A 72,089-nucleotide genomic window follows, 5' to 3' on the forward strand; every position below is an offset into this window, starting at 1 on the left:
CCCCACTTCCACCTTCTATAAGCCTCTTTTTTCCTTTGAATTTTCCTGAGCAGCTCCTTATCCATCCAAGGAGGTCTCCTGGCCCTCCTGCTGCACTTGCTTCTAGTTGGGATGCAACACTCCTGAGCTTGTAGCAGGTGATCCTTGAATAACAACCAGCAGTCTTGGGCCCCCCTGCCCTCTAGGGCTGTGTCCCATGGAACCTTACTAAGCAGGTTCCTGAAGAGGCCAAGGTCTGCTCTCTTGAAGTCCAGGGCAGTGAGCTTGCGGCATGCTCTTCTCACTGTCCTGAGGATCTTGAATTCGACCATCTCATGATCACTGCAACCAAGGCTGCCCTGGAGCGTCACATTTCTAACCAGCCCTTCCCTGCTGGTGAGCACAAGGTCAAGCGTGGCACCTCTCCTTGTCGGCTCCTCTATTACTTGCAGAAGAAAGTTGTCTTCCACACAATCGAGGAACCTCCTGGATTGCCGGGCCGTACCTTCACTCCAACAGATGTCAGGGTGGTTGAAGTCTCCCATAAGAACAAGGGCCTGTGAGCTTGAGGCTATTCCTATCTGCCTATAGAGCACTTCATCCACAGATTCCTCTTGATCAGGCGGTCTGTAACAGATCCCCACAATAATGTCCCCCATATGCTCTGAAATAACATATTGATAGGAAAAATGAAAAAATGCATTATTATTACTATATAATTATATAATAAATCATGAAATAGACGAAAATACTTTGGGTGATGTGGAATGTATGTGTACACACACAGATTTATAAAAAGTTTGACTTTTTAAGTTTTGACTCCCAAGGAATATACACATATGTATGTAAAATATATAAAAGCTACATTTATTAACACACTGTTATGTTTTTTTCTGACTATCAATATATTTTTTCCGCTTTGGAGTATACCCAGGCACTTCCAGGACCAACTCTGTGAAGGAATCAGACAGAGCTGTGGGATTACATCTAACGTAGCCTTGAGTTGTCAACACAACATACACAAACTCTTTGGGCTGCCAACTCTCATCTCTTACATCAAGGAAATTGACTCATATACCAAGGCCTAAAAAATTAACATAGCTTACATAAATATATCTTGATAATGGCCTTGAGCTTCCTGGTGAGAAGAAGACAAACCCAAAGAGGTAGGAACAGCATGTACATGATTTTTTGATTTTTGATTTTTAAATGCCATGTCAGCAGTGACCATTTGTACTTAGCTGAAATTGCAGCACAGGATCCTATCAATCAATGCAATAAATAAATAAACAGATGATTGTGTTTGCAGTTGAACTAATGAAGCTAGCTTTCCTATCAGTTTATATCTTGTAGTTCAATTGCTTCTCATCCAATAAAATGTAAGCTCTGTTTTAGCTTTCCCTGTCCTCGAAAAATGCTTTTCTCCTGTGTGGATTCTCAGCTGTGAAACAAGGGGTGAGAAATATTCCCCGTAGTGGAGGCACTAATTCAGAGCTTTCTCCTTTAAAAGGTCAACTAATTCAAAGAAACTTGACAGAAATTAGTTTCTCTGTTGAGTTTGACTGAGGCTGGCCAAATGTTGAAAAATATTGGAGGGATGCAGAAGTGCAGTTACACTTGTGCACACAGACATAAAGGCAGTTCCAGTAACATCTCCTCTGGGAACTATGCTAAGCAGTATATCTTCATTTGAAGAAAACAGAAAAGATCAGTATGGCATTACCCATCTCCTTTTAACTCCAATTTATTATTTTTTCATTAAGGGCACTGGATGATTGTTCAGGGCAAGAGCAGTAGAGAATATTGGTAAGTTTGACAGTGAATGCTTCCTGTCCCTTTCAGGTAAAGTATAACTTTGTTTAATTTTATAGCAAATGATTCAGGATAATTCAATACAACTTTACAGAAAAGTAGGCTTTCTGTCAGGTGGTTGCAAGTCTGGTCAAAGGTATTTAAGCTTTCACAATATCTGGTGATTTATTAACAAGATTTGATTTTACACTTACAACTGCTGAAGTAATAAGCATGAAGTGTTACTAACACATTAAAAGTTTCTGTATTCATTTGAAGCAGTAGATTAATCTCTAGGGATGGAAGGGGAGGAGGGGGAAGGGGCAATTTAGAAAGAGCAGCATATTAGAAAAGAAAATTTACAGCTAAAGAATTTTGTGTCAGTTGTGAAATAAGAGTGCCTTCCATACAGAAATGAAAAGACCAGTAAATTAAGCTACTTCTTGGCTGGAAAGAGCACGCATCAGTTACTTACAGTGTAAAGGTTCTCTCATCCATTGAACACAAATGTTCAATAATCTAACTTTTCTAATATGACACAAAAATACTGTCCAAGTTCAAAATTTCCCAGAAGACCAGTTAAATGATGTGGCCTGGTTTCACACAAATAGTGCTGTAAGAAGGCTGGTGCCTTCAGGTGTGCCAGTGTTGCAGCTCTGCTGTGCTGAGCTCACCCCTGAACATCTGCTTGGGGCCAGGGGTGAAGGAAGGAAGGACGTTCACAGGGTCTTACCACCCCGGAGCTGCTGACCTTCACAAAACTTGTCAGAACTTTGGTACCTTGACATCTTCTGTTAAAATTGGATAAAATTAAGCTACAGGTTCAGGAACTACTGGGTGGAGAAAGTGACTTGGTATCGCCTGACAGAAGGACAGCACATGGTCATACTGGGGATAAAAGCTTTGTCTTCTTGGGAAGTAAGGTTAAAAATAAACTAAGAACACTAAAAATACACAGGGCTAACTGTTTTATAACAGGTGGTGGTCTGGACTTACATGTTGTTTAGGACTTCAGGTACACAAAGTCTCTTTCGAACTAAGAAAACATCCCCATGCAGAAAAGCAGCACTTTTCTAAAAACAGTTCCTTGCAGTTTTTTAGAATATATGTCAAACGTAGGCCAACTTAATTGTGTCAAATCTAGGTAAATTAATGTTTAGTTCCCCAGCTTGGAAGGCTGCTGTGTTCTGGCCAGCTTCTACATGCATATAACAACTTCTGTACTTCTGCACTGCTCTGCATAAAATGGCCACAAGTAAAAAGCAAGTAAGGTGTTAGGGAGGAGACAGGTGACGTGATTTCCATAGTTGCTATGCACCCGGGCACCTGTGATGCAGTTCTCCTGGACCATTATTCTTGAAAACAGGCCTACTTGTCTAAGGCCTGGAGCCTGAGACAGCCACTTTGGAATATCTTGGAAAAAACTCATTTAGGTTTTTACATCCGTCATCTTTTGTTTCAGCTTTGTGCTGTGTTTGCCCTCTGATTAATTCTTTTTTTAAAATCCTTTCCTGTTGTAATCGGCTTATAGAAAGATTTCAGCAAATGGTATTGAAAAGAGAAAAAGAAAGGTTCTCTAACAAATTTTTATTACTGTTCCTGAAAATCTGAAATACCATCAGTATGGAGATGCATGTAGTCCTGTTCCATTTTAAACCACTGATGGATTAAGTAACTTAAAACAACTACTTATGTCCTGGGTTCAGCAGTAGCAGTCAGTTTTTCTCCTCCTTAGTAGCTGGTGCAGTGCTGTGGTTTTGACTTTTGGCCTGGGAACAGCGCTGATAACACTGATGTTTTTAATTGCTACTTAGTAATGTTTAGGCTGACCAAGGACCTTGTGAGTCTCATGCTTTGCCAGGGAGGAGGGGAAGCCGGGAGGAAGCAGAGACAGGACACCTGACCCAAACTAGCCAAAGAGGTATTCCATACCACAGCACGTCATGCCCAGGATGTAGAACTGGAGGCAGTTACCTGGAAGGGCTAAGATCACTGCTTGATCGGGCTGCGTATCAGTCGGCGGGTGGTGACCTGGGCGGGTTGTATTCTCCTCCCTTGTTATTTCCCTTATCATTATTACTATTGGTGGTAGCAGTAGTGATTTGTGTTATACCTTAGTTACTGACTGTTCTTATCTCAACCCGTGGGAGTTACATTCTTTCGATTCTCCTCCCCATCCCTCCAGGAGTGGGGAGAGGAAGGGGGGGAGTGAGCTAACGGCTCTGTGGTACTGAGTTACTGGCTGAGCTTAAACCACAACATAATAAAATTTGTTCTCTAAAATAATTTTATTTTAGTAAAGTTCCCATAAATTTGAAGAGATTTCCATTTTCAGATTAAAAATCTCAAATTACAAACATATGAACATGTACCTTTTTTTTTTTTGTAACAAGAAAAACTGTAGAATACTGAAACAGTATTAATTTTTCCATCTTAACAAATCTCTGCCTTTCTGTCAGGGTGTAGTTTGGGCTCATGTAAGGCTAGTTTCATCCTTAGGTTCTTAATGGAGAATTAGTTAGCAGATTTAGTTATTTTAAATCTTTGTTTGAAGATAAACAAACATGAGACTGATTTACATTTGCTAATCTGCAGTAAGATTGAAAATTATTGAGTTCTTGGTACCTGTTTAAAGAACTTTTTTTTTTTAACAGCACTTTGTTCCCTTTGTTAAGGTAATCAGCAGAGTTTTTTAAGAACTACATTGTATTCCTTTGCTTCCCAGTGATACGGCTGAAGAAAGTTACAACTGTTGAAGAACAGTTTCTATCATTGCACAGATACAATGGTTTCTGTGGTGGTTTCCTTGAGCTCTCATGCAGAAGAACATGAGTTTAATGCTTCCAAATTCTGGCAGGATGTTGTGCATCCTGGTACCCTTCCAGAAGACTTCAGGAAGATGAATGGACACAAGGAGTTGTCTGTGATGATCCTTCTTCCATTCAAGGCTAGAAACAGCAGGCACTGGAAACAGATCCAGAAAGAAATACTGTCCTAAAAGAGAAAAGAAGGTCTTGTGAGCATCACTGATACAAATGGTGTTCCTGATGAGATGCAGGAACAGTAACTCCCTACACCCTGTTTAACCCAAGTTCTTCCATGGCTTTGGGCAATCTATAATGCACTTTGGTGAAATCAGCTTTGGGCCCTTAGATGGCTAAAGCTGCAATGAACCTTTTGAGACTGCTGCTCTTCCTGGCAACAGGCAGAGATTACAGTATCACAGTATGCTAGAGATTGGAAGGGACCTCAAAAGATTATCTAGTCCAATCCCCCCGCCAGAGCAGGAACACCTAGATAAGGTTACACAGGAATGTGTCCAGGCGGGTTTTGAATGTCTCCAGAGAAGGAGACTCCACAACCCCCCTGGGCAGCCTGTTCCAGTGTTCCGTCACCCTCACTGAGAAGAAGTTTCTTCTCAAGTTTAAGTGGAACCTCTTGTGTTCCAGTTTGTACCCATTACCCCTTGTCCTATCATTGTTTGCCACTGAGAAGAGCCTGGCTCCATCCTCGTGACACTCCCCCTTTCATTTACAGATTCTCTGTAATTTTGCAGCTTCAGTTCTCCTCTAATGCTGTGGAAATACTGTTTCTCTAGAGCCTAGAAGTAGCAAAGCTTAAATTGGTGAAACAAGTGCCGACAGACTGAAGAGAGCCACATAAACAGGAATACCTACACCTGAGCACTCCGTCCGAGCCATGTCTGAAGCACCGCCTGGCGGGACTCCCAGAGCTGCGATCCGCCCCAGCTCCTAGCCCGCAGATCCGCCCACTCTGGGGCTAGGAGAGCCCGCCCGGCTCAGTGCCTCCTGAACCCGTTCGCCCGGCTGCTGCTGCGGCCGCGGCCCGTCCCCCTCGATCCGGGTATCACCGCCCCGGGGCGGCCCCGCCGCCACCGCCTAGTGTGCCGCGGCGGGAGAGCTGTGGGGTCGAGCGGCGCCGCGCTTTGGCTGGACTCGCTCCCGTTCCTGCCCGCTGGTACGTAACGGGGCGGCGCTGGGCCCGGAGCCGGCGCTGCCGCCGACCGCGACCCGCGGCGGGGCGGGCTGCGGGGCGGGCGGTCCCCTCGGGGAGGTGACCCTTCGAAGCTGTGGGGCTGGGGCGGCGGCGGGACACCCCTAGGAAGGGCGGTGAGGGCCCTCGCAGCCTTACGGCCTGGCAGCCGGGCTTCCGCCGCTGTGCAGCTGCGGGAAATCCGGTCCTAAGAGTTTCTGACGTTAAAACGACAAAACCCCGAGATGCGCGGAAGGTTCGAAGTGAAGGCTGCGGTCGTCCGCACGTGCCGGTGCGGGAGAGTCTGCCCCTCGCTCCCCCGAACTCCCTAAACCCGTAACCGAGCCCGTTTTGCTGTGGCAGCACATTGCACCTTCTACTGCGGAATCTGCTGGAGTTGTAGTGTAACTTTCTGTCTGCAGTGCGCGCCAGTTGCTCCAGCCTTACACTTTGGTGATGGGTAGAGTAGGAGAAACATCTTTAACTCCGACTGTTGTTGTCTCACAATTTTAGGAGAGTGCAGAAATGTCTCGCTTCGAAAATAAAGGACTAATACTGGGCATAATGGCAGGGACTGCTGGCGTAAGTCTGATGGTGATATGGTACCGAAAGATCCGAAAACCCGGTGCAGCTGTGCGTATACCTGTGCTCCTAAATGCAAGTAACAGGCTTAGTTCTGTGGGCTTGCAAAATGAAGCTCCGAATGAGCGAGAAGCAGTAATGGTTTTATATGGAAGGCAACTGCAGATACTAGAAAAATTGAATGACTTGCTAGTGAGTGTGGAAGAACTGAAGAGAGAGGTGAAATTTCTGAAAGAAGCTATTCCAAAGCTTGAAGAGCTTGTTCGCAAGGAGCTTCAAGGGAAGGGAGATGTTCAGAGAGTAAGCCCATCACACAGAGCAACAAAGCGGAGAAAAGCTGAGACAGCTTCTGGTGCAGCAGAAACTACCAGCTCTGAGGAGGCAGAAAGTGAAGGGGGGTGAGTCAGTAATATTTTGTACATACTACAGTACACGTGCAGAGCAAATTGCATCATTATGTGTGTGAAACTTTGTATTGTAAATAGGAGTCCTTTGAAAGTTTTACATATATCTTCTGTCATTTTTTGTTTTGGTTCTGTTTTTCTTTCCCTGAGTAGAGAAATAGAAGTTCAGATTAGTAATTTTTAGATCAGAAAAAACTGTGAGTGACCACCTCTGAATCTGCACTGTGGTTGAAGCTGGCTTAATGCCAGGCCTAATACAGCCTTTTAAGGGTGCAGTATTACAGTATTGCTACATAAGTCTGCAATGAAGGCAAAGTTTAAAGTAATGGTGTAATTTTAAAAGTGATTCTAGTAATAAATAGTCTTATTTCTGATGGTGTGTGTTCACATTGTACAAACACTCGTGCTTTTTGTAGTAATTGTCTTCTGCAGGCCTTACAGATGAGTTATGACAGTGTTCTGCCTGAAATTATTACATGCTGTGAAAGCTATGTCCAAATGCAACATGTGTGTAAAGGGCAGAATGTTTATGTATTTGCTGTTGAATTACACTTTCTGGTAGGTTAAAAAGAATTCATGAGGTATTTAAGGTACTGGTTCAGTAAAGTGGGAAATTCCTAGTTTTGATTGCATCTTGTGTCCTGATGTGAGTTGAGGAGCATGCTGAAGGATCAGATGTACTTGGAGTCCAGGAGGGGGACTGTATTTCTGTCTTTTCATTTGTTACCTAGTATACTGACCACTAGTAATGTAAAAATGATGATGACATAACTCTCCTGTAATTGCAACTTTGTTTTGGTATAATCAGAGTAGATACTTACATGCAATTTAATAAGGGTATGTTTATAGCAGCTTGGTTTTTTGAACCATCTCCTCAGTGTATTAACATGCCTGTGTAGGCAGCATTATGTCTGTAAATTGCCTATCTTAAGCCACTTTTTTTCTTTAAAGATGCATTAATTAATTGTAATATTCTGAAGTTAGTAACATGCTCCATATGATTAATGGAATTTTATTCTTTAAGAGCTTCTCCAAATTTATTTTCAGTTCCTGTGGGCAGAACTTCTTGTGTTACATCCCAGCCCACATGCTTCACAAGTCTTGTATTTTGATAGCATATTTTGAGACCTGTCAGTTCTATTATGAACTAGTTCTGTATTTTAAGCATAGAGTATTGGCAAGAGAATTAAAAGGCATTCCTCCTTCATATGGTGTAGAAACATTTCCGTTCTATTTTCTCAGATTGTTCTATCCATTGGTTGGTTTGCAGAGGCCTTTGTGTTATACATAAGAGATTTGGGGATGTAGATAAGGACCAGTTTATGAAAAATCAGGCTCACTGACTCAATGTAGGGTCTATTCCACACCTAGCAGGTGGGCTGATCCTGTTTTCTGGTCAGGAGAGATGCTTTGCTGTTTGGGAACTAGCCAAGGGAGGTTGTCTGTTCAGGTTTTTCTGTGTGACGAAGAAGCTGGTGGGATGATCCAATACAAGTGATTATAGTGTGCAAGTATGTCCTTAAGCAAGGCCTCAACTGATAAGTATTTGTGTACGGTCAGAGGAAAGGAAGATAATTCAAGGTTATAGATAGTGTTAGTCATTTGAGTATGTGCTTTTTCCAATGCTGTTTTTTAATACCTTTTCAAAAGAGGTGTTTTTCCTACTAACACCTTGTACTTGATGTGCTTATTTTGCATATCTTCTTTAAATATAATTTCATTTCAGTAATTTTGTGGTGGGTTTTTTTTTGGGGGGGGTGTTCGTTTTGTTTTAGTTTTTTCCTTGCAAATGGAAATAGGTTGCTGATCCCAGTGTGTGTACAGTTGCAATATATACAGCTTTTTCTGAGGTCTTCTGTAACTTTAATGACAGTGGTACAAGTTCTGTGAGAGTTTGCTGTGAGAGGCAATAACAACACATGGTTTTTTCCAGTTAATGTGCACCACCACTTCATGTGCTGTAGGTATTACATCATGTGCATTGTTTTGTAATGTTCTGTGGTGAGTTCCACACACAATAATGCATTCGGTTGTCTGTGCGCAAGACAAATAATTTTTTGCTTGTGTTAAGCACTTTTGGTTTTTACTGACAAGTGGGTACATGCTGAGAATTGACAGATAAAGTGATCTTTAGAGTTGTGTGGACTTGTGCTGCATGAATACATTGGTTTCAAATTTGTAAATTCTTCCAGAAAAGCTTTTAATGCTACGTGTTGTTCTTCCCACTCTCCCAAGTCTGGTTTGACAGAGTTTTTGTGGAAGGCTATTTATCACTGCTGATGGATACACACTCTGCTGGGTCATACAGCGCGAATTTGGTCCAGATCAATCAGAGACATATAATCATCTTTCTACTGAATTAGCAGGAGTGGATGAGATGGTGTTTGTGTAAACTTTTACAAAGTTGTAAGGGAAACAACAGATGGTATTTGATCTGTCTAAAAGCTGAAGTGTTGTGAACAGATGATACCTGGCTAGGCCCAGTGTCTGCCAATTTACAGGCAATGCAACATGGTTTTTGAACCAGCAGAGCAAATTTATACCATGTAGCTCAAGGGGTTTTAGTCGAGTACTAGGTGCCTGGATTTACCTAACCCCTTAACCAGAGAGTCTCTAGCACAGTTTCCATTTGTTCTTTGACCTTTGACCAGTCCTTTGTGATCCAGCAGTGTTGATGGTCGGTCATTACTCCTCACATTCTCACCACTGTTTTTCTCTTTTAAATAAAATATATTGTTAATAAATATGAAAGCAAATTGACACTGACTAGACATTTTTTAGGTTCTATTTTCTCAGGCGTTGATCAATATGTTTATCACATGCAAATACTTACTTTTCTACTTATCATCTGATAAAACCTCTTGCAGGAAAATAACAGGTAAAATTGCAGATGTCAGCATTATATGAAATATTTATAGACCAAACAGCAATGACTGTCCATGTTTTCTGTGAATTTCTCTTTTGGATTACTGTCATCAGCCCTTAGACTTTTGGAGTTTTTAAACTTCATTAAAAAGAATCCCCACTTCTGTTTGTGTTAGCCCTGGGTTTTTTTAATTTATTTATTTTTAATATAGAAATTTTTTTCATAACATGCTTTTCTAGAATGAGAAGAAGTATAAGCCTGCTAGCTGTTTTATTGAAGTCAGTGATCAAGCTCTTCTTATTGTAGTTTTATATTAAAATATGTTATACTCTTATTACACTCTTATTTTGTCCTTAAGTAGCTGGAGGGACTTCCTATCTTCTAATAAAACTGAACTTCAGTTCAAGTTGGTAAAGTGCAGCTTACCCAAGTTGTTAGGACAAATCCTAGCTGTTTATTTTTTTGAAGTCTGTATTGCATTCTTAATGTGTTTTTTTCATGCTTAAAACACTTCAGCTATGATAAGGATCAAACAGAGCTAGTAAGAAAATGAATGTCATCAGAAATAAAACAGAAATACATTCTTTATGCCTAATTTGCCAAAATGGTTGAAGTGATATTTAATGCTTTATACTTAATTAAATTACCTTAATGTCACTTTACTTCCATGACCCCTGAGCAATGTAGGAGTTTGCTTGGGGTGTGTGATGCGTGACTAGTGAGGTAGGAACTCATCACAAGTCAGTCCTGAAGCTCTTGGCTGACATCTTGGTGCTTTTGCTGTGAGAAATGCTGGAAGGCAGCAATGTCAGCTCTGGAGCTGAAGAAGAAGAGACAAGGAAGAGAGGACCCCCTGAAGGCAGTATAAAGTGATTTTTCTGAGGAGAGAAAGAAAAAGTCTAAAGGAATGTTGATGTGTCCCAGGGGTAACTAGCATGCTGTATCTTGAGCACTAGCAATTGTTTGTGCTCCCTTGGATGTTTTGATATCTGTATATTCACTGCAAACCAAACTTGGAGAAGATTTTAATAATTTTCTTCCCTTTATTTGAGAATGGCATTCTTTCTTGGGTGTGTAGAAACTTCTGCCCCTTAGTGTGTAACTCATGTATGTCAGCAGGCACAAGGGTTATATGGTTTGTGTGAGACCCCAGGAATAACGGCATTGCCTTAAAATGAAAAAAAATATTCACTGTTGTGTATTCACTACCCACAGATTGTTTTGTAGGTATTGTTTTGCCTTCTTTAAAGCACACAGTCAATAAGTAAATTGAAAATCATGGCATTCTCATTAAGGCTTAAGATGATGTGCTCCACATTAAAATTCTTTGAGGATTCATAAAGCAGATAGAGACGAGGTAGGACAGAGTTTTCCAGTATGGTGGAGGTGAGAGGAAGTGGGAAAGAAATGACCTGTCCTCTCTGCTGTTTCTCATCACAAACGTGGCCTGAAGGTCATGTTTGTGTAGGAGAGGTGGAATAAGGAAAGGTTTAATGCAGTAAGGCCTGGTCTTAAAAGATTATTCTTCCATGGTATTTTGTCATTAGCTCCTCTTAAATTCTATTATCAGTTAGATAGTGGCCTGCTTTATGCTTTTGCCATTTGAGTGTGTCAGTGAATATTCTCATATAGCTTATGTGATGTCACGAATTAAAGTGTTTGGCCATGACAGTTTGCTGATGAAACTCTCTGCTGGGCTTGTTTGGAGTGAACAGACTTGGCTGTCAGCCCAGTATATATATTGGCCTTTATATTTTTGCTGGGAGAGTACCATTTACTAAAAACCAGTTTTGTGTGCTTTCTAAAATTGGAACAGTAGCTATCATAGAAATTTTAGGAGATGATTATGCAGCAAAGATAAAGATAACAACATTGACTTCCAAACACTGATTCCTTACTTTCTTGTCTACCTGCGTAGGCAGCATGTGTTGATGCAGTGCCCAAAGTCCTGTAGCTAAAGGAGTGTTACAGTTGCATTGGGGAATTTGAAATTGCCTTTGCTGCTTAGTTATTGCTATTTTATATTATGTAATGCCCTTATTTTATGTTAGTAATTGCAGAGGTTGAGGGGGTGGAGCATCCAAACTATGTGAGGAAAGGTGCTTTCAAAACATATTTCACATCATAGGATTATGTATTGGAGCTAAAAGACTGCTCCCTCCCACAGAATCCCTTTCGGTGACCCTGACTTTTGGTCAAGTTAGTGCTCCGAGAAATGCAGCCTATCTGTGATGTTATGCACCCACTTCAAAATAACTATGGAAGAACAAGATGCTGTATTTTTAAAGATGCTTCGGAAAACTAAAATGAATGTTTGGTGATTTACAGATAAAGAATCTGCAGGATAGGATGTGTTATCAACTTCAGCATCATCAAGATTATATAAAATCTGTGGGAATCTCTGAAGTTTCCCATCTCTCCTCTGCTCCATGTTTTTCAGTTTGAACACGTACATATGGTTTATGTATTGTTTTATCTAAATGTTTTTTTGACTCCTTTCCTGTACTACTGGGTTAATTTTGCAGCAAATCTGTCATGCCACCTCTAGCATTTCTGTGGCTTGATGAGCTATTCATTTACAGGCTGTAAGTGTATCTGCTTGTGTTTTAGTTCTGGTCACTTTCAAATGCAATGTATTAAAACCAGAATATTTAAAAGCCATATGAGTATTAATCTCCATTTATATTGCAAACATTTGGAACTGGTTATTTTTCTGGGAAAGAAAAAAAAAAGATTTTATATATTTTGACTGTCATGGCTTGCTTCAATTACTCAGTTGCTTCATGTGACTAGTTCATGTTTTTTCTGCTCATAGCTATCATTTTAAAAAGCTCTGAACTTGGCAGCTAATACTTCTACACTATTATTTCTCATCAGGACAGTATTTTCAAAAGAGGAAATGGATAAGATTAGACTTTTCTGTTCATTTTTAGTGCACAAGCAAAAAGCTAGTTTTAAAAAATAGCGCCGTTCAGCTGCTTCTCTATGAAATTAGAGGACCCTAATGTATGCTCAGCACTTTGGACGGTAAGGCCACCTGCTTATCTCTGCATGGTATTTATGGCTTTTGTAAATATTTTTTTGACCTTGACTGCCTTGTGCTGAGTAATTGTGCACTAAGCATAATAAATTAATATATAAGCTCTTTCCCAGTTTCAGATACCCTGACCTTCCAAATGTTCAAAAGAAATAAAGGAAGAGAGAACAGTGATGTTATTGCTTCTATTTAGATCTTAAAAATGTGTAACAAAACATTGTGTAAGTGGTTCTTATAGCACTTATGCTTTCATTTGGAGTAAGCCCATTCCTATTTCAAAAAATAGGGAAATTGAGGTTAAGAGTTCAAGAGGCCTAATCAGGGTTCCAGATCACATCTTAATACACATTAATGATTGAAAGCCTTCTGCGTTTGAAACTCAAGGATACCTGTGTTTCCAACATGCATCTGCATTTTTTTAAATTCATTATTAGGCAGCAGGACAGTGTTAAACATAACTTGCCTGTTAAGTTTGGAATATGATTGTACTGTCCCTTTGAAGGTAAAGGTTTAGTAATAATACTAATAACCTTGATACCATTAATAAGAACACCTTTAAGGTTGGCCAACTGGAAGAAATTGTGCTCTGAAATTTTTGTATTGGAATTGAAAAATGTTTTACAGGTATTTTTTGAAAAGATGGTTATTTTCTGTGATTTTAGTTATCTTACAGCTCATACTGATACTGAAGGAGACTCTGAGGAAGAAAAAGGATATAAGAAATCACCTGATGCCATTGCGAAATCAGAAGACGAAGAGTTGTTTAATTTTTTACAGCAGGTGGACAATTTGCACAAGGGTTCAGAGAATGACAAAAAGGAGGGCTTCAGACTGCTGCTTGAGAAAGATGACAAGGTATTAATGGGTAAACTTAATATTACATTGCTGTTAACTTATGCTTTGTACTGCTTTTGAGAACTTCCTTAATACAAGCATTAAAATGAACTGAGGAATGGAAGATGAAATTTCATGATTATTTTTAAAATGCAGTAAAAAAGAAGTATTTCAAGGTGGTGTAAATATTCATGTTGGGTGGGCAGAGAATTTTTGTTGTTTTAAGTCCCATCCAGGCTCAATTGTTTTGAGGCTTTTTTTTTTTAGTGTATGTGTTCTTGGATGTGACAAAGTAATGATATTTATTTCAGCTGGTTTTAAAAGGGTCTGTGTGAGAAAGTCCTGTGGAATTAAGTACTAACCTGACCTCATGTTCTCAAGAAATCAGACTGCGAGTCTGTAGTCTGCTTATACCTTAACGTTTACTTCCTGTGAACTTTTCCCTTGACTGTACTGTGCTCATAGGTAACTCCAGATAAAATTTCAAAGTGGCTTGATGTTCAGTGCTTAATTCAGTGTATCAGTTTCTTCTGATTTGGCAAACATTAGTTCTGATTGTATTTTCATTTACACTTTGAAATACCCAGGAAGGTAGATGAGATACTAATTATGAGTCAGTGTGGTGTTTATGGCACCCTTAAAGAAAATACACGTCACATCATTCAGGAATCTGTTGTGCTTTACTGGATTACCTTTTTATTTTTTATATTAGAAGAACTTTAAATTTCATTTGTGAAGTAAACCTCTTTAGACAGTCCAGGGTATTTCCAAAAGGTGTGTTTTGGTTGTGAATAATTGGTCAAGTGGTTCTTGCATAAAATAAAAATAATATAGAAGGATACAAAATAACCAAATATTCATGCCATGTTCTGATAACCTGCTTTAAGCATTATGAAAGGAAACTTTTAATTCTGATCAATTTAGTTACCCAGATGTCCTCTATTTTCAGTATGAAAACTGTGTGGACTTTCTTTGGAGACTTGCACGTGCTTATGGAGATCTGTTTGAGATGGCTACTGATGCTAATGAGAAGAGGAAATACGTTGCTGATGGTAAGCAGAGGAAAAATATATATATATAGAATGTCATCTGAATGTAGTGAAAGATGTTTGAGCTTCAGTTACGTTTTCCAATCCAAGACATTTCCAGTCCAATAAATGGGAGCATTTGTACCATAATAATGATGTTTTGGGTAATCAACAGCCACAGTATACGACTTCAGTCCACTGGAGAGATCCAGAATCAGTGAAGGAGTATTGTGGGTCCTAATCAGATACTGTTGACTCTGCGTGATGCCTTAAAATCCTATATCGTGTTGAGAATCAGATGGATACAGAATGTGAAGAAAAAAAACCAGACAGATAATGTCAGCATAACTTCTTAATTACATCTTTGGGAGAGCAAGAGGAATAAATAAATTCCATGGGAAACTCACGATTTGTTTTCCTGCGGTAAAAGAGTACTCCTGCATGTTAGCAGCCTTTTCTTGTGGTGATGGTGGTGATAATACTTTCTGAATCTGGAAAAACTGTTGACCAGAAACAGAAGTCTTGTGTGACAGTTGATGTTGCTTCCAGGCATCTCTCCCTATGTGTCCTGCTTGACAGCTTAACCTCAACAAGATCCTGATTTTCTTCTTTGCAGCACTTTGTTGCTTCTGAAAACATCGCTCTTTCTTTCACTATCTGGATGCATATTAGCTAGAGGAATAGTTTACGCTTCCCTTTTTGTTTTGGGCCTTCTCTTTATTCCGGTAAAACCTACGTCTTTTCTACGTGTGTCACTTTCCTCCAGTCAACACACGGTTCTTAAAATAATCCCTTTTGCCTGTATGTGAGAATACTTCTCTGTCTCCTTTGTTTCTCCATTGCCTCTCCCTTTTTTTGTTGCACCAAATTCAGATTTTCCAAGTGTATTCCAAGGTTTAGTTCTTATTTTGTGACTCTTTCCCTGTTTTCTACTTTTTGTTCTATTAGCAGTGACAACATCACTGGCAAAGCACTTTTGGCTGCCCTTTGTTAACCTCAAAGGCAGTGTCATGCTTTTGTGCTGTGATTACATATTCCATAGCCAACCTAGCTTGTCCAAGGTCCTTGTCCCTATAATCCTGTCATCTGAATACTCTTGAAGACTTTCACTGTTTTAGCTATTTAATTGATGCTGGCTTTGCTTTAGTAGCGATTTGGCTTATTTGTATGGAAATCATGAAGTGCAGTGGGGATTATGACATGGACTAAATTACAACAGTAAACTCTGTTGCTGGATCCTTTGCTTTTACCAGTGACTACATGTAGCTTCAGCTGATGAAAAATAATGGCATGGCAAAAGACAGGGAGAGATAAAGAATGGTGGAATGAAATTGGGTCTTAGGTCTTGAGTAATCAGCCTAGTTTGGCTCTTTCTCATGAAGTGGTGGGTGGCAGCAGCCTTTTTCATCTCAGCATTTGGAAGTGGTGTAGAGGGATTGAGACTGCGGGGGAGCTGGCAGTAGTTTTGTGGGTTTTCTCATTCCAGGGAGTTGAGGGCCTGTGTATGCTGTTCTTTGTTTTGATGAAGTTAACTTGCAATACAGAAATGTCAGTGTGGTGTAATTGGTTGCAGCTGAGACTGCAAAAAGCAAAGCATCTCATCTGAACTTACTACTGGGAGCGTGGGTTTGATCAAATCAACGACTGTCGTCTTCATTCAGTTAAAAGTGGAGCTAAATGGAAGCCTTTGTGCTGGAAAGGAACTGCAACTAGTTCATTCCTGTACACAAGACAGGAAACAGCTTTGCTTGCTCTTCTGACAGGTGCTTCTTTAACCTGCTTTTAAGGGTTTTTCAGTCTTATGCACAACACGGCCTCCTTTGGCAGTCTAGTCCAATCTTTCCTGATTTAGATGCATCTAAATTGGATTTTAAGAGAAAAAACTAAAATCACACCCATATATGTATATACACATATATATGCATGCATATTTACATACGGTTATGTAAATGATGTAAAGCCAGGATGTTACATCATCCAGTTAAGTGTTTACAAGAATGGGAAGCAATTTCTTCTTTGCAGCTAGAGTACATGAGGTTGTTTCATTATTGGGAGTTGCATAAACCACAGAAAAGTGCAATAAATCCTTTAATATATTGTATTCCATTTACAGGAAAGATTAAAGCTGAAAAGGCTGTTCAGCTGGATGACAAGAGTGCTGAGAGTCACCAGTGGTAAGTTTGATAAAGTGTGCCTTTTGCCAACTTGTATGTATATATCAGATCTAACAAAAAATCCCAACTGTCTGTGGCTCTAAACAGTGCTCGCAGCAAGTTACATTTATCATACTACAGTTTGACTTAAATTTCATAAATGATTCACTAATAGTTTTCATAGTTTATGGAATTCAATTATCAGTTGCAGCTAAAAATTGCATTGAAGTATTTTGTGAAGTCTTTACTATGGCATGTGAAACCTCAGTCACCATACTTCAGTATGTACCATGGAAAGCAGAAGGGAGTATTTGCTTAAACCAATATATTATTACTCAGAGAAGCCATAGTTTTTCATTTACCTTGTCTTTCAACACTTTGCAAAATAGTGACATTTGACCTCATATTTTGTCCTTTCTTTATAATAATCTAAATTCTAATTTAGATTTTAGATTAAAAATAGGCAATGAAAGGGCTATGGAAGCTTGAATTAACTTCTCAATTTTTGTTTTACCATATCATTTTTCTTCAAGCTTGGCAGTTGGATTAATTTTGTAGACCTTGCCAGGAATAACAAACTCTTCGCAAATGTAAATATTTTTTTATCGAATCAACATTATAAGGTAAAAGATAATTCTGATAAGTTCTAGTAGATAGTTTCTCTGTTTTACTTTATTAATCAATTTTATTGAGCTCATGATTTCTAATATTGCTAGTTTTCCCATTTTGATGTCAATGTTCTTCATTAATTTTTGTCATTACGCATGTAGGGTAGGATTTCACTTAACTTTTACATATGTAAACCAAATCCTTTTATCCCAAGCTTGCTTCACAATCTAAAAAGAAGTAGCCTTTTCTGAAGTGCAGTTTACCTGAGTCCATTTTGGCCATCTGCATTAGGGTGAGATGAGTATCTCCTGAGGTTCAGTTGAAAACATCTCTATTGCCAATAAAGGGAGCATGTGTCAGCTGTCTCAGATTTAGATAGTTGATTAGACACAGATGTTTTCATTTTGTTAGGTGACTCTCTGACTTGGTCTCTCTTTCCTAAACTTCAAGAATGGCTGTTATTGTTCCACACTGTGTTCCTGTGAGCGTTGCCATATTTCTGATTCTTTTTTATCCTTCTGTTTATAACAACTAGTGATCTAAACACCTGCTTTGTAACACTGACATGCTAGAAGTGGAGTGCTATGGGAATCTTGGCTAAGCTTCACTGCCACAGCCGTATTTGCATATGCTCTTTCTCATGTCTTGAAAGTAATGATGATGCCTGAAGGTGAAGCTTAGGCCCATGTGGCTATAATCTGGCAGTTTAAGATAGGAGAATTTTCTTTTGGCCTTCCCCAGCTGTTTGTTAATTCCTGTCTGCCAGAGGTTGCCCTCTGGCAGCAGAACCAAAGAAGAGGATCACCTGAGTGTCACTACTGAGTGTAAGGTGATTTGAACCCCATAGCTTGAACACCTACTGAAAGCAGTTTACAACCATTTCTGCTGTTTGACTGACCACAGCCGAGGTCAGTTCTTCAGGGTAATGCTGGTGTACCCCTCTCAGCTAGAGCTATGTGTATAAACAATCACAAAAGCATATGCAAGCACAAATCCAGTCCCTCCTTTCCAGCCCATGAGACTGACAAAATCTCCTAGCATAAATATTTCACTGGCAGAAACTACAGTGATAAAACATTACATGTTGTTCAGGGAGATGTAGGTGGTCTGCTGGACTTCAGATGCAAGATCCTGTACTGGCAGGCACATCTAGCAAAGGAAGAATTATGAGTGTAAGGAGATGTGTACCAGAGGTTAGCTCAGGAAAGCCTGTTTGAGAGGTTAAAGAGGAAAATCTTATGTTTTGTAAGCTACTGCTTTTTATAACAGGCAATAGATTTCTGTGTGGTTTACAGTTTTCATCCTTTTTCTGGGATGAAAACTGTTTCTGGGTCTACAAGTGAATGCAGGGTTTTATCACCTCTAACTGGTGGCTTTCTAACTGTAAATGGACTCCACAGATTTGAATAGCTTGGTATAATATTTTTTTTCTGAATATTTTATCTGCGTGTCTGTCTTTTCCAAAGTCTTTCTTACTTGATGCATCATTTCTCAAGTGTAATGCCCCATACTGTTTATGCTGCTCTGAGGCTGTGAATACTGGGTAGAATGGACTTCCACGATCCAGACATTTGTATGTTTTTTGTCTAGCCTACCAACTGTTGCTCAGTTTGTGGTCCCAGTAGATCCTTTTCTTCTGTGCTGCTGGTTAACCAGTTTGACTTGCTTTATAACTGTACGTTTCTATTTTCTTCCTTGGTAGAGTACTTTATACACATTTCATTGGCTTCACATTGATTGCAGACTATTTCTAACATTTACTGAGGTCATCTAGATTTGTAAATGCTTGCATCATCTCCCAGATGGCAGTTTTATTTTAGAAGTGTTTTGTTGTTGTTGTTAGGTGGAATTTTGAAATCATTTACTTCATTAATGTAATTACTAGAAGCTAACAGACCCAGCACAAAACTTTGTGGAACACATATTATGATGCTCAGACTCACAGGAGCCTGGTTCTGCAACCATCTCTACAGGTGATTTAATCTAAACAGTATTTCCATGGTTAGATTTTGAAGCACATCGTATAGAACAGAGTTAGAGGCCACATAAAGGTCAAGCTATACCTAATTTGTTGCATTCCTCTAATATTCCAGGCTTGTTCATGTTGTCAGAGAAGAAAAATATTTTTGTTTGATGCTGTTTGTTTCTACAAACTGATGTTAACTCTTTTGTATGCTTCTGCACTTAATAGAATAATTTACCCTGGAATGGTTAGGCTGGTTTGTCTGTAACCCCTGTCCTTTCCTTTCCTTTTTTTTGTAGATAGCAGTCACGTTGGCCTTTTTTGTTTCTTCTGAGACTTTCTGCATTACCCATTTTCTACATCTGGATAGTCATCTGTGTGTCAGATCTGGATTGTTTGAGCCTGGCTAATGCAAATTTATCCTTTTTTTTTTTTTTCCCCTAAACTTTATTTTACACGTTAATCCCCATGAACAGGAAAGAAGATTTCAGTGAATCTTCCTTGTAGAACCTGTGCTAAGTTGTGTACAAACAGAATTTTGCCAAACCTCATAAGTAGATATTGCACAACATTTCTCTTTGTGAACAGCAAACAGTGCAATACAATTAAGGCATGAAGAAATAATATGTGAAAAATAATATGAAATACATAGTGTGCAAGAACAATAAGAGAGAAAACAAAACTTAAAAGAAAAAACATTATAAATATTTATACAAAAATACTAGGATCACGAGCAGGTAGTCACTTACAGAAGAATGAAATACCAGTTTTACCCAAGATCAGAGATGAAAGGCAGTACCCAATTGCAGATTGACACCTAAATGTAGTGTCTCCATTGTATGCATGAGCAAGGGACTTGTCCTCCACTTTCAGGGAATGGAGAGTAGACAGGCAATATGCACCATTTGAAGTGCCAGGATATTTGTGTGGCATGGCAGATATCACACAGGACCTTTGCGGCTTTGTACCCTTCCATGCCAGCAACTGGAAGTAGTAGAAAGCCCTAGTATATCTCCAATGCCAGTAGGCATCAGTGTGCAGGCAGAGATACTGTGAATTGAATAGGGTCTCCACTGACTGTAACAGGAGGTCAGATACATAGATGAGAAACTCAGCATGAATGGAAGCTCAGTATGAAAGCAATCCTGTCTCAGACCAACACCCCTCCTCTTCATCTCACTGCTAACATAACATTTTTTTAAGCTGTATAAGGTATATAATCTTAGCCTAAGATAAACCCATCTGTTTTTATAGACAGTTTTCTCATTTTTCATATAAGGTTATCTCATTGTCTCTCAGTTACTGGTGAGGAAACTGGCTTTCTGATCTTGACTAAGGAAAGCTTTGGTTCATTTCTTTCTAACCTTCACTTTCTTATTTCTAAGGGATTTTGATATTTCCTAACAGCACAATTGAGGTTTTAACTCATGTTTGGTATAGCTATCTGTATTGTCCACTAATACATTACTTCTAATGTTCTCTTAAGCTGTTAAATATATTATAGCTTGCTGAATGAGTGAGGATTAAATGATAGGCTTATTCTTTTCCTGGTCCTGTTCCTTGCTCTCTACTTAGAGTTAACCCTTTGGAGGTAGAGGCAATATAAACAAAGACAAAATTGAATTCAGCGTTGTTGGTTTCAGCTTTTGTCATGATTTGCTCACTGCTAATTGCTGTGTACTTTCATTTATGTCTCTTTTCCTTCTGCTTTATTTATACAGCCTCTTCTTATTGCTTCATATGTCTCTTGGAAGTTGCAATTTAATTTGTATTTAGCATTTTTATATATATACCTTTAAATATGCCATCCACTTCTGAGATAGATATCTATAGATATATGGATACATTTTTAACACCCATCCAATAGCTTAGCCATATGCTCTTATTTTCACTTTTAGGCTCAATTACTTTTGAATTTTTATGACAATAGAGAACACCTCACTGGAGCTGAATTGGTCTTTAAAGTTATTTGCTGCCTTTCCTCTGCATCAAAAAGGGTCATTTGTTGCTATGTTTTTGAATATTTTCTCTTAATAATTCTTCTATAGGATGTTTTAGAACATGGCCCTTTTGAATGGTTTTGTTTTCTTCATTATAAATGTATGCCATGTGTGTCAAGCAAGGATTTAAGGCTATAGACTTCTGAAAGTTTCTTTTGGAAGCTTATCACTGCTGCTTGAAAGTTGTTTATCGCACACCCTGACTGATATAACTGTTCCAGTAAAGCCTTAGTGTGGATGAGTTATACTGGCAAAAACATCCCTTTTCCAGAGCAGCGTTCTTCCTGCTTTATGAAACTGCTGTAAGCTGCCTGGGAAATAGGATGTATCTTTTGTCTTCACCAGGAGAATTTCATGGCATGGTCTCATGAGCAAACCCTTGCTGATGTATGCCCAGCGTTCAGCTCTCTCACTTTACTTTTAATATTTACTTTGATTAAAAACAAAAAAATTGCTATGTATCTTTTTAGTAGGTGACCGATGTTTTTTTGTAAACCTGTATTATAAAATACATCAGCAATAAAGCTGGCGGGCTTACCAGTCTGAATACTGACAAGTAACCAATATTCATCCTCAAATTAAATTTGTCAAAATATATGCAGAAAGAACAGAGCAAAATATCTTGAAGTAGTCAATCTGTTTTGGTAATAAACTTGCACAGCTGTGAATAATTTTCTTATCTGAATCCAGATTTTTGAAGATGCACTCATACTTAATATGTAGTTGCCAATGAGATCGAAAAACCTGCAGCTTTTTTGAATGGTGACCTCTCAGAAACTGAGGAAAATGGAAACACTAGAAAGAAAAAACATAGCTGTAACCTTTCATTATTTCTGTGACCACTCTAAAGAGAGGCAGAATAGATATTCGAAGTGACTTGTTCCTTTGTTCGGCTGGTGTCAATTATTCAAGTTGTGAAGGAACTCGCATGCAAAACTTAGTGCCAGTCAGTTGCAGGTTGTCTTGTTTTTCCCAAGCCTCAGATAAAATCGTTCTGTGGCTCACTGATTCCGAAATGATGGCTGTGAATCCTCACACCTTTATCATCCAAGTTTTAATTGGAAGTGCTATGCAAAGAATTCGGTGCTATAGTTGCTTTGGACGGCACCACTTTGCAATTACAGAAAGCACAAAATGTAGACCTATGTTAATAGTGCTTTTATTTAAAGCTAAGCAATCACATTTAAATTATTTTTACAGATTTGCAAAGAATAGAAAGGTTACTAGATGTGGCCAGTGTTCATGACATTTACTTAGATCATTCTTTGCACTGAGCTTTGGTTTGTTTGCCAAAAGCAAATTTAGTGCTGCCATTAAGTTTGGGTTACTCTATAGAATTTATCTGCTGATAGGATTCGTATAGAATTATAGAATGGTTTGGGTTGGAAAGGGCCTTAGAGATCATCCAGTTCCAACCCCTCTGCCACAGGCGGGGACACCTTCCACTAGACCAGGTTGCTGAAAGCCCCATCCAGCCTGGCCTTGAACAGTAGCACGTGTCTTATTTAGATTGAAGTTATCAAGTGAAAACCTACTAATTTGAAGTGAAGACCCCCCCTGAACCACAGCTGCTCCAAGACTCTGTTGTGTGTGTGTGACACAGAAGTGCAGAAACAAGTTTCACAAGCTGAGGGTTGTCCACGCAAGCGAGTTACAGAGTTGACAAATCTTTTACTGAAAGGCAACAGTTTAGAAGAGAATGGATTGGCTTCATTGAATAATTACTTGGGTGTTTTGGCTAACCTGTATTAGTAAGCCAAAAAATGGAGAAGGATATAATGGTAGAAATCATATTAGCTATTGTAGAGATTTGTTATTCAATTCCAGGACTGATTCAAAATGTTGACTGTTACGTTCACATATAATTTTGTGCTGAGCTTGTGCCTGGGCTAGAACTGATGCTTAGGGAATCTTTGATTTGCTAGTATGACTTAAACTTCTTAGTGGACTTGCTGTAATCTGTATACAAACAAATGAAAGAAGTGATAGTCCCAGGTAGAATATATTTCAGTGAGAAAGTCTAGAGCTTGCAAAGATGCTGTAAGACTTGTCTGTAACAGTGGAGTACCTAGCCAGAAGGTGTTTTTTATTACTTGAGAGATACAAAGTATACAGAAGTGTAGAAATTGTATTTCTACACAAAGAAAGTATTCAGAAGTGTAGAAACTTTTAAATCGTGTGTCTTGCGAACAAAAGATTGTAAACTCACTCATAATAGCGTAAAGATTGCTCAGAAGATGGTTCCTAAGAATAGCCTACTACTGTTTTGACCCAACTGGGATTAAGATTCTCCTGGAATTCAATCAATGGATTAACTTTAAGATTAAGAAATTACTGCCCTGCGTGATAAAGTCAAGTTCTTAAATCCATATAACTTGGTTATTTTGCAGAAACAAAAAAAAAATAGTTCTTACTGAAGAACTTTCCTATTAGGTGGCATGTACATGCAAAGAGATTTTTACAAACTTCCCACAAAAAGCGAACATCATGTAATCTCAGTAACAGAATTAGAATACATAATTTGTCAGATTTGTAGGGTGCAATGGCATAAGAGTAAGTCTCTAGTGAAGTAAAACTCTTTAAAATTGTAGATTGTTGTGGGATATTACCATACTACTGACAACTTTTAAATCCAGTTTTCTAACTAAATATTTGTAACCTTCTGCTCTTATTATCCCTTATTTAGACTTAGAAGAGACAGGCAACTTACAAGCCACAAGCATCTGTTTCTATCATACAGTCTTATTTTTCAGGAGTTGATACCTTGTGCAAAAATACTTTCAATCAAAACTTGATATAACAAAGTTTCATGTTAGTAATTTTTTGCCCTGTATTTGATTCATGGGGAGACCAGAAATGGTTAAAGCAATATGTTGTTAATCATGCTTGATCTTAATAAGCTTTAAATTACTTACAGGAATAATTAAAAATTTTGAATAAAGAAGGGCAAATTCAGAAGCTGTTTCTGAAAAGCTGTAGCTTGTTCTTTAGTAAGTGGATCAGAGGGATGTATAGCTTCTGTGTATTTCTGGTTAGGCCATTTAAATGACAGAATGGTGGAAGGTCATGCATTAGGGCTGTGCAGTTGCTGGGCTTAATGATTATATCTGTTAAGAGTCACTTAATCACAATCTAGTAGGGGTTTGGATTGTTTTGTTTTTGTGTAGTTTTTCACGGAGCAGGTCAGTGGAATATTTCAGTTTAGAAATGTCGTTGCAATGCCTCGGGGTATTTGTGGTCCCTTCTCCAAGTTCTCCATCTGCTGATCTTTCTTCTTAGTGTGTGTCTCCCTCCCCCTGAAGGAAGGTAGCAGATGTTGGCACTTGCATAATAGTAGCCCTTCACCAGGGACTGAGCTCAGGTCTGTAGTCCAGCCTGTGAAGAGGAGTATGATGCATCCTCTAGGAAAAGGTTCTTGAAATAGTAGTGCATCAGTTAAATGCTGCAACATTCAAAAGGAGGTAGGTTTGATATGTGGAAAGATCTATTTGCTGCAAGCTTTTTGCCAGAATGGTCACAGAGGAAATAATGCTGGCAACTTAGAGACCCCTGTTGCTTTTTCATCAACAGCAACTGTTGTGTTACTGTCCCTGAAAGCTGTTGTTTCACTCTGTTTCCACATTTGTGAAGACTATGTTCTGCTAATTTCTTCAAGATTGTATTTGCACTAAAGGTGTCTGTTATAAAAATAAAAGTTAAATTTCTCGAACTCGGAAATCTAACACAGTTGCAGGTTCCACAGAAATGCAGAACGTGGCATCCGAATGTTCTACTGGTGAACTTCTGTGGATATGCATGAACAGCAGCATTTTTCCTTCATACGGTATATTGTATATGTTGCAATAAATTATTGAGACAATTCTTAGATATCTTTTTTTAAACTAATGCATGGAATTGTTTCTATATTTTTGCAAGCATCACCTGTACAAGTGTGTGCTACATTTGATGTTTGCCTGGAGGTCAGCTTCAGTGCTCTGGTGAATTTTTAACATAAAAACCTATATTTCTGTCAGTTTCTACAAAGTGGACTTAGTTGCATTCCAAGAAGAAGAAAAAGGAAAGAAAATAAAATCCAAACAAAACATTTCCAAAAATCATGAACAAAACCCCAGCTAAAGACTTCACTTTGCACCTAGGCACATCTTACTTTGTATGTTGGCAGTCTTTCACATTCTTAGCCGCCGCCTCCATACCTTCACCACCACGAAGAAAATTATATCAAACTAATGCCTTATTTTTTCCATAGAAATTTAGTATCAGATGCATTTTTATAGATTAAAGGCCATGGTAGAAAAATGATACCATTTGAAAACTGTGATCTCTTGAAGGGTAATGCAACAGGGATTATAAATTGTCACAGAAGTTGCAGAATCTGCCTGTGTGGCAATTGATATCACATGAAGTAAGGTTAAAAAGAAAGCCTAAGGGTCTGGCTCCATTACAGACTGTCAGAATTCGTAAGTGTGTGAAACTGGTAAAGGAGAGAGTCGTTGGCTAAGAAATAAGGTGGGATGCACAGGTCTCTGAGCTGTGCAGAGATGGAGAGACAAAGGAACACATTTAGAACTGGAATGGGAATTAACTTTTTTTCACTGAACCTGTTGTGTGCTACCCACACATTAGCCTTTACTCACACCACCTTGTATGTCAGATGTGTGAAGAGGTGAAAAGGAGGGAGTGAAAGAGGTATGAAATATATTAATTAAATAATTTTGTGTTAGTAAATGCCACAAACTCTCTTCCCATTCACAAAGTTGTAGCAGTTACAATAAAGAAAAACTTTCTTGTCCATAATAGGCTGCTGAAAGAGAAAGACCTAGAATTCCAAGTGTAAGCCCTGTACCAATACATTTCCAAAGTCTACATGAAAGAAGAGGGGTTTCTGGATTTGGGATACATGGAAGAGGATGTAGAAGAGGGAGGAACAAGCCTGAGAAGATGCACGTTATTTCTGATTTTGGGCTTATGAAATTTATTAGGGAAAAGGTAAAACTTGTTATATTTGAGTGTCCTGATGTGGCTCAATCTTTATTTGAGACTTTAAATCTTTCTCTAAATTCATCTTGTATGGAATAAACTGTGGTTGCCAGACTCTTAAGTGCTGGTAGCATCTCCTGCATTTTTGGTACTAAAATTCAGGTTGCCTACAAACATGCTTAATACAACTCACTGGATCAACCTGCTCTTCTTCCTTCTGCAGCAGGCAAGGTATGTCCCTTGCAGTTTTACCTTGTCTGAATATGTATAGCAATTCTGGAACACCAGAAGGGAAATCGTTAATTCATCTTGATTTGGATCCCTCTGTGTGAGGGCTACATAGGTGTTCTGCATCCACCTCTGTCAACTACAGCTTCTTGTGAGTCTGGGTTTCAGTGACATTGTTTGCAGCAAAGGGATGTGGTACTGACTTGTTAGAGTTAGTTTGGTTGTGTTTGTGCTTAGAAAAGGAATATTAATTGTGGATGATTAATCTGTATGCTTTTACACTGTTTTCAGTAACTTTCCTTACACCTGTAAATACCTTTTTTATTGTTAACAGAAATACTGTGCCTATCTAATGAGGTTATGATTGCTATATTTATTTAGATGAACATGTCTGCAGCTGGTTTTTCACATTACCCAGGAGTAGCACTAGCTCAGCAGATATGCAACTTGCTTGCAACACTTGATATAATTTTCTCTTTATTTTCTCTGTGAAGGTACTGTAAGTGGTATTTTAATCTTGCTGTTCGAAGGGCATAAGGCAAGCAGTGGTGGTGAGGAAAACCAGGATTCATTGCTCTAACAAAGGATATGCACAGTTTATCAGTTTTACGGGGAATTTGAGCGTTGTTGTGCGATTATTTTTTAATTCGCACCCCCCAATTTTTACAGTTTTTCACAGTAGGGCGCAAGGTGAGGATGTAGCCGAGCTGCGAGAGGGCCGTGTGCTGTGGCTGCCTGCCGTGTTCCTGTGTCACCACGAGGTGGGGCAGGTGACAACGGAGCGGGAAGCATGAGGATGCCCGGCACGGCAGAGCACAGCGGCGGCGCCCGCGGAGACCTGAGCCTCGGAACGGGTGTCGGGGTTGAACCAGACAACAGCTAGTATATGCAGTTAGTGCCTCCCTCGTTTTCTCTGAGCGTTTGCTTCTCTGTGAGGGTGGTGAGGCGCTGGCACAGGTTGCCCAGAAAAGCTGTGGCAGCCCCATCCCTGGCAGTGTTCAAGGCCAGGTTGGACGGGGCTTGGCACAGCCTGGTCTAGTGAAAGGTGTCCTGCCTGTGACAGAGGGGTTGGAACTGGGTGAGCTTTAAGGCCCCTTCCAGTCCAAACCATTCTAAGATTAATGTCACCCTTCGCATCAGTGAAAATAAAGTTTGCTTTGTTTTTAAGGTCTTCGAAAATTATTTAAAGTGCCTAAGAAGTCTTTTCTGGGGGGGGGGGGGACTAAAACAAACACCACCCCCTCCAACAACAACAACAAAAACCAAAACAACCTGCCAAAAAAAAACCCCAAAACAACCCAAAACCAAAACTCAAGCTAACCCACCCTTTTTTAAAAAACGGAATGAATCTCTGAAGTGCCATAGAACTCCAAAAAATTAAGTAGTTGATTTATGCTGCTTGCCTGCCTAGCCCAGTTCAAAAGTATGAAGTAAAAAAACCCCCAACAACCTCCCCCACCCCAACAAGAAAAAAATGCTAAGACATGAAAGACATTCTTACTTTTTCCTGGAAAAAAATAAAAAATTAAAATGGGTAGGTTAGCTTATTTTTCATTTGTTGGAAGTTTTATTGGGATTTCCCTCCCCAGAGATTTTAGCTGTAAGTAAAAGTTTCTCTTTGAACTAGTTTAAACTAAGGCCTTCTTTCTTGTCACGCACAGACAGGGAAATACTGCAAGATGCTGGATTAGCTTGTTCGCTTTTCATTGTTTTCTTTTGTAGCAGCAATCCGTTTAGCTATGGTATGCTGAGTTTATCTGATTAGCACTTAATGAGTGAAGGGAATAAGGGAAATGTTGCATGAGTTACTTAAGCCTAATAAAGTTTTCAGTACCTTCCCCCTCTTTCTAAATACCTGAACTTTCCTGACCCCCACCCCTTGCTTTTCCCCTCAGCTGCAGCTCATTCCCACAGAAAAGGCGTTCCCCTTGCAGCTTTAACTGTCAGAAGTAGTGGTGCCATTAGCCAGATTTTGTTCAGTGCACATTGGTCACAACATGCATCCTGCTCTACAGTGTTTGACAGTCTGTCTGGTGTTTTTACAGATTCAGCTGCTGTTGTTATGCTGACTTGCATGCATTACCTGAGAACACTTACGGACTTAAAACACAACAATCTGGAGCACTAGTATTTCTATCTTAAAGCCATCAGCTATAACTGTAAGCAATAAAATGGTTTCTTTAGTTCTATTAGCAGTGACATTTTAATGAGGATTCACTGGAGCCTGAATAATTACATTACATAAAGAAGTTAAAGATGAGGTTCAGTAATGCTTAAAAACTATGCGTGCTATACAGGTTGAGGTTCTGTTACCATGATTATCTTGATAAGTTTCTTGTACAACTCATGTTTTCCTCTGGACTTCAACTTGTTTTCCCTCTTTTAGGATTAATTTTTCAATTCACTTGATATTGCATTGTAAATTTTTTAATACAAAAGCAAAATTCTGAAAAATTTATAGAAATAACCTGTATTAATTTATGCTGCTTGAATAGCCATTTGGTGATTCTGTTAGTTTTATACAAAAATGCAGTTTTAATACCAATGAAAATAGGTCAAATGATAGCACAACTGATGTCTGCAGGAGATTCCTTATACATGGTAGGTACTTTAGTCGTTGAAGTAATTAGGAAAAAGCTAAGGGAAAAAATAAATATTCAGTAAGACAATTCTCTTGCTTAGAAATCTGAATCTTTATAGGTTGACACCTCTGAAAATATTTTCAATTATACTTGTTTAAAGATACAGATTTTTAATAAAAATTATCTCATTTATCACTGTCAGTGACCCATCAGTGTCCCAAATTTATAACAATAGTAATTATGTTAATAATTTTAGCAATAGTACAATAGCAGTACAATAAGAGTACTATTCAACAATAGTAATTATGTTAATAATTTAGCAATAGGCGTCTAATAATAGCAGTAGCAATCCTGTTAGAGCAGAATGTGCGTGTATGATTTTAAATAATTTTAAGGATATTAAAAGAACGCTAAAGTAGCAGGAATGACCAGTGTGCTTGAGAAGGGTAGAAGATGACTGTGAATGATTTATGAGGTCCATGCAGCTTCCTGCTGAGCATGTCCCAAGGATTTGTCTTCCCAGATGAGGTACCACACTGCTGGTGTTCACGTTCCCAGTGCATAGCACTGCAGAGCACAGCCTGTACAGTTAAATTTCTGTCAGTGCAGAGCCAGGCTGCAAGTGTTGCACTCTGAGCTGAATGGTAGAAATTTCAGAGGAGTAATCCCTGTTTTATCACTTTGCTGACAGCCCAAATAGTGTCATTTAAATTTCTTCCTGTTTCCATTATTGTTTTGTTTTGTTTTTTGTCTGCTCCTGACTATGTACCACTCATGACAAACTTCTATCCAGCCATCAAGATGGAAGAAAGGTGTTAATCTGTGAATTAGGTATTGAAATATTCTGTATTTTGATTCAAAGCTTTATTTAAATCATGAAAAGTATGTGTGTATGTTTTTCTTTTCCCCTCTCAGGTTTGCAATTATGTGTGGCTATATGTCTCAGTTTGAAAGTGTACAAAACAAAATCAGGAATGGTTATCTCTTTAAGGTATGTTTTTGTAGGGTTTTCTGGTTTTTTTTAAGCTATTCCTTTAAATTATTTCCTTATATAGTTGAAGACAGATTTTTCCAACACAGTAATTCAGCCTCACAGGTCTATTTTGATGTCAATGTTAAAATGAAAAAGATATCTTTATATATGCAAATATATGCTTACAAAATATAAGAATTCAGGTAGGATTCTGGGAACAGCATTAAGATTTTTGTTTAATTTTGTAGTCAAAAGGGGGGGGAGGAAAAGGGAGTAACAATTCTGGTTAGAAAATAAAACCAGAAAGTATTAAGTGATGAGATAAAACAATTCTGCAATCATCCTTCATGCTATCCTTAAGAAGTAATATTTGTTTTAACACTGTCTTTTCAAAGGTAATTGTGTTTTTTAGAGTTAGCAGTTTGTGTTATATGTGCTACTCCCTCCAATCCTTGTCCTCGCCGTTGCTTAGGCACTTTCCATCCCTTGCCCTCCCAGCCAGCATCCCCCCTTTCTGGGTGTCAGTGAAAGGCAGCAGATGTGTTCCACTTCCCAAGGAATGCCAGGGATGTGTCCCTATCACATCATGTCCGTGTTAGGGCTTGGAGTGTCGCGGAGCTTTCCTACAAGAGAGCATTAATTATACATGAGCTGTGCCAAGAGAGCTAAGCCCTGAGCTGGGACAAGCTGGGAACAACGAAGGGAAAATGACAAATAACACAAGTACTGCAGTTGTTTAAGGAAGGAATTTTAAAACAGCCTGCAGTGTTAGCAGTAGCCTTTTCAGGGAGGTTTTCCTCTTCACAAGTGAGTACTGAAATTCATGTGAATAATTCAGGATTTGGGGCATGAAAACATAGCTCCTATCTGGATATTTTGTGGACAAAATGATAAAACAATGGGGTCTTAGATCTGTATTACTCAGATATTTTAGTGACTGGCTTAATTAGGAAAACAGATATTGGGGGAAGGGGAATGAAACTTTAGAAGTAAAATTTATTTTGTGAAGCAGATGCTAGTTAGGGGTGAAGTAACCTATTTTTTCTTCTAACTCAAGTTGAGCAATAACAGCTTTCTTTAGTAAATTAGAGAGAGAAAGAAAGATACTCATGATAGCTAATGAAAATGTTTTTGGAAGAAGCACCTCATTAGATACTTTCTATGTTTTACGGTTTCAGTGTAAACAGAACCATTTTATTTTCTGAATTTCACATTATAGTAACAATTTTCTGTGTCATGTACCATTTAACTGGGGCAGTCGCATTCCAAGGTGGAAGAGACTATGTTTCAGTGATGGGTGCTGGCATGTAAGATCTGTCAAAGAGAATGGTGGTTGCTTTCTCACTGATTTGGTGTGTGACAGTTTCCTAATACTAACTGTAAATAAAGTGAATTTAATGGAAGTTGTTGCCTTGTAAAGACAAAAGTTCTCGAGTGCTTTGACCTTTAGAGCTGTGTAGTCATGTTGTAAATACAGCATGCCTTTTTGCATTGTGTGCAAAGTTGCTAAATAATGTTGTTTGTGGTTTCCCTCCATGAGGAAGGGGTTTGCTGGTTGAAATATTTTTTATGTTGTTAGAAAAGAATTGCAGCAAAGAGAATTTTTTTATTTGTATATAATTTGCAGCAAACTTCCTAGAATGTAAACACACTCATAAACAAACACCAAAAGTGACTCTGATTTTCTTTCTAATAGGAGCATCTAGACAAAGCAATTGAACTTAAGCCTCAAGATCCTTTTTTATATTACCTAAATGGAAGATGGTGCTATTCAGTAAGTTGGATTTTATCTAACATATGAATTGAGTATACTGAAAAGTGATGATTCATTTGAAATGAAATAGTGGGACTTAAGACAATGTAGGTATTTATTGAAGTAGGTATTTTGAGCTAAATGAAGCACTACATTAACATTTCCTGAATTAACTTCCACATGTCTGATGTTAACTGCTGGCCATTCCTTACATTAAGTAAGCTGTGCTTGTGTGTCCCTCGTTGTATTCAGTTCTTATCTGAATGTATGAATGAAAAGTAATTGACATTTGGAATGGAGGAAGGGTGACTTCTTCATTTCAGTCTTTTGTTCTGCCACAAACTTTCTGCTACCATAGCCTTTTAGTAACTTTATTCCCATCCATAACTGGAGTTAAAAGCATCTGCATGCCATGGGATTATGTCTGTGGCAGCAAGGATACTATAGTGGCCTGGTAAATTCCAGGAGAATGTCACAACAAAGATGCAGGCATAGAAATCTCTCTAATTTGTCCAAACGTTTTGCAAGAGACAGTTTTTACTATGCCAACGCAACAGGTGCTTTAAAAATGGTGTTAATGATATAGTGCTAAGCGTTTATATATGAAAAACTAAAGTAATTGGTTTACAAATTTAGCTGTGGAGTAATTTTATTATTATTTTTAGAAAAATGGTGCTTGTAATATGAGTTGGATTATTCTTAAGCTCACATCTTTGATGGTTCAGGTGGCTATCCTTATTGGTCCATCTCTAGCGCTGTAAGGAATCTTTCACCAGAATAAAATGTTCTTGCATAGCCTATGCTGTAAAAGATCATTGGGAGGTTTCTCAGAACAATAACTGCTAATGTGTAGTGACTTCCAACCCTGCCTTTTTCCTATAGCTGCTTTCAGTGCCAGTCACTACAAAGTGCCTGCAAACTGGGAAGGAGTTGCTGTAATAAATTGTAGACATTGTCTTTATCTGCAGCAAGACTTAATGCAAAGTAATCTTTCAGCAGTTTTTTCGGATCATGCATTTAACTTTTAAAGAACTTTTGACAACTACATTTTTTCTCAGTTGATTTGAATGAGGAATGACACCAACTTTTTCAAAGAGCTTTTAATTTTGCTTTTCATCACATTGTATTCTTGAATATCAGCATTAGCTATGCAAAAGTGAGTTGCTGAAGATTGTCCTAGAATATGCTAGCTATGCCTCTGAAGAGCATCTCTCTCACTAGTGATTCCTTAATCAATTTTATACCGTGTTGTGTCCAATAGCTGAATGCAGCTTCTGTATATGTCAAATACTCCCAGATGTTTTTCATGGCTTATTTCTCACTTGAGCTATAACTTTCGGAAACTTAACATGTAGTCTCAGTATACCTTGCTTTGTTCTTGTTGCACTGGCTTTTAATTCTTGTTTCATTTCAGTGACAATCACCACCTCCTGACGGAGTAATCCATGTAGTTTGTTGCACTGTATCATTACAAACTCATGTTTCACACTTGTAACACCTATGCAGGGCTTCCTCACTGAACGTTAAAGTCATAGATTAGCATTTGCTGTAGGGTATGACCTGACCTGCATTTTATTAAGTGAAACAATCCACCTAAACAGATGTTGCCACTGAAATACTTAAGTATTCGTTTCTGATTTTCTTTTTTTTTTAATTCTTGCTTTCTATGATTGCCATGACAAAATGTAACTTGAAACACTTAAAACAAGTTTTCATAGTACAAATAAATAAAAGTATAGGACTGAATGCATTTTGTTATAACTTCTATGTTTCGCACACTTTCAGGAGCAGGATGAGGCCATCACTTGGCAATGTTAATTTTGAGGTTCTACTATGGATGCTAGATCTTAATCCTAGCCCAGTGAAGCTGGTGATCATAGAATCATATCCTCATTTGTTTTAGCGACTGCATGAGTAGGTTTCTGTGCTGATCCTCTAACACAGGTTTTGGCTGTGCCTGTGATGTAGGTACATGTAGGAACTTGTGGAGATGTGGCAGATTCCTTGGTCCTGTTCTGTAGACTGTGGTGTTTCATGTTGTGGTAACTACCCCAAAAGTAGACTCTTAGCTGTGGCATTGGTTCCAAATACGTTATATGGGATTATGATAGGGTGCTTGAAAACTTCATTTATTACTCATTCTCTGTACTCTGTACTGGTACCTGTAGATGGAGTGATGATGCTCCTCTTAGACCCTCTGTTTTTTCTGTTTAGTCTGGCTGCAGTTGAGGCTGGGAAGGCTGTGTTGTCCAGTGTGAGGAAATTAAAGAAGAAAAAGGGATGACTAAGGAAAGAAGGTTAGTTTTTACATTTAGTCTAGCTGACTTTGGGGTCAAGTTAGAATTGGCCACAATATTTGTTCTTTCATAAGTATTGCTTTCAGAGGTGTTATTGTCTAATTTTAGTCACATATTCTTTTACTGAAACAGCTTAATTAAAAAAAAGATACCTAGTATTTGATATTTTACAGGCTTTGATAACACCTTGGGGAAAGCTGATGTACTTAAGTCTTCCTAGTAGAGTCAGATATTTTCTATTCATTCCCCATTTAATGTTGGGGGGATCTTATTACAACCTTCTAGCACTGTTTTTGGGCTCACAAACTGAAAGAAAAAAATAGGTATAGCATAAAAGAGTGTAAAAGGGGATGCTTCAAGTGTTGTAACTCAAGGTTCCAGTTCATTTTCACAAATGAACAGACTTCTAGGTTAAAAGTATACTGGGGACAAATTGAGGAGATTTATTGATGGCTGAAACCTATATCCAGAAACTCTGTGCTGTACTAGTAAAAACTTTTGATTTGTGTAGTTCTGCTGTAATTTTTGCCAGAAATTTTGCCAGAGACTGCCATTTCTCACCTTCCCTCAGTGTAACACAGTCCTTTGCAGAGCAACGGTATGGCAATGCCAAATTTCTTTCTCAGCAGTTTTTCTTGCTGGGCCAGATCTCAAGCTGATGCCAAGTGTTCTAGCACCTTCCAGGAGGTGCATGAGCTGCGTTTTCACTGCCTTGCATTAGTGAGGCTTTGCCTTTAATGAACATCCAGAATTATGTCTCACCTTGTCCAAAACACAATGTTTGCTGTTTCTTATTTCTGTTACCATTATAAAGCCAGGAGATACACAAAAGGGGAAGATTCTGTTCTTATGTGTGTATCGCCTCAGCTTTGTTAAAAATTACTTCTGCAGTCACAATCAGGTAGGCAAGACTTTCACTAATCATTTCGTAGATGTCACAATGGGCACAATTTTGCCTGTGAGACTTGTCTGTGTATGCAAGAAGCCACATACAATTCTAATCTTTTTTGGTTTGTTTTTCAAAGGCAACAAGGGAGAAAAAAACCTTGATTTATTTATGCATTGAGCAAACATAACTGAACACCACTCCTAATGGATAACTCTAACAAGTATTGTTTTACTATTCCTTTTTCCAGAGCTGATATGAACTTCTGCTCAGTGGTGATTTTTTCCAGGGTAGCTTTAGTGAGAATTTTAGGAAGAGAAGATTACCGTAAAAGTGCAATGAAGATACTTTATCTAGTAAGTAAAGTAAATCAGTGTTTAGTATGTAAAAGAAATGTTACTATTCCAAAGAAAAGCAATGGCAGCAAAATAATTTTCATTTAAAATGTCTTTGGTAGTGGATGAAATTTTGTCTGCTTGGCCCTGTGTGACAAAACCAGGCTTTGTTAATTACATATCTTTTAGGGAAGGCATAATATTTTAAATATATGCTTGGGTTGGTTCATGCAATTTAAAATAAGTGCAGTATTTAGAGCCTTTCCAGTTTCAGCTTTGTTGAGGGCAAGTAAAAACTACTTTGTTCATCAGAGCAGCAAGAAATATTTATTGGAAGTGAATTGATGTGTGGTTGTTGGTATATAGGAATCAGTTTTCTTTCCTTAGAGTTTTGAGTGCAATTATCTAATAATCCTTTACGATTGTGTGTTTGTGGGCTTTTTTAGTGTTTTAATGCTTAGAATACTTTTAAAATGGAGTATGTGTCTAGTTAAGGCTTATGGCTACTTGCTGTTACAGGACTGGCACAGAACAGTGAGTGTGTGTTTCTGGATCTGGATCAGAGCCACTGGTAAAGGCTAGTGGGATGTTAAAAGTTAGATTTCTTGGGATTTTCTTTTTGATGGATACATGCCGTGTGTTGAATGCATCACTGGTTTATCCAGTATCTGTACATCAGGAAACAAATTGACTCAGTTCCTTTGTCTGTATGCTCTGTAAGTCTGCTCCCCTTACTGGAAAGTGAAAAGCCCAGGGAATTCAAGTTGTATAAATGCCTAAATGCCTGTGCAGACTGTCCTGGTTCCTTAGCTGGCAAGAAAGAGAATATTTGTGTTGGAAGCTAGTGTTTGAAAACTGCTGTCCAGTTACTTAATCTGTTCCAGAAGTCAAAACATTGTATAATCATTTAATATAAGTAAATGCCATTAGTATTTTACTGAAGCTGGATCAATGGGATGATTTTCCTGTATGAAAGACAACTGTGTGATCTGTCTTCAGTGACCTATTAGGAGGGAAACATCGGAGGAAATAATTCTTTAGGATTGTAAGTCAGTGAATTGGCTGAATTTTCAATCCAGCTGAAATCTGGGATTTTAAAAGAGTTGTCAATGGGCAGGGTTTGCATCTCATCAAAAGATGAGGAGACAGAAAAACAGACTCCAACTAGTGTTTTGGTTCATATGTGATTTTTGCTGATCCTAGGCTAAGGAAGTGAAAGGGATTTTAGGAAATCCCTTTTCCCAGTACTTAGGGGAGAACAATAGAACAACAGAAAATCTGTGTTGGTCTTCAGAGGAACAAGAGGCCTGATAGGAGCTTGCTGGGTATGAACTTTATGGTCAGTTGCAGGCTAACTCTGCGGGTGGCTTTCTTCCATCTTTGGTACTAGTAGAGATTTGAGTAGAATAAATGGATGAGAGCTTGCTGTTTGACAGATGTATATGAGAAACTTTGAGACAAGCGTCTGCGTTAGCTTTGAGATACTGAAGAGTGGCCTCCTTTCCTTGGCAGAGGCCAGGCTGTAATGACCACTCCCTCCCCTCCAGCCCTAGGGAAGTTCAGGACTTGATTGAAGGTCCCTCATGCTGTTGTTTCCTGCTCTTGAGAGTGGGACCAGCTCTCCTCATGGCAGCTGGGGAGCGATGTTCCTCCTGTGACCCAATAAATTATAACCTGATATTCTATGGAAACACATTGTTCCTTGCAGTGCTTTTGTGAATTTTCCAGCTGCTGGGAAGACTGACGTCAGGACTTGGGAGACCTAAAAAACCAAAACTCACTTTAGGTTTGGAAATCATCTCTAGGGCAAGGACAATCTTCATTCTTTAATTTTGTTGTTGTTGTAGCTATTACTTGCTGGAGAAGCTGCTTTTATTATTTTCTGCTGTCCTATACCATTCTTGAAACTTGCATTAAGTGAAATTATGGTTCTGCTGAAGCTGATGAGAGTTACAGTCTCCTGGTTCTTGATTTTGTATGGTGCTCCAGATATGCTTTGCACTATTTGGAATAACCTTAGAATCCTAGAATCATAGACTAGTTAGGGTTGGAAAGGACCTTAAGATCATCTAGTTCCAACCCCCCTGCCATGAGCAGGGACATCTCACACTAAACCATGTCACGCAAGGCTTTGTCCAACCCGGCCTTGAACACTGCCAGGGATGGAGCAGTCACAATTTACTTGGGCAACGTATTCCAGTGCCTCACCACCTTTACAGTAAAGAACTTCCTCCTTAATATCCAATCTAAACTTCCCCTGTTTAAGTTTTAACCCGTGTCCTATCACTACAGTCCCTAGTGAGGAGTCCCTCCCCAGCATCCTTATAGGCCCCCTTCAGATGCTGGAAGGCTGCTATGAGGTCTCCATGCAGCCTTCTCTTCTCCAGGCTAACTTCAACCTTGACTGCAGAAGTCAAATTTGCAGTACTCTAGAGCATGTTACACCAAGGTTTCTGTTGCCTGTGCTTGCTTACACCCAGAGAATGTTTAATAAAGTTAGTTGGTATAGTAGAAATGATGTTTCCATTTCACTGGATGTGGCGTAAGATACTCTAATAAAGTTATTACAAATTACAGACTCTTGTGCTTGTGTGTGTTTAGGCAAAGGGTGTAATTTCCTGTTCATTACTGTTGCTCCAGGACACAATTTTGTGTCTTGCATAAAACAGGTCTTTTCCATTTGTCCCACCTCAGTCATAGGAGGGGGCAGACTGACTCAGGTGGGGTGTTGTTCAGCTGTTGTGATAGGATTCACCTCATCTCTCTTCAGCTATCCACAAGGTATAATTGTCTGTGCTCCTTCTGTAGTTGAAGAGGAGAAAGAGACGAGTGTTCATCCCAGACTAGTGTACATAAAGGGAGATTGCCTTTCACTGTATTGACCATGCAGGGAACCTGGACAACTCACATAAGCAAGGCACTTCATTTATGGATGTCTGGAGTTAGCTGCAGCGAATTCAAGCCAGTGGCATGTAAGGCTGACTGCTGAAAACATTCAGGAACTCAGACTATCTGTGTAATAGTCACAATGTATAATGCTGCAGCCAGCGCAGCTTACAGAAAACTCACTATTGTGCATAGATGCATTTCACTTTTAAACATGAAAGTTTATAAACGTTTTAGATTGGTGGGATTTGTAGTATAAAAATGGCCAAGTGCATATATGTTTGCACTTTTAAAAGTTTGAATAATGCAAAGCAGCACCTAAGCCAGACAAAATAATGACAAACCTCAGTAAATCTGTTCTGATTAAATCTTGTAAGAAAAGAAAACAACTGCCAGAAAGAACTTGTGTTTTCAATAGGTAATTGTAACTCCACATGGAAAAACTGCAATTTTGTTTCCTCACTATTGCATAACAGCAGACACATGTGTGGTAATTGTATCTGTGCAGTGTATGTGCATATACATTCCCTTTTATTTTTTCCCCTCTTCGTCTGTAAGCTGCCTCTGTCTTGATGTGATGAACCTAGAAATATGGAAATTCCTCTTCCAAAAGAATCCTGCAGTAGTAGATTGGCATGAAGAAAACAATACTTTTGCAAAAATCCTTTTTAATTTCTTGTGGAATATGCCTCAGAAACTATAGAACAGCTGGGGAAATTAAGTGTGTGAGGGAATTAAATACATACCTACAATTTGAAGTTTTAACTAGCATGCTTTCTGTGCAGCGTTCTGTGCTGCAGTTTTTAACACAGTATGAAAGCACTGCAGTGCAGAGAGGGGAAACATCTTGTTGCTTCAATGAATAAGAACTGTGGGATTGTTGGAAAGCATTTGTAAACCACACTTTATTCCCTTAGAAGAGAATTCAACAGTGGGATATGTGAGAGAGAGAGAGAGAGAAGCATCCTTAATATTGTTTCTCTCTGACATACAATTTTTAGTGGTTTTGTGGGAAAGACTTACTGTTGGCATTTGACAAATAAGGCATTGGACTCTGCTGAACAACCAGCAAGACTTGACTGGGATCCCTTCTGTCTCCAAGCAATATTGGTCTTATGTAGCTAGAGTCATTTGGGGCAGATGGAAAAACAGTCCTACGCCTTTTCCTGTTGCATGCTGGCCTGTATTTGTACTCATTGCAATGGTATTTTGGGGGCAGTTTGCAACAAGAAATGCATAGAGCTTAGTGTCTCTTTAGAAGATAAGTATTCTGGTTGATAGGTGTGGGTAGTTATGTGTGGATGGATTCTTGTATTTTACCATAATTAACTGACATCTACTGAGTTGCTGCATTTAGCTGGAGAGGGTGGGAGGAGCAGCAGCAGCCCTGACAAGATTGGGAAGCCAGGGAATGAGGCGGATGTAAACTAAAGCTATCCAAAGCCACTTTAATTTTTACAGCAGTAGGACAGATTTGAGTTCAAGGCTCAACTCTGTTATTTGAATTGCAGTTTCCTCTGAAAAAGAGCTGTCTCTGTGACTCATATTTCACCTCCAGCTCTCTGATGAGAGGCTCTCTTTCTTTGCATGTGTGTATCCCTTCTGTGCGTTGCCTCTGCATAGACCAGGCCAGAAATTGCTATGGAACCTTGTTTTTTTATCATTTTTAAAATCGGCCCCACACTGTGACACAAGCCGTCAGTGCTGTGGTTCAAATACTGATGTGAAGGAATAAAGTCCTGACTTTCCTTTACAGAGGTAGTAAAGTGTCTGAAGCGGGTGGCTTCACTTCTCCATTTAAACAGGCTCCACAGTATCACAGTATCACAGTATGTTAGAGATTGGAAGGGACCTCAAAAGATCATCTAGTCCAATCCCCCTGCCAGAGCAGGAACACCTAGATAAGGTTACATAGGAATGTGTCCAGGCGGGTTTTGAATGTCTCCAGAGAAGGAGACTCCACAACCTCCCTGGGCAGCCTGTTCCAGTGTTCTGTCACCCTCACTGAGAAGAAGTTTCATACTGCATTTCTTAGCAGCTCCATCCTTCATTAGGGATTTGAGGTGTGTTTCACCAGGTTTGGTGAGGGAGCCAAATTCCTTACGGCAGTAACCAGAGCAGTTTCTGTTGATTGTCAGTACGTGTAAGGGAGGAAGTCACATATATTGTGTGGCAGTATCACAGTTCCCTAAACTTCTTTTACAGCAGCCCATGTTTCTGAAATGAGGTCTTTGGCAAGTGTTATTTGTCAGATTTGAAGAGGAAAATATGAAGCTTATTTCTTAACAGTGGTTGTCACTAGCTTCTGTGTAATAAATGAACTTGTTTTACAAGCACCAAAAGCACTTACGTTTTGACTGTAGCAATAGCATTTCATAAGTACATGGACTATCGTGCTAAACTGAACGTCTCATGAAAACCTTAGCAGGTTTAAAGCACTATTTCTGGCCTTAGGTTTTAAAAAATTGCAAGGTCTTATGAAATCTAAACTGTACTTTAAGCTTTATGCATTGGAATAATCTCATATTAATGATGCTGATGTTTTGTCATGTATTTCTTAATATGTATATTTTCCTGTTAACAGAATCTAAAAATCTAAAAGACTGTGCTTTGGCAAATGGCCTGTATAAAACATTCCTTTACAGGTTCTTTTGCAAAATAGATTGTATAAGTAGTACAGTGGCACAGGACAATATTTATTCCAAAACTGAGAAGCAAACCTAAAGACTTTTGATATGTATATATGTATCTCAAAAGAATATAGATATAGATATATACATATTATTGTTATTGTTATAGGTAGCTCAGTTGTCTTGGATTGAAAAGAAGGTAGCTGCTGCTCTCTTTGGGACTCCACCAACTTCAACAGTAGAAGAAGCATTGCAGAATTTCCTTAAGGTAAGTCCTAGCCAAGGGTTTTCCTGTGTGACTGTTTACCAGCTGCTGTATGTGACTGTTGTCAAGATGTCTGCTCAACAGATTATGCTCAGTAGTTATAAATCCTGGGCTCTCCTAAATACCACAGAGCTCTGTACTAGTAAAGTATTTTTTTATTTTCTGTTTTAAAATTAGTTTGCAGATGAGTGGCTAGCACTCTTCTTCTCTTTCTTTAGTTTTAAGGAATTCTTCAATGACTTGCCATGATTAATATTTATTGCACTTAATGTGAGATGAATGTAGCTGAGTTCTTACGCTGTTGAAACAAATTGTCTCAATAACCAATGATTTGCCCATTTCTATAGGAGGGTTAACATAAGCAAGGAAAACTTTGACATTGTGACACTCTTCTTTTTCTGAACTGAAGCTCTTTCCATTGAATTTCAGTAGAAGCCTTTCTTATTTGGGGAGGTGAAATTACTTTTATAGTGAAATAGAAAACTCTTGTCATATAGGTCCGTGTTCGTGGCCATTCTACTTCAACGCACAGTTATGAGAAAACACCACATGAATAAAATAAATCTGTCTTTTAGTGTTTTTTATATGAATAATCTCTAAAGCGGCATTGCTTTGGTCAAAGGATTATGGCTACTTCAAGTTTCACTGATAGAATTTTTCCTCTCTCAGAAGTTGTTTGTTGATTAAAGATGCTTCTTGGTTAGTAGATAATTAAGATTCTCATCATACAAGTTTCTACATAGAACTAGAGAATAGATCTAGAATAGAACTAGAGAATAGAGAATCATAGAATAGTTAGGGTTGGAAAGGACCTTAAGATCATCTAGTTCCAACCCCCCTGCCATGGGCAGGGACACCTCACACTAAACCATGTCACGCAAGGCTGTGTCCAACCCGGCTTTGAACACTGCCAGGGATGGAGCAGTCACAACTTCCTTGGACAACCCATTCCAGTGCCTCGCCACCCTCTCAGTAAAGAATTTCTTCCTTAGATCCAATCTAAACTTCACCTGTTTAAGTTTGAACCCATTACCCCTTGTCCTGTCACTACAGTTCCTAATGAATAGTCTCTCCCCAGCATTCCTGTAGGCCCCCTTCAGATACTGGAAGGCTGCTATGAGGTCTCCACGCAGCCTTCTCTTCTCCAGGCTGAACAGCCCCAACTTTCTCAGCCTGTCTTCATATGGGAGGTGCTCCAGTCCCCTGATCATCCTCGTGGCCCTCCTCTGGACTTGTTCCAACAGTTCCATGTCCTTTTTATGTTGAGGACACCAGAACTGCACACAATACTCCAAGTGAGGTCTCCCAAGAGCAGAGTAGAGGAGCAGGATCACCTCCTTCGACCTGCTGGTCACGCTCCTTTTGATGCAGCCCAGGATACGGTTGGCTTTCTGGGCTGCGAGTGCACACTGAAGTCGACTCATGTTCATTTTCTCATCGACCAACACCCCCAAGTCCTTCTCTGCAGGGCTGCTCTGAATCTCTTCTCTGCCCAACCTGTAGCTGTGCCTGGGATTGCTCCAACCCAGGTGTAGGACCTTGCACTTGGCATGGTTAACTTCAACAGGTTGGCATCAGCCCACCTCACAAGCGTGTCAAGGTCCCTCTGGATAGCATCCCTTCCCTCCAGGGTATCAACCAAACCGCACAGCTTGGTGTCATCGGCAAACTTGCTGAGGGTGCACTCAATCCCACTGTCCATGTCACCAACAAAGATGTTGAACAAGACCGGTCCCAACACCAATCCCTGAGGGAACCACTCATTACTGGTCTCCAGCTGGACATTGAGCCATTGACCACAACTCTTTGTGTGTGGCCATCCAGCCAGTTCTTTATCCACCGAGTGATCCACCCATCAAATTGATGTCTCTCCAATTTAAAGACAAGGATGTCATGTGGGACAGTGTCAAAGGCTTTGCACAAGTCCAGGTAGATGACGTCAACTGCTCTGCCCCTGTCCATCAGTTCCGTAGCCCTATCCTAGAAGGCCACCAAATTGGTCAGGCAGGATTTCCCCTTAGTGAAGCCATGCTGGCTGTCACCAAGCACCTTGTTGTTTTTCATGTGCCTTAGCATGTCTTCCAGGAGAATCTGCTCCAGGATTTTGCCAGTCACGGAGGTGAGACTGACTGGTCTGTAATTCCCTGGGTCATCCATTTTCCCTTCTTGAAAATGGGGGTTATATTTCCCTTTTTCCAGTCATCTAGAACTTCACCCTTGATGTGTTTTAAAAGGAAGACAATCTTGAAGTTTTTTAACAGTCTGAACTTTTCAGAAGATGGTAATGTACAAAGAAAGGTGAACCTAGAGCTTGAAGATGTGAGTCTTTGAAAGAAAAATAACTATAAAGTTGATGAATGCAGTTCATAACCCATTACACAAAGCATGAATAGTTCGTTGCTTGTTTATTTCTATAGTTGATTGCTATATTTATGTAAGGAAATAAATATTAATCTAGAGAGAGCAGTGTCTTACAACCCACTGTGTAAGTGAATTAATCCAATAGAATGATCTGAGATATTACAAAGCACTTAGGGAGAGTGGAGAACAAAGAGAACAGAAAATTTTTGTGTTCAGTATCAACACTTCATGTGCCTAGTTTAGGGTTTGAGTTTGGAGTTTTCTTGTTTTCCTGGGATTTTTTTTAAGTGCTAAACAGCAGTACACACAGTAGGAATGATTCGGTCTGATGTTTGTGGTATGCAGACCACATAAATCTCATCACACTAGTTTTATGTCTATTTTCTTTCCTGTTTTTTATTATTTAGGTGGAAGAAATGCATCCAGGATATTCCAAATACAATTATGTGTATTTGGCAAAGGTAACCAAGTTCTTTAAAAATTATGATTTGTAGACTCTGGTATTCTTACAGTGGTCTGATTGCAAACAAAACATGGTTTCTTTTTTTCTCAGTGCTATAAAGATCTTGGCCAGAAAAACAATGCACTGAAGTACTGTGATTCTGCACTGTCGATTCTTTCAGTTACTAATGAGGTGAGTACTGAGAGTGATAACTTGTTCTCTTGTGACCGCTGTCTTGTCTTTGGCGCCCATTATTGCACTGTCAGTAATAACATAACATTTCAATTTTTCTTCTAAACACTGAACCTTCCTTTTTCCTCCACTCTCTGTTGGCTCATTTACAGTTGTCTGTATCAACAGCTTTAAAAAAAATCTTCGGGAACTGTCAAGGACTTGTCTGTGTCAGCAGTTGAATTGCACTCTTTGTAATTCGACCCATATCATTAGACTGTCTTAAGCATAAGCAGTTGAGTGTGTCGCTCTGGCTGTACTGAAATTTTGCCCTAGACCTACTTTTTCTCGGTTGAAAGCATTCCAGATTTTGTCGCACAATCTCTGTCTCTGCTCCTAAAGCCTCTAGTTTGTGATTCTTGTCAAGGCCTCCAGGGCAGTGTGTTAGCTGCAGCAGAGGTAGTTAAGATTGCCTTTGTCTTCACCCACAGTGAAGCTAAGGAGGCACAGTTCTTCCAGTTACATTTGCTGGAACATAGTTTATTCTAAGAGATTACTAAATTCCTTTTTAGGCCCTTTAGAGTATTTTTAGTATGTGGACAAAAAATTTCTGCACATATTTGAGAAATTTTAAGTGATTTAAATTCTCAAATATAAACCAAGTAATGGCAATAAGGTTCACTCTGATCTCATGTAGAAGCAAGTTTCATAATTACTGACCTGTGACTGGAAATGGCTTACCGTCCTAGAGCGTGACAAGTTCAAACCTGAGCTTTGTCAGCCTAAGGGGGACCCCCTTTGAGTGCAGCAGATGTGGTAGGGAGAGTGAAAGGTGATTCCAGAGACGAATTGGCCCTATCCAATTTAATTCTTTGAAGTTCAGGGAAAAGACCATTAAATAGCTCTGTAACTTGATTGACAATAAATGCTGTGTGGAGCACTAGCATGTTTATGTCAAGTGTTCCTGCTGGGAATAAAGACCACTGCATGCCTCACCAGCAGCTGCTCCTAGGTGGCCTTTATTTTTGGCCCAAGTTATAGTATGTACCAATCATAAATTAAACAATCATTGCTTAAGTTCAGTGTTTCTTTGAATATGTATTGATACAGATATAAGTAATCTCTTAACTCTAATTTATTCTTTACTTACTGTTGAAATGTACCTTCAGCTTGCCTATTGCAGAACACAGAAAAGACTGCTATACATTATCCTTCATTTAGTACCTTACATCTTTGCATAAAAGGTAGGACTAGTGGTGTCAGGGAAAGAGCATACAACTGAAATTGCCTGTGCTCAGCCTGTTCTGTATGTATGTGCACTGACTGTACTGGTGAATTTTTTATTTTTCCTATAGTCAGTTTACTACAGGCCTGGTAATCTTGCAGTGAGCTCTTAAGCTACCTGGTAAAATTGCAAACAAACATGTTTCACAGAAACTTCTGATGAGCAAAAGACTGCCTGTGTTTAGTAAACTGCAAGTCATTCAACATATTCATAGAGACTCCTTGAAAAAGTGTAGACACAGCTAAGATTTGGTTTCATCTTTGCTAACAGTAGCTGAACAAAATTTTGGTGACGAAGGTAGTTATTGAGGCTTCCCCTATAGTCGATGGAGAGAGAGAGATGGGTCAGGTTCCCCATCCTGCCGCCTTCTGTCCCCTGATAGCAGAGAGAGCTTGGATGTAGAGACAGGTGTAAGATGTGTACCTGAGACACCTGGCTCCTAGACTGTGCAGCTAATGAGATGTGAATCCTGCCCCTAAATTCCAGTGTTACCAGTCTAAACATAATTTTTTATAAACATAATTAATTAATTATAATTAATAATTTTTTATAAATTAATTTTTAATTTTAATAAAATATTAAAATATTTATAAATAATAAATAAATTTTTTAAAAAAATTTTAATAAATATAAAATATTTATAAAATAAAATATAAAATAAAATAAATTAATAATTAATTTTTTATAAACATAAACAATCTAAACAGCTGGAGTTCAGTGTGTCCTAGGCCACCTGGAGGGGCTTAGTCCCTGGTAAAAGGAATCACATTCTTGAAGTGCCATCAGACCTGAGAAAGAAGGAGAACTCTTAGGTGAGAACAGGAATTTGGCAGCAATGTGAAGGGGGAGTGTATGCACCCATTCAAGCAGGGTGATGATGAGAATGATACTGGTTTGTGAACAGAAGAGTGTCAAACAGGCCCCAGGAATCTTTTGTCCGCTTGAAGAGGGCAAGATGATTTGTCTTCTTCTGTTTTGGCTAATTCTATAAATATCATAGATTTGGCTGCTTTGTTTTATTTACTTGTGATGTGTTTCGAGTTAAGTGTAGGGGAAAAAAAAAATGTCCAGGGCAATAGTGTGTAATTCAATTAAAACAAACAAAAAAAAGCAGTCAGTATAAGGTAAAACCAAGTGCAATGGGAAGGAATTACTGCAAAATGGAGATCTGGAATACAAACTGCTGATATGAACTGTTACCTCAAGTCCCATCTGAATTAGAATATTATGTGTTGTTTTAGTTATTGTATTAGAGAAAGACTATTACTGATCGGGGGGGGGAACATGTTGGAACTGAAGTCATTTAGGGCTTGAACTGTACGTAGGAATAACATTTAGTCCAGTTAGTTTAAGGGAGGGAAGAGACTGTAATAAAACTAAAGATATGTTGGGGAGATAGTAATAAACAGATGCTGATAAAGTGTCTGAATTGATTACAGCCCTGTAAAAGATGGTCTGAAAAAGAAAACACAGGTCAGCAGCATTATGAGGATTTCTTTGCCACAGCACAGGATTGCAAGGCTGTCAGCGCCGTGATGTGTTGTCACAGTCATTCAAAAAACATTATTCCCATGTGTAATCACAGTTTCTCATGTCAGTTTTCTATCTTTCTTCAGGCAGGGGAATTTCTGTATTGTTTTTAAATGTTGGCTTCTACTGGGAAACATATATATGTATAAAGGCATAAAATCAGGAGCAGCCTGAGAAACAAAAGTTGCTGGAAAGGTGCCACGTTGAGGAAATGTATACTATTTCATGATACAAATCATCCCACAGTATAAGTATGAAAAATAATAGTAGAAAATGGTTTACTTTTTATTGCTTCTGAGCATCCACAGTTTCCAGTGACTTCAGTGGGAACCAGAGGTGCTTGGCATCAGTAAAATAGCCCATAGCTCATTTTAAACCTCGGGTCAAATTCTCAGCTGGTCTAACTCAGGGCACTTCTTTGACACTTTGTCTAGGATTCATTTCATGTAACATTTCAAGTTAAATGATATGATTTTTGTCTTGAATGTTGTATTGCATCCAATATCCCTTCTGTGCATCTGTTCTACCACTTAGAGAATATGTTTTTAATTCAAGGGGTGGAGGGGCTTCCAAACAGGGGTAATTCTTGTTAAAGAGAAAAAAAGTCAGATGGACAATTTCAACCCTATTATGAACCTGAAAAAAGATACTAAAGAAATCATAAGAGACAAGTTCTGATTGAACGAGTCTTCTAAGTCCTAATACCCAGTTTAAAAATAGTTTGACACATTTTTAACTAATCAGTCTCGCATTTTTTAATTTTAACTAACGTTGCAGTACAATGCACTTTTTATCCTCTCTAAACAAAAAACTCCAATGGTCTTTCCTTGGCCATAAATACTGTCATACTGTGGAGTGGTACTTCACTGTTGGAGGTGTACAGGGCATTAAGTTATTCTGCTTTTCTCTGGTTGCTGTCCAGGTGAATATCCTCAGGGTCCTGGGAAACACTCACCCCTTCAGTAAAACAGATCCCAATGTTCAGGGCTGCTGTGAGCTATTGTGAAGTTCTTAACAGCTGCTCTGTTTATCTAGTAGATGTTGCATTACCCTTACTGAGACTCGTTACTTTGTAGTGCGCTCAAAGCCTTGCTGAGTGTGACTACATGAAGAGCTGTCGAAACCAGATGTGGTGGACTACTGAGATGGAAAAAAATGGCTTTTTAAAATTCGAAAACATGAACATTTGTCTTGCATATATAAAGGCAAAATGCGGGGGGTATGCTTGATTAAACACATAGAGCTTTGCATGAAAGGGGAATAAGACACTAATTTCTTTTTTTTAACAAAGATTGTTGGGTATTTTCAAGGCTGGAACTTGTAGAAAATGAAGATCTGAATGTAGGATTATAAAGTATAATAGCAAAGAAATGGTTTTTTATTTGCTCATCTGGAGATGAGCATTGGCATGGGAGTGAACTCTGTGCTTGTAGGACCAGTAAGCTCACCATAAAGGGATTTAACAGAGTAACAGAGAAAGTGATAAAAATGTCAAGGTTCTGGTCTCTGTGACATTTTTTGAAAATGAATCTAAAAAGCAGCAGTTACATTACAAAAACTGTAGTCTTGGAAAAGCCGAAGACAGCGAAGCAGGAGGAATGCAAAGCAAATCTATTTGCACCAATTGCTGCTGAAAGTCTAACTTAAATTACAGATAAAAATTTCCTCGAAGCTGAGTATGTATTTTACGAAATTATTGGTGATTAAAAAAAACCAATAATAATTTCAAAGCCAATCCCTCCTTCCCTGCAATTACAAATTAAGGCAATTCAGAGTTGAAATTAACAAGTGGGTGAGATTTAGGTATTACAGAAATTGACCACTATGGTATTCACTTCTTACAGGTGATAGAATGGCAGGAAGCAGAGACTTGTTAAAGACTCTGCCTTCAGCCTCAGTGACATTTGAAACTCTAGGAAAGCCCACATGGAGAGGGAGGTAAATATAATAATGGGCAGGAACAATGGCTGAATGTTTGTACAAGAATGCAGCTGCTGAGGAGAGATCATGCCTGTAAGATTTTCTTACTTTTTTTTTTTTACATCACCACAATTGATCTCCTCCGTCATTAATTTCCATTTCTCATATTGTCCATAAGGAAATGAGTGGGGATACAGAGGGATGGAAGAGAAGGCAGAGTATAAACTTCAGGACCCATCAGTTGTTCTTATTACAACAGACCATTTGTATACCTGTATATTTTCCACAGCAGATTTTTCAAGAAATCCCTGCTTCGGCTACCGTAGATTAGTTGTATGTAGCAGACCTTGCTGTGGTATTTCCAACAGATCTCATTTGAAACTGCTGTGGTAATCTGTCCTTCTAAATAAGATTTGAAGGAGAAAAATGTAATGTACTTTTGCTTTTAAAGTGAAGGGCACAAATTATGACTTGTTTACGAAAAAAAATACTCATTGAAACTATGTGAATAGTTAGAGTTAACCTCAAAAGTGGTTTTGTTTTCTCATCAAAAGGAACATTTTACTTTCTCAATATCATCAGCTCAGTGTGTTTTCAGAGTATATTTATTCCTTTAGATTTCATGCACATTTGTTCTCCAAATGCTAAGGAAAAGTCGGTGGTGCTTCAGTTACAGAATAATGAAGTATTCAGATTTGTGTTCATTTTTAATTCCAAGCTGTTGTTCTCCTGCTAATAATGTTTGTGGAGTTGAACAAGAATTTCATAATAGCTACCACCAACCTAAAATGAAAGTATCTTTTGAATATATTTTAAAAAATTATTCCTTAATCAGTGATTGTTTTTACACTGAATCTGTGTGCTTCAAGCTCAGGCACTGGGTCTTTTAAAAACTCATTATAAAGAGATCAGGTTTCAAACTTTCAAATGCTGATAAAAATAAGACATTTGTAAAAGAGCTGCTGAAAGAATTTAAGACCTCCTGTATTTTACATTATTTTGCACTTCAGAGGATACAGTCTGTTTTTCTCTTGGTGATCAGACTGATTTGCCATCTGCATGTTTTTGAAGTTCTTGCCAAATGTTTGTTTGAGTTGTCTGCTTATTCGTTCTCCCGCTCCAAAAATAATTCCAAAAAATGATTTTTTTTTCATACTGTAATAGTTTCATAGATAAGGATAAAGTCTATCCTTCTAAATACTGAGTTTATTATATTTATGATTTAATCCACTAGGATCACAAAGTCTTGTTTCAACATCCTAGCAAAGGTAACACAGTTTTTACATACACATCTTAGTACAGCAAGACCAATCAACAGGCGATTCCTCAAAGCATGGAGTGTATCTTCTATGCTGGTGTGCTGGCAATGCAGGCGCAGAGTGGGAAAAGTATTCACAGAGGTGGGGGTGCACTGCATCATGAGGAGGTTCATAACTGGTTTCCTATTTATGCAGAGTGGCCAGAGGAAGTCAGGCTTCCAGGAGTTTGAAATATGTTGTCTCAGAGTCAATATACAGGGTGAAGGAAAGCTTCAACAGGCATCTTTCCGAAGGGGCTGTAACTGGGCTGATTGTATTCAAGCTGCTTCAGTGATGACTGCACAGAAAGTGCTGTAGGTCCCAGCGTGGTGGGGTCGGCAGCTGGACAGAAAGAGGGAAATGTCTTAGACACCAAAAGCTCCACATTGTGTACAATAGGAAAAGGAAACCAGATTACTCAAGAAACTTAGTCTTTTAAGTTGAAAAGAACTAGGTGGATAAAAATTTTACATGACAATTAATTAATCTAAATTAAATTCTGCCATTCTGTAATTTTTCAACAGTCCTCAAACTTTAGTCACAGTCTTCTGGTGCAAAATGGTGTTTTTCTTTCTACTTGAAGGATAATCAGAAAATGTGAAATTACTATCAGTTATGCATTTTAAAGCTGTGCTTGCCTTCATCCTAAAAGCTTTGAGAAGTCACAGTTCATCCTCAGAGGAAGAGACTAAAAGTAATGAAAGAACATGAAATGCTCTAACGTGTCACATACAGCTGTCATATAGGAGGTTGCATTGGTTTATTGAGATATCTAAAGGAAAAAATAGTATTCTGCAATTATATGCAGTTTAATGCCTACTACAGTCCCACCATCTGTGGTAGTCTGTCATGAAGCTGCGAAGGGAGAGCATATAACTGTGTATGATTTAAATTGTGCACGAGAGCTATTACTCTTTAATTAACAATCACTGTGCATGTTTTGGAGTCTCTTCTGTTGCAGTCCAGGATTTCTCCTGGAGCTGCGACAGAATGATACAGCTGTACACGAAAGCAGGAGTGGCTCTCAGTACTTCATTGCTGTTACCACTTATCAGAGTACAGCTTTGGACAACCCTGGCAGCCCAGCTCATTTAACACACCATGCAGCCCCGCTGACTTCAGTGAAACCCTATGGGCTGCATGTCAGCTTGGGATCTGGCAGCAGTTGCACACAATTATGTTTTAGTTGGCCAGTGTAACCATTTTGGTTGTGGTCATGGGGGTGTATCATTTTGTGTTGACAGTTGGGACTTTGTCAATGAGTGCACATATGTGCAGTGCCTGGGTTGAGTGTGTTTAGTGCATAAGGAAATAATTAGCAGAGATGGAAGGTAAAATCATTATCTTTCTGTCTCTGCTTTAATTGCCATTTAATTTTTACATGCACATTTATATGTGTATGTCTGTGTATACATTTATCAGTAAATTTTTCAGCAGAAATTGACTGTCAAAATGGGGAATACCTTCAGTTAAAGCCAACATTCCGTGTTTCCCACCAGCTCTCTCTTCCCTCTGGATCTTGCTCTCAAGTCCCTCTCTTCCCTTCTTCGGTCCCTGGCCTCCCAGGTCTTTTTTTCCTGTGCATATTCCCTGTGGATGATGAAATATAAAAGAAAAGCAACTAAATAGAAAAAAAGGAAAATATAGTCACTGACCCTGTAATTTGGATACCTTTTGTGTAGCAGTTTGCAGCACATTTTGAACTCCTATTCAACTCTGAAAATGATATGAGAAGCGTTCAATAAATGTAAGGCTTGACAGTAGAAAGTCAAGTTTGGAAAATGACTGTGTATTCAGCCAGTGCTGAGCTAAGCCTCAGGGTGAACAAATGAGTCTGACAAATATATTTCATTCCTCCTGTGACTTGCACCTCTTCCTCTCCTTGCCATGCTCTAAAGGGAGATCAAAGCCTGCCCATCTTAAAAAAAAATAACACCACAAAAACCAAAAAACCCCCCACAAACAGAACACCCTCCTCCCCCAGAAAACCACAGGTCCAAAAATCAGTGAAGAAGAGAGCTGGCCAAGTAAAGGATTTATGGCTTTGTCTTCCCATTAACAGTCAAACTTCAGTCATTAATGAAGTTTTCATTCTTAAAACTAGAGACTGGTACACTGAACAAATTTGTGGCTTCTCTCTCCTTTTAGCATGACATAACTCTTGGTCTGGAAGAACTGTATCCAAAGGTGACATAATAGTTCACTGACCATTCTCAGTTTTGTTTTTAATGCCATTACTGATTTTTTTTTTCAGTGCTTTTGACATCTGGGTTCTTACTGACTGGAAGCTGCTAGTTCAATTAACGCAGCCCGTTAAGTAGTTTGCAGCAATAATTCTTCTTGCTTATACTGATACAGTCTTGTTTGGAACTAGCAACTCTGGCGTCCAGAGGTAGGACGCTTTGCACGTTTGCAGTTTCTTCTCCAACTAGGTCTTAGAACACTCATGGGTTTGTTTCATTCTTTTTCCTAAGCCCAGTGGAAGATTCAGGGAGGATTGCCCAATATTTTTGGGACCCTTGCAACTTGTTAAAGCTCATTGCCCAATATAATCCTTTGCTTCTAAGGAGAGAGACAATTAACAAAATCGTTTGGAGATATATTTTTTAAATGCTGTATCTTCAAAGTGTGTATCTTTCAAAATGCTAAACACCATTGAGAGATGAGAAAATAATTGTTGGCTTAGAAAAGTGTGAAGAGTAGGATCAGATACACTGTAACCTTGGTTCAGTATATTTTCTTAATGGCAAGGGACAATACCTGTCTCATTACTGTTTTGCGTACTGGACTTAGAATAGTTTTCACAAGTTGACCACAGTCAGTACAGAAGAGAATGTATTTTTCCTGAATTAATCAGTGTATTGATACAAATTTTGAATTTCCCAGTGCTTGTTGAAAGCCACAACCTGGTGCTCCAGGCAGCCTGTGGTGATGTGGAGCTTAAGGGGTGCCGAATTCAGTGTGATATTTCCTTCTGTTAGAGTATTTTGGCAAGAGCTTACTGGCTTTGCAGTGTGTGCCTTTTAAGGCCTCTGATAAATGATTAGGCAGATAGTTTAGCCTGTTGTTGCCAGTGGGAGTAAGGCAGCAACTCCAAGAGAAGTGTCCAGCTAATGTATTAACGCCTTAATCCAGACCAATAATATAATATAGTTTGACATGTCTGGCATATGGTTTCTATCATCTCAATATTCTTCTCTATTCCTCCATGACATTATAGACAACTAACCAAAATAAAGAGAAGCAGGAATTTCTTCACCCATAAAATGTATTTTAAGATGTCCTGTATTTTGTTCCAGCTCTTTGGTTGATTGGATGATGAAGTGATTCTGAAATTCAGTGATTACTTCACTGTCTGTCTACAGTATTTTCTTTCAGAATTGCCTCTGGTGTTATCTGGGAAATAAATACTCGTCTCTGTCATTAGAAATACTTGCACAAAATTTGTGACATCCAAGTGCTTTTCACTTGCACTGCTAAGTACACATGAGTGCATGTTACTGGGTGTTTGGACCCTTACCAGCCTGCAGGTATGAGGTGCTGACTTTTTAGAAATGTGGTTTTAAACTGAGGTGGATTTTGCAAATAGAGGTTTTGCAGTGGCAAGTAAAGCAAATGGATTATATGCAGGAGGCCTTTAAAAAAAATCAGTAGAATAATGGAGTTTTTGTACTGTGGTTGCATGTTCATATGCATGTACCTCTTTTCAAATGGATTATACATGGAATAACTAAAACATATGTCACTGGTTACCTGTAACTAAGAGTCTGTGATCTGGGTTTGGTTTACAGAAAGCCCTGTGCAAACTTGTGCACTTAAGCGTCAACCTGAAAAGAGCCTTTCCCTTCTGTCCTAGGAGGTATAATACAGTGTTGGCTCTGAGCACAGCAGATTACTTGCCTCTTGCTCCACCACTAGAGGACCTAGTGCTCTAGTCCTAGAGAGTAGTCTAGACCTCTGCTATGAGCCCAGTAGCGTAGGCAGAGCTCAGTAACACCAGTATGGAAGATACTGAAGGTGTAGGCAATCCATGCTGGTTATTACAGGTAGGTATGGCTGTATGCACCAAAACCACAATCTGACTGATGTCATTAATTACATTTCCCAATATTTTCTTGTCAATTGCATAATAAATCATTAGCAAACATCAGAGAAATATCTTTAGTAAACCTGCACACAGTTGGATTGCAGGATTGTGTGAAGTGTAAGGCAAGGCAGTACTTCCTGCAGAGTACACCGGTAAAAGTTATGGCCTAAGCTAAAAGGCTTGCTGGTCTGCTGAGAAGGCTATTTGTGGCTAACATTTTAAGTGCTTTAACAGAGCTGTAAAGGGAGGGCTGCCATCTGGCTCTTGTTTTCACTTCAAACTTTACTTTTGTGTTCACTTAGAAATTAACTTACTATGCAGTCTTTACATTCTGTGACAGTTGCAGTTGTGTGTTACGTCTGTTGTTAGCAAAGAAATGTGGATAGGTGCATATTACACAAATGAAGGGATTTATCCCATCTAAGTTCATGCATGATTGTCTGTTTCTTTCAGGATAAAGAGGCCCAGAAAGACTTAGAGGCTTTACTTCTCACACTGAGGCTGTGACACTACGCGCTTTTTAACTCTTCATGCTGTGATAAAATTGCAAAACTAAAATGAGAATCTGTAGTGACTGGGAACTGCGGGTAAATTCCAGCTAAGTGAATGGGAAAACTCATTGATTTTGGTTGGCTTGGATCATGGCATTTAAGCATCTGGTGATTACGATATGAAAATGATGGATTCATTTTTTACTATTTATAATCTCATACTGAAGTTTAATTTTAGATTGCTGACACTGTGAGTCTGATTCTCTGAACATAAAGTCCACTGCTGGCAATGGACATACTGGAGGTTAGAAAGCAAAATGCATAGATCTCACTCTTTGTAAGATTAATTGACTAGTATGTGATGCCAGCATAGAACTGTCTGTAGCAAAAACAAACAAATGTTTCTATAGTAAATTATATTTGTATCAACTAATTTACGTAGATGTGTACAGAAGAAAATCACAAATGCCTATGTTTACACATTTTTCTCTACTATTATAAAATTAGAATCTTGTTGAAGTTAAAGCTGTTGCCTCCACAAAGCTCTTTTTACTTTAAACCTACTGTTGGTTTTAAATGGAAATGTGAAAACTTTACAAATTAAATATTAAAATTTTATTTTATTTGTAGTATCAAGTACAGTATTAAAAATCAGACCAATTGAAGTGTTTTAATCTGTTGCAGCTGTGGTGTTTAATGGATTTGTTACTGGACCTCCCTCAAGTTTGTGAATCCTGGCTTTTTCTCTTTGAACAGTTGGCTACCATGGTGGCATCAGTGTGTCTCTGGAGAATCTAGTCGACCATATGACCATCACTAACCATTTATATCCTCTGTATATATAGCTTAACTTGTACTAGACTAATCAAAGACTTACTACTTCCATCTGAGTATGTAGGACAGCAGTGTTTTCAATAAAATGTAACAGGTAGAGAACTAATGTAGTTCACCAACAGACTGACAAAGAATTCATTGAAGTCTGTAGAAGAATAAAGGCTTTTATTTCAGGATCTTAATCTAGATGCAGGGAGTGTATCTGGAAGAGCTAAGCATTTCTGGTAAAGGAAATACAATTGGATAAAGATAACTGCTCATTGCTTTGACATATTTGATGTGTAAGATAACATGGACCAGTTTATGGCTAAGACAAGGAGGACTCATATGGCACCAATATATTGAGCTAGCAGTTGGGGCTTTAATTTTGAACAGATGTTGAACAGTGAAATTAGCAAGTAGGAACCACAGTCACCTCAACAAAGATCTAAAAATTGGGCCAGTGTGAAGGAGTATGAATACCTATGACTCATAGTAAGAGTGATTTTAACTACTAACAACAGAAGGCAATAGATACAGTAGACTGGAAGAAGACAAATACATAGAGTAACATTTGAATTTAGCCTGACTCCATGACTGTTCATAAAATACAGAGATTTCATAAACCAGGGCTGTCCATTTCTTTCAAATATAGTCTTTAAAAATACGTTTTCAGACATACAAGCATTACTTTCAGATATCTCTGAACAAAATCTGAAAGTTCAGAACTAGTTCTGAATTCTGTTATCTTCATGGTTTTCATTATCCTGAGGATCTTCAAAAGTTGAAATATGCATTGTGGTCATTTTTAATATTAATTCTGAGGGAAAATAGTTTGTGTATCTATTTTTCAATTCCAGAGTTCTCCTCTTTTTTTTTTTTTTTTTTATTTATATGTACACCATTTCAGAGAAAAGGAAAAATACCATATGAGATAAATCATATCAAATAATTCATCTGTGACAAAATAATTGACTTGTGAACAGAGAGTCTGCAGAGGTGACACATCTTGATTTTGGTAAGGGGTTTATGGTAAAGACTGCTTGTGACATTTTCATTGCCAAAGCAGGAATCATGGTTTAAATGGATCTACAAGAGTGATTTGTACTTAGGGTTGTTAGCGATTCATTGTCGCCTAGGACAATGTTAGAAGGAGGCCTTTACTTAGATCAATTTTATGCTAATCGATATACTTCATAAAATAGATTGGATTCTGCAATAGATATTTCATTTACAAGCATATATGGCCACTAAAGGCTAAAAGTGTATCAGAGGAATAGATTAGAACAAGAAGTTATTTAAATTAATTGTTGAAATTAGGTGACAAGATTTGCTTCACTTAGGGCAAATAGAAAGTATTGAACTGAACTAAATAACAGGTAAAAGATGGAAGAGACCTGGCTAGTTGTGGTTATTCTATGAAAAAGGATGTGCAGGTTCTGCTGAGTGGCAAACTAATTGTGGGTCAATAATGTAATGTTTTTGTGAAAAAGCAAATTTCCTACTAAGCTAAATAAATAAGCATTCCTCATTAAATTCACACGAAATAACCTTTTACTCTAATTATGCCTAATGAGGTCAGAGCTGGAATACTTTATCCAGTTTCAGGCACCGCACTTCGAGGAGCTTGGGGGCTAGTTGGAAAGAGTCCAGTGAAGAGAGACAATAAAGATGAGAGTGCTAGGCAATATCATTTTGTATCTAAAACTGGAAGAATTTGGTTTGTTTAGTCTGCAGGAGCAACGACTAAAGGAATATTCACATTTGTAAAAAGCTGTTAAAGTGAAGACGGTAAAAAATACAGAACCAAAAGCTTGTTCCCCAAATCTGTTCATAGGGCAAGAAGTAATTGCCTACCTTTAGATCAGGCATTTGGAGAAATAATCCTGATGGTAACTTTGTAAGGCCCTGCAGTACATTTCCTGAGAACATTATAAAATCATTTACACAGATTTTAAAACAAAGACAACTTTAAACATTGGCAGTGTTTAAGGCACAGTTCATCCTCTGGCAGAGGTTGGACCAGATGACTTCTTAAGATCCCCCCTAGCCTTCTGTCCCTGGGGAGTGCACAGCTCCAGCCCCCTACAAGCCACAGGCACTCCTGCTGAGTTTCTGTAGTCAGTGGGATTGTGTCTGCACGTACTGGCTCTACATTTAGGTCCAAACTACCTAATGAATTTGTACTGTGAAACATCTACCATCATGTTTCAAGACTTGAATTTAAAGATAGGCATCATGCTGGCCTCAACTGTTTATCGCACTTGTGCTTTTAATCCACATGTTTAAATTTTTAAAGTAAATTTCTATTTTTATAAATGAAATTACCAATTTTTCTTTTCAGCCTTTTGAATTAAGTCCATTCTTCTGTTGAAATTTTTGCTCATTACTAGTTATGTGTAGAATCACAAAATAATATCTGGGAGAGAAAAGACACTTTAATTTCAATTCTAAATTGTCTTTCATAGTTTGTAGAAATATTCCTCACACAGGTAAGAAACTGCTGGTTTACACAGCCAAGATATTTTGTGGGTTTAAAATTTTTTACTAGTTAATGTACATAAGCATTCTCAACTTTTCTGTGTTTTTACTTTGCTAATCTGAAAACCTTTATATTTGGAGCGTGTTCCCTAAGTTGTTCTCTAATTGCTCCTTGGAATAAAGCTTTTGCATTTAGTTCTACGCCTAGGTTATCTGTTCTCTGTGTCATATCTGCTGGAGAAACGGCAAGCATAGTTCCAGAGGGACATATGTTTTCTTTTTTGTTTAAAATATCCACAAGCAGACATTCACTTCCGTAGTTTTGTCTCAGTGGAGGAGCTAGAAGTTAACTGTATTAACCCCTGCGGGCCTTGAAGCTATATGGAGCAGATGGGGCTGCAGGCTGCCTGAAGCCACAGTGCCTTGGCCATGTTGCACAGTATTTCCTTCAGCTCTCTCCCTGTGGCATCTCTTGCTTGGTCTTTGCTCCAGTACATACACTGTATATTCTCCTAGGGAATTTGTCTCTTTACACATTTGTAAAAGGTGGGTTCAGGAGGCCTTTATCTGGTACCTGTGTTTCATTACATTTAAAATTACTAGTTCTGCCTTCCTTGGGTAACTGAGATACTTTTGATTTCTTGTGGTGAAGCTAAGGGCTCTGTCATTGGATCCTGGTCCCTGTGGGATTGTCCCCCTGCAACAGCAGGTGATCACCAACTTAAGTTATATTGTGGAAACGTTTAAAATGGTACACTCTCACATTACTTTGTTTAAATTATTATCTTTCCTTTTGCAGAGTCTTGGGGTGATTTACTCATTTTTATGTAGTAATACCAACATACTAACTTGTGGAATAAATTAGGAAGCTGCCCAACAGTGGAGAGTAGCTGACAAATTAGAAAGAAAAGTGAAAATTCCTCTGTCCAATTAATTTAAAAAAACCCCAATCCTAATTCCACACCTGAAACCCTGTTAATTATAGTAGTAAAAGCCTGAACTAGAACAAAACCAACCAACCATAAAGAAAAATAAAGTGGCTACCAGAGATCTGCCCAAACATATCAGCTTATCTGAATCTACTTATCTTCAGCCATCACTACCTGAACACCTTCCACAAGTACCTAGGACTGTAGGCAGTTACTGTGGATTCCAGCAAGGTCTGTGGGTTTTCTGGATTTTTAGTGCGCACCCTGGGGGTAGCCCTGTGGTGTTTACTTTCAGTGGACGCAGTGGTCCTGATGGATACATTACCCCTATGCGAAATCAGAAAATCATGCAGTGATGTGACAGTTAAAATTGTATTGCAGCAATCATGCATGTGAACTCAAGAAGGAGTAACTTTGCCTGAAAGGCAAACATTATTGTTACCTTTTTATTTTTCCTTCTGGCATAAGGTTATATTCTTACTTTCCACCACTTTCCCTTCTTCCAGACTCCCAAGTTCCTTGGAGGAGAAACAAATCAAAGTGCCTTGACAATACAAAAAGAAATAAGCTTTTCTGGCCCCATCTATGTTTGTGTAACCCATGTGTGACACTGGTAAATGAAGCACTTGAACTAAAAATGTTAAACATTAATAATTTTTTTTTTCTGAGGAAATATCTTACTTATTTCATTAAAATAAACAAGCAGTCATTCTAGAAGTATCTGTGGGAGCAATGTCCAGCATGAACTTGAATATGAACAATCTGAGCTCTGTGCTTGGTAGTGCTGCTGACCTGTAATGTGACTGGGGGGTAAGCTACTTAGCTATGTACCCAAGTTACACGATGCAAACACTATCTATCTGCTCTTCATGTCATCTTTATTAAGATTAATTATAAGCTGGTTTGAATTGAATATCTATAAGAGTTAAAAAAATAGCCACACAATACTGACTGGGAATATTATAACCTAAACGTGTCTTAAGGATACGGGGCATGAATGTGGATGTACTTTTTAACCTAGAAAACTTGAGTTCAGGTTTCTAATTCAAGGATAAAGGTAATCAACATGGCTGATGGAATGTCATCCTCCAGGTGAGAAAATGTTCTTGTTAGTCGTTCAGAAAAATGTGGCAAGACAGCAAAATGGATTCAGCAATTTAGTTGTGTTTTCCTAATCTTAGAAGATAATCATAGAATCAACTAGGTTGGAAAAGGCCAATAAGATCATCCAGCCCAACTGTTACCCCAGGGCTTCAAGGCCACCACTAAACCATGTCACTAAAGGCAGACTGATCTCCCCTCATGGCTGCCCCTCATGGTTTCCAGACACAGCCACGCCTCATTTGCCCTCTCATAGTGGCCCATGCTATATAACTGCTGCCCCTACCCCTCATGGCCATCCTCATCTCCCCTCATGGCTACAACCACCCCACCACCTGCTTCATGATTTTCCCTCATGACTACCTCTCCTGTACCCTCACGCTCTCCCCTCACTCCTCATGGCCACCCTTCCTGTCCCCTCATGATCTCCCCTCATGGCCACCCCTGCGCCCCCTCATGCTCATCCCTCACAGTTGCCCCTGCTCTCCCCCTCATGATCTCCCCTCACCCCTCATGGCCGCTTCTCAAGCTAGAACAGGAGTGTGAAAGCATTGCTGTAGCTTGATTTTTATAAGATATATTTTAACTGGCAATATTTCACTCAGTTTTTTTGATAACTGCCTACAGAACTTAGTTAAAATCTTCCCTGACAGACCTGCATAGAGGCTGTGTGGTGGGTGTGAGGCAGCTGCTGCAAATAAGCACGGCTCCATCAGCAGCATTTTGCTAGGGGAATTATCAACGATTCCCCGCAGCTGAGATCTGCTTCATTAATTGGCAGCATTAAAGGCAAGCTGAGGAGTGTTGTGTTTTCCTTAAATTGTTAGGGGGTTGTTTAATCCTTAAATTTAGGTGAGAGAAGGAACTTCAATGAAGGAGTTTTTCTTCTATCAAATTGAGCAGCAGAACAGAAGCAAACGTTTAGTATATCTACAATGGTATGAGGTAAAAGCGCAGAGGCTGATTAAGTTTACCTGCACTGCAACATCCTGATTTCTGTGTTGCACTGGCTTTACTCTGGTAGGAATGCAAGGGATCCTGTCTTATTTTAAATGTCAAATTGTAATTACATGTGCAGAAATTGTATGGGGACTACAGTTTCTGTGTTTGTGCGTCTGTATGCATACAAAAATATTTGTGTGTGTATATACACATACATACATTTAAGAGAGGAATTAAAATAGATACGACTTGCTGTGCTTTGTAGCTACAATAAGCAACCTGATTACTTTGTGAATCTTTTGAAATTTCTATCGATGTGTGAATACTTGAGAAAGATTCTTCCTGCACGTCCTTCTATAGCCTAACTTCCAAGCACAGCATTAAAACTGCTTCATTAAAGGAATTGCCACAGTTCAGCACATAATTTGACCTCCCTCTGAGAGGGTAAACAGGAAAAACGTCTGTTGAATACAAGGTATTGCTAGGTAAAGGTGAAAGATACTGTAAATTCATCTACCAGCTATCCTTGCCTTGGCTTCTCGAACTGAGAGCTTTTGAACTCTAAAGGGTTTATGGATGGAGTAGTAATCACCTCATAGTCCATTATCCTCATGTCAAAGAGAAATGGTTGTAATTGGTATCCCCAAACCATCATGTTTGCTTCTAGGGAGCCTGTGTCTGAAGGGAAGGGGTAACAGGGGGAGAGCTTTATGTGTCTGCAGGTAGGGCTTTGTTTTGATAGTGCTTTTTCGTAAACAAGCATTATGGTTTGCAGAGAAATGGTCAAGGAGTTTTGCTTACTACCCATCTGTGTTATGTTTAACTTTCTCTGGTTTCCTGAACTCAGTACTCATTCACTGAAAGTTAAAGTAACTCCTGTGGGAGTGGGAAAGGGAGAGAAATTTCAGGCAAGATTGAAACAGTCTTAGGTATTAAATCTGAGGAGACCGAAGCCCATCTCTGAACAGCTCTTGCTGAGATGCTAATAGCTGGTCTACTTACCTCTATTACACTGAATCTCTTCTAGTTTTCTTGCCAAAACAAGTGGGGTTTTCAGTCATACTCCAAGTAAGGAGAAGTTAAAATGTAATCTTAAACCAGTGAACTTTAGAAGCAGTATTACAGGGGCTGTGAAATGCTTTTTCTGCCAAGCAGTCAGGCAGGGCATTCAGCAGCAACCGTAGGCCTGGCAGTAACTTTCACCTGAGACAGCGGAGGCCCCATGGCCAGAAGAGAAGGTATCAATAAAAATTAAGTCCTCAGCAGGGCTGTGTACATCTCCTGGGCTTCAGTTTCCAAGGGTTTGGGCAAACTCTATTTTTCAGTGTTGATCTTGTGTGATTCCTTCTCTCTAGAGTTTGCTTTGATTTTTTTTCTGAGCTTTCTGACACATGGCAGTCAGAAATGAACAAATTTGGAGCCTTGGTTCAGCATTTGCTTTCTGCCTTGGTATCTTCATTACTATGTACAGTCTCCAATATATTTAATACTTGATGTGTACAGTATGTACAACTGAGGGGAGGTAACTGAGTTACTCAGTCACCATCTTACTGAACTACTTCTGATTACTTACCTATTTTATCAGTTAGGATCCCTTCTCATTTCTAGCATAAGCTTTTGTGGTTGAGTGGAGCATCTCTTTTTTTTTTTTTTTTTTTCAGTCTCCTAAAGGCTACAAAAAATATTTCTCACACTGGATACCTGTGAAACTTTGCAGTCAGGTAATATTTCACTCAATAGAATTCTGATAAAATACAGCTGATGTGGGAAGTTGAGTAGGAAGCAGCACAATTGCCCAAGTCCACGTTTTCTTTTTTCCAGTAATACAATAGATTTCCCAGTTGTTTGTGACAGATGTCAAAAGGATATCTCATATTCAGAGACAGGTCAAGGCTGACCTTCTGGCCCTTTCTGGCCATGGGGCCCCAATTTCTGATAATGCAGGCATCAGAGCAGCTGATGCACTGGAGAGATGCATGTTCTTTCAGCACAGATGAAATTCTCTGTTACATTTTGCAGAATAGTTTAGAAACCTTTTGGTGTGAAAGGATCCCATTCTGAGGATTTCTTCATGTAAAGCACTTTACACCAATATTTTTGTGCTGTGAACCTTTGAAGTGATCTTTTTAGATGCAGTACTCATCTGATTCTTCTATTTTGAGAAATACTGTATCAGTCTTTTAAGATATTTCTCCTATAGTTGACACTTGCCACTTGCAAATTGCTCTGCTTTCCTTATCCTTCGCATTCTTCTTGGTTTACAGCCAAACAACAAAGCCCTTAACTCAGCCTCCAACTCTATTCCAGAGAGGGATCCAGGTGCCCTGGAATTCAGTAGGGATTTTCTTGCTGATTTTAAGTGGAGCATTCTCACGTGTGATACTGAGTAGGGTGCCATGAAATTAACTGTCGTTATTCTGGGTTTCTGTCACTGCTTGAAGGGATGCAAATTGACAACAGATTAATGCCCTGTGAAATAAAGCCAGCCAGTGAAAATGTTCAGAGAACACTGTTTGCACATCACGAAAGTAACAGTTTCTAAACTGACTGTAAACTTAAGGGATGGGAGAAGCCAACAGGTTTTGTGGTGTAGGAAAGAAAACAGTATGCATCTACCATAATGTTATCAGATCGACAGCTCAGTAAAAAAACTTACAAAAATCATATTAAAACCAGATTGAACGTGTTACCTTTGAACTGTATTTTTCTTGTGAGTTAACCCCTTTTCTTTTTTTCCTTTTTTTTCTTTTCTTTCTTTTTCCCCTCAAGAACATAGCTTTAACATTTCACTGATCTTGATCTGCGAAGGGGCATGTCCAGCAACTGAACTTTTAAAAAAATATGTAAATCCATCATCACTAGTCTTCACTTAAAGGGAGACCACATGGCAGCCTGTAGTTCTATCCTAATAAGCAGACAACCCTGTGAGGACACATGTGGAGAAGCAGTGATGCTGGGCTACAGCTGAGTTGCCACCAATATGGTTCCCTCTCTGACAACGTGCTGCTTTGTGGAAGCCCCATCCATTTTTCAGTCATTGGAGTTCTCATTAGTCATACTGGAGAAAGCAGTGCAAACATTAAAAAAGAAAGCAATGAGAAACCCTGCCATGTCCCAGGATTCCTGCTTTGACTCCCAGCAGTTCCCAGCTGCTGTTCCACTGGGACAGAGGGATGCTGAGGAGTTTTTGTGGTGCTGGGCAGCAGTTTCTGCGGTGCCTGGGGCACAGCATTTGTTCCAGGAACACCATGTTTTGTTGATTCTGCAATTAAATGCTATGGGATTTTAATTTGCTATTTACTCATTTTTCATTTCCTTCAGTTTTGGCACGCAGACCTAATTTTGATGAAAAGATTGCCCTGGGACATGAACACTTTCCTGGAGCTGAGAGTTGGATTATCAAAGCACTTTCCTAGGATCTCCTCCTTAACACCCGTCTCTTTCCCTAGGGAAAGGGTGGGCTTTCTGTAAAGCTATGGCTCAAAATGTGCATATGGGTTTCATGGTTACAGAAATCCCCAGCAAGAGATTTGACAAGGGGCTTGACTGCATTAGTGCGCTGCTGTTACATTTAGCATTTCTGTTTCCAGGCTGGGAGTGAAAACTGTGAGCTTGCTTGGGATCTCAGCCCCTGCAACGAGCAGGGAGAACTGGAGCATCTCACAGCATTGCAGTGAGGTGCGGTTTTTCTTGGGGGCTGCAGCCTTCCCTGTTAGAACACCTAACAGCATATATGTCTGCATCCCGTGAGACTCTATTTTCTCAGTTGATGCTCTAACACTGGCAATGGCCCCATTTACTGGAGAAACCGAAGGGTCTACCATGAGGCAGAGACTTGTCTGCCGTTAAATCCCATTCTTGCCCTTGGCTTAGGTGTACAGGCCCTACCCTGAGTCGTTTCCCATGTTTGCATTTTGTTGGATGTTACTACTAGTAGTGTGCAATTTAAGGGATTACATTTAACTGTTGGTATCTGTGAGTTGGTCTGAAATAAGGTGGTCTACTAAAATCACCTGGTGTTTGGATATTTGCCATAGCATTATTTACTATTTAGAATCATAGAATAGTTAGGGTTGGAAAGGACCTTAAGATCATCTAGTTCCAATCCCCCTGCCATGGGCAGGGACACCTCACACTAAACCACGTCACCCAAGGCCTTATCCAACCTGGCCTTGAACACAGCCAAGGATGGAGCAGTCACAACCTCCCTGGGCAACCCATTCCAGTGCCTCACCACCCTAACAGTAAAGAATTTCTTCCTTATATCCAATCTAAACTTCCCCTGTTTAAGTTTGAACCCATTACCATGTTCATTTTCTCATCGACCAGCACCCCCAAGTCCTTCTCTGCAGGGCTGCTCTGAATCTCTTCTCTGCCCAACCTGTAGCTGTGCCTGGGATTGCTCCGACCCAGGTGTAGGACCTTGCACTTGGCATGGTTAAACTTCATCAGGTTGGCATCAGCCCACCTCACAAGCGTGTCAAGGTCCCTCTGGATGGCATCCCTTCCCTCCAGCGTATCAACCGAACCACACAGCTTGGTGTCAGCAGAAAACTTGCTGAGGGCGCACTCAATCCCACTGTCCATGTCACTGACAAAGATGTTGAAGTTCAAGACCGGTCCCAACACCAATCCCTGAGGGACACCACTCGTTACTGGTCTCCAGCCGGACATAGAGCCATTGACCACAACTCTTTGTGTGTGGCCATCCAGCCAGTTCTTTATCCACCAAGTGGTCCACCCATCAAATTGATGTCTCTCCAACTTAGAGACAAGGATGTTGTGTGGGACAGTGTTGACGGCTTTGCACAAGTCCAGGTAGATGACGTCAACTGCTCTACCCCTGTCCATCAGTTCCGTAGCCCTATCCTAGAAGGCCACCAAATTGGTCAGGCAGGATTTCCCCTTAGTGAAGCCATGCTGGCTGTCACCAAGCACCTTGTTGTTTTTCATGTGCCTTAGCATGCCTTCCAGGAGAATCTGCTCCAAGATTTTGCCAGGCACAGAGGTGAGACTGACTGGTCTGTAATTCCCTGGGTCATCCATTTTTTCTTTCTTGAAAATGGGGGTTATATTTTCCTTTTTCCAGTCGTCACGAACTTCACCTGACTGCCATGATTTTTCGAATATGATGGCCAGTGGCTTAGCAACTTCATTCGCCAGCTCCTTCAGGACCCATGGATGGATGTCGTCAGGTCCCATGGACTTGTGTACATTTAGGTTTTTAAGATGATCTCGAACCAGATCCTCTCCTACAGTGGGCCTAGGGTCTTCATTCTTAAAGTCCCTGCGTCGGCCTTCCAAGACTTGGGTGGTGCAGTCAGAGCCTTTGCCAGTGAAGACAGAGGCAAAGAAGTCATTAAGAACCTCAGCCTTCTCCAAATCCAGGGTAGCCAGTTCTCCTGATAGCTTCCGGAGGGGGCCTACGTTGTCCCTAGTCTGTCTTTTACTCGCTACGTACCTATAGAATCCCTTCCTGTTATCCTTAACATCCCTAGCCAAGTTCAATTCTAACTGGGCCTTAGCTTTCCTCACCTGGTCCCTAGCTTCCCGGACAACATCTCTGTATTCTTCCCAGGCCACCTGTCCCTGCTTCCACCTTCTATAAGCCTCTTTTTTCCTTTGAATTTTCCTGAGCAGCTCCTTATCCATCCAAGGAGGTCTCCTGGCCCTCCTGATGCACTTCCTTCTAGTTGGGATGCAACACTCCTGAGCTTGTAGCAGGTGATCCTTGAATAACAACCAACAGTCTTGGGCCTTCCTGCCCTCTAGGGCTGTATCCCATGGAACCTTACTAAGCAGGTTCCTGAAATTTCATGAAATGCAAGGAGGAACAACCCAAATATGTATCTGTGGGGAAGATGCTTGGCAATATAATGTTTTTTCTGGGATAACTCCTTATTTTTGAATAATTATTGTCAGGGCTATGTCCAAATTCATTCCTCTTCCTCCTGCAAAAATATGAAACTCACCTACAGTACTTGTAGTTGAAATATCTTGTGCCACCACCAGAACACGCTCTGTCAGAAAAGGTGGCCTTCCCAGCTATGAAGTATGATGTGCAAGAATATTCTTTAAGGTTTTTCTCCTTGCCAGCTTATATGGACAAACTCTGCTACTCATTGGAATGCTGTTATTAATAACTAAAGCTGTTTGGTTTTGGATGTGCAAGTTTCTCAGCAGATTAGCAGCCATAGATATAGATACCATGTTCATGTTCCCAGATTTTCTAGACTTTTACTCTTTAGACACAAATGCTGAAAAAGCCTAGAGTCTGCTATCACTACAGTCAAGTTGCCCATCTGTTCTTGTGTGGTTTCTCTGCCAGTGCAGGATAGCTCTACAGATAGCCCAAGAAATTCATCACAGGTGTTAACAGCAATATAGGAACTTTTGGATTAAATTCTAAGTACCATGCTGCCTATGAAACTACATTTTATATTCTGTTGTGACCAAGGCTGTAGTTGGAGAGTGAAGACGAAAGGAATTTGCTAACTAGGATGCAAACTGAAGCTTTTTAGGGGCTTAAACAGTTTACATGATACACCATTTTAATTGATGTAAACCCTTCCAGCAAGGAGGTAGAAGGGGATTTACCAGGATTGGAAATAATTAAAATCATGCTGAAACTTTCCTAACAGGTACTAAATGTGACATAGTGTGTGGTCTCACTGAACAGGGTTGGCTTTCCCTACAAATGAGAAAGTGCAACATCAGATGTTTCAATGCATGCACATGGATAAACAATGCCTTTATGGCATACTGCGAACAGTTTGATTTATGGCTCTTTAGATGCATCTTAAAATCTTGTTCTATGATGACTTTAGCAGGGCTGTCCAATTTCCAAGATGTGCTTCTGAAGCAGGATGAGGATTGTACCTGGTTTTTATTAACTGTATTACAAGCTAAAAATAAACCAAGTTGCAGACAGCTGACAGCAATGTGGACCCTTAATGTGTTTCATTAAAAATAATAATAATTCTCAGGGGCATGGAGGCAGAGATCAAGCTCTTTTTTGTCTCCTGGAAGCCCTTTTGCTTGTCTGGGAGTGGAAAGTAACCTGACAGTCTTTGAAATTTACTGATATTCATCGAGATCACTGGAGTTTGTTAATAATGAACTTTAACCCCATGTTTTAATTTGTCCCTGGACAAAATAAGTGGCTTTGTTGTGCTTTGCAGGCTACTGCCAGAGAAGTTTTCTGGTAGTGTGTATGAAAGGATCCTGGGGTTGTATGTCAAAAGTTGACAACTGCAAGCTCAGGAGTACAATGAGGGTGGTCTAGTGTTTTAGGGGAGGATATGGTGATTCTCTCTAATTTGTTATTTAATCATGTCTGAGTGCCTTCGTGAAGAATGGGCTCAAATGGACTTGGGAGTTAAAGTTTCAGTAGAGAAATTCATTGGACCTCTGCAGGAGTGCAGGCTGGTTACGGAGCACAAGGTGAAAGCCAGTCCCTTGAAAGGAGCCTTATGAAAACTCTAGCCTGGCCAGAGCTAGACAAATGAAAAGAAATATTCTTAAAGAACACCACTGCTTTTTTTTAATATTTACTATGTCAGCCTATGCTACTACTGAAATCCTGTTTCCCAAAAGTCTTATTTCACTGAAGCCTTTTCGAATAGCACTGCTATTTAGCAGTCAAAACTAAAAAGGCAATAAACCACATGCATTTAAGCTGAAAGCATGTTGTACCTCCTAATAAATTTGCAGACAATTTCTGTGGCACAGTTTTATTAAACATTGGTAAACAAATGGGTTTGTGTATGGGGGTTGAAGAAAAACCCTAAAAATCTGAAGTACAGTTTTGATACCTCTTTTGCTAACTCAACAGAATGTTTCTAAAGGCTGGGAAAGCAAGCCTTCTGCAAATGATTTTGGTCAATATCTGAGCAAGGATGAGAGAGCAAAGAAAGAAGAAAAAAAAGCAATACAAACCAAACATGGGAAAGAAAAAGGTAGAGTTCCAATTTCTAGTTATTTTTTAATTCCGTGGCCTGAAATCCCTTGTCCAGATCTGTGCTGACATAAATTATAATTTGTTTCGTACCTTTAAAATTTAGTTTTCTGTATCTGATAAATTTAAAAAATAGGCAGTAAAATGTAGTGGCCAGATTAGGGACTTAAGTGTTTGCAAATGTGTTCCTCCATAGGTTTTCCTCTTTTAAATCCTGAGTTCAGAGTATGACTGAAGACATGACATACACATATCATTGTTGTCTTGATATTTGGAAACGTATGAGAATAGCTGACAGTACTTTGCAAGGAATTTGGCTTTAAAATACTGAGGGGAAAGCTTAGATTCCTGATTCATCATCCTCACAATAAACACCGATTTCTGTGCTGAAACTCATTGAGCAAAACGAGTTTATTACCCATGTCTTAAATTGCATGGCTGCTTCACTTACTCCTATAGGTAAGATTGCTCAACTGTTACTTCAAGTAGCAAAGACACTGTGGTGCTATTTAGAACTTTAAAAGGATTAAAACTTTTTAGAGCAATGGGGATTTTCACCAATGGGTCATACCTGTGTATACTGGTCCCAGTGGTTCAAGAGTGGTTCTTTGTTAGAGCCTTCACTTGTGAAGCATCCTGGCCGAACCCAGCTCCTGCAGGCAAGCAAGCACTTGGTTCCTGAAGTGGAGAATTCCCTCCCTCCCTGTTTGTGCTGGCCCAGGTCTTCGGGGAGAGACAGCAGCACATGCAGTTCCTGTTAGTTCAGAAAACAAAAACATCTGGAGAAGACGTGAATGACTTACTGGCTCAGTTCAGCATCAGGAAAGCCTGTCACAGATTGTTCTGGGCAGATAGATCCTCTCCATTAGGTGCTGAAGCAGAGAGCAAATGCACATAAAATCACATAAAATCCAGCTCAGAACAGCAAGATATGGAGAGTAATGGCTGTCTTGTATGGCCTTTCCCTGTTCCTGCCTCTGTGGATGCTTCCTAAAGGAAGGTGAATAGAAGGCTTTACTCATCCAGTGGGAGTGGGATGTGTTGCTGAAGAAAAGCACTTCCTAGGACAACATTGTTTCCCAGGGTAATGCCCGTACAGGTAGGAATACATCAAGAGGAAAGGAAAGTGAACTAGTAGTGAGCATATTATTTGCTATGTATTTACTGTGAAATATCAGAAGAAAAAAGCCTATAGTTTGGTGGGTAGTTATTATTTTGAAGATAGAATGACTAGATGGGCTCCAAGAGGCCCTGCTTGATCAGGGGCTGGACTAGATGACGTCAGAGATCCCTTCCCATCTCAACCAGTCCGTGATTCTATGGCATTAGGTAGTTGGGTTAGACTCTGAAACATGGCCTGGTTAAACCAGAGTGGCTTATTTCTTCAGTCCCTAAGGAAGTATATCCCAACAGCATAAGTCTTTGTTTTTTTTCTAAACTAACTGCACCACTGAAGATGTTATGTAGCTTAACATGTCTGTTTCTAAGCATAACAAATCTAAATATCTGTCCCTAGCATATGGTGAGTAGTAAGGGAGGGACATAGTGCATCAATAACCTGAACGGTAGGTGTTCAGTATGAGCAGGTATCTATGCTTTCTGGTCAGTGGAGATAAAGAGCTGGTGGGATGAACTGCTCTCTGAAGGGGCATATGTGTATCCTTATCAAGTATAACCTGTGGTCCCTGGGGTACCTCAGCAAGCTATTGTAGCTGGGGATGGGCAAATGAGCATTAGCAGATGCTCACATTCTTTTTCCTGATTTTCATTCTCCTCCATGTGGTGAAAACTTTCTTTCTATTTTCTCAGGTCTGTTACGTTAATGTGTTTCCTTCTCTGCTCTTCTCCTTATCTCTTCTCAACTGCCCAATTTTCCCCACACTTACTCCTCCATAGATACAGAATCTTCTTGGCTATTGAGCCTGAAGAACTACTGCTCCTATTAGCATATGATCAAACCTGATTTCCCCAAAAGGCAGAAAAGTCCCTATTTAGATTTAGAAGAATAAAAATAAATATGTATGACTTAAGTTCAGTGAAATAACTGATCAGAATTCTTCTGCCAGTTAAAGTCGTGTGTAATTCAGGGAAATACTAGAAGAAAAGAAAGGGATGACAAATCCTCAGGGAGGAAGTTGCTTATAATTACATGAAGACCGTGACTATATATGAATGTAGGGATGCAAGAAGCCTTGGCAACTGGATCTTTTCTAGGGAAAACGTTATGGTCTGATCAGTCTGGGGGCTATAAAGAGACCTAAAGAGTTACTTCACTAACTGACTTTTCATAAACCCAGAAGAAAGCGTCTGTTCTCTTGAGAGCAAAAATTATCTTTATTATCCAATCCTTATGTATCTGTTCTGCTTTCACAATTTCAGATGATTGGCTGAAATGGATGCATGGAGCATTTAGTTATTCCAAGAACTTCCCTAAAGGTTTCCCTTCTGCTGTATAGTTTTATGGGCCTATACCCACTGAAAACTACTGTATATTCTTAGCTCTGGGAAGAGGCTAGATCTATTCACTCAAGCAGAAAAGTATTGTATTAGGGTAAGAGATAGCTTGTGAAGATAAGAAAGGAATCTTTCTGGCTTTCAGTAAGACATGAAAATATTTTAAAGTGCTGTATAGTGAATACATCATCAGCCAAATGTTTTGAATTCTGGCTCTGCTGATGACTTCAAGGAAATTACTACCTTATCCTTGAAAAGCAGAGGACAATATTGTCAGTGTGCATGGATCTGTGTGCACAGATATTAAATATCTCAGTCTTAATGCCAGGAGTAGGATTTTTTCGTACAAGGTTTCAGTTCAAGCATAGTGTCACTGGAGGATCTGCCTTATAATCCTCTGGGGAACCTTCTTAATTTAAATATTTACCTAAATAGGATCTTTTTAACTCCCCTCCCATAGGGGAATTCAGCCTTATTTAATTTTATTAAATATTTTCTGGGGTGGTTCTGACTGAAACCCGTTGACTGATCTGCCCTTAGCTCACTGTGGCACAAGTGCTTGTCATATACTTGGAAGATGCAGGCTGGGCACGATGTTGGGCATGATGTTAGGCACTCATGAGAAAGAATGCTCATTCAGAGAAAGCTGGTGGAAAACACTTCACTTTTATTCCTGTGCCACCTGGAAGAATTGCCCAGAAAGCTTCCCTGGAGGCATACTGTTCTAGAGTGTAGGTATAGCTCTTCCTCACTTCTGCCAGAAACAGAAAGATGAA

At 39.3% G+C, this 72,089-nt stretch overlaps 1 protein-coding gene across 1 annotated transcript; it reads left to right on the plus strand.

Annotated features, from left to right (window-relative positions):
- Positions 1–6,288: 6,288 nt before the first annotated feature.
- RMDN2 (regulator of microtubule dynamics 2) lies at positions 6,289–54,652 on the plus strand (the record flags this gene model as incomplete). Its single annotated transcript, XM_080616628.1, has 10 exons — positions 6,289–6,743; positions 13,315–13,507; positions 14,436–14,538; positions 16,628–16,688; positions 29,942–30,017; positions 31,696–31,773; positions 40,956–41,054; positions 43,820–43,873; positions 43,966–44,046; positions 54,599–54,652. 10 exons carry the CDS (start codon positions 6,289–6,291, stop codon positions 54,650–54,652), a joined length of 1,254 nt encoding a protein of 417 aa, XP_080472754.1.
- Positions 54,653–72,089: the final 17,437 nt, after the last annotated feature.

The sequence above is a fragment of the Psittacula echo genome (genome assembly GCF_963264785.1).
Source record: "Psittacula echo genome assembly, chromosome: 4".
NCBI lineage: Eukaryota > Metazoa > Chordata > Aves > Psittaciformes > Psittacidae > Psittacula > Psittacula echo.